The following is a 55,434-nucleotide window of genomic DNA, read 5'->3' on the forward strand; positions in this document are numbered from 1 at the left end:
TTAACTCGATTAGGAAAAATAGTATAATCATCCTTTATATTATTTTCAATTAGGTCTTTATTTTACCTTATATATATATATATATATATATATATGTTGAATCAGATCGAGTGCAGATTTTATATAAAAAAAATCAAATCAAATTTTAAATGAGTAGAACCTTTCTAAATCTGGGTAGAGTAAGATGATAAGTGGAAGAATAGAATACTCAACCGAGTTTGGATCAATCAAAAATTCGATCCGAACCATATTATAAAATTACAAAAACCAAATACATTAGGAAAAAAATCTCTATTCAATAAAACCAAGAAAAAGAATATTTTATATTATAAGTATTTTTCGATATTTTTTAATATTTTTATATAATCTATAAAGAAATTAATACGTGACCAATAAACTAAAACACTTTGTTAAAATAATACACATTAAATTTTTTATGTACGCACTTGAATAGATGGCCTTTTCAGTAACCAAATCGCTTTGGTAAAACAAACTCTCGATTTCTGTATGAAATCATTACTAGCAATAGAGAACACCAGAAAGCAATTATTGATCGACTAGCAAGAATAAAACAGTAAATGTATGGGGTTTTGTATGTGTACCTTGTGCTGTTCATCCTGCCCCACTTCTTTTTCACCTTCTTCGCTCCCGGGTTTATTCAAGACGACTTTTGTTTCTCGCCGCGTAATCTTTCTTCCACGTTTCGTATCACTATAAATTTGCAGGAAAAAAATGTCCAACTTAAACCAGCTTTTTCATATATCTTTCTAAGTTTTGAGGCCAAAACCAAATTATTAAATTCACTCATGGAGGGCAGTCAACTTGATACATAACGTTTTCCTACCATCCTTCTTAAACGCCCGATTTACAATAGAAATGCCTTTTGACGTATTCTTTTTTGCCAAATTACAGTATATTTCAATATCTTTAACATAAATGAAGTGGTGATTGAAATAAAGAAACATCTCAATCCTCAATATTGTTCCGACTTAAGGCACAACCAGAAGCAAGCCATTACCTTTTGTTCCGAACTCAAGTTTCAACACAGCGGCATTACGTTGCTTTGAATATTTATACTCGAGGGGAAAAAGCCTGAATACTTACCTGGTTGTATCACAACTGATGCATCACTAATTTTCTTGAATGTTTTCCTAGAATTCCTGCCTTTAATATTTTGTATAGCGATAGCGGCTCTATGTCTCTGCAATAAGACGGCATGTTCTTTCCTGGTTTTCTCTCCTCTGATAACTGTAGTAAGGAGATATAGAGCAAATCAGGTCTTGACAGTTTCTTACTTAGCAAAAATATGACTTCCAAGCAATGAAAAGGGAAAAAAAGGTAGCAATACATGACTGAAGGGTAGCAATTCCCCTTTGGACCTCCTTTAAGTGGTTGCGAGCTTGATGTCCTCTGAAGCAGCTTTGAACACGTAAAATACCATGAAGAGTACGATTTCTCGTATCCTCAAGAGCCCCGATCTGCATTGATTGTTTATTAATATTATATCAATTTATCAATATCAAGAAAAGATGCATGCTGTGGGGGTTTCCGAACTTTTTCTGATTAAGACGGACAATAAATAGTATTATACAATCTATAAAATCTCCTTGAAAACCTCAAGAACCCCCCCAGAGTGTCCTTAATCGATATAAGTCAAGGTCATGAAGTAGGCAGACGTTTTTAAGCATTTCCATTGTCAATTACTAGTATAGGAGGCAATGTTTTTCAAAATTCACCAGGCTTTCAAATCATTCAAGGCGGAGAACTGCAAGGATGAGAGGTTGGGGATTTATTGACTTATGAGATACTACGATATCGGCGTAATGAAATGAATGTACTAATATCTATCAAAAAGCACATATAATTCTTATCCAGACTTCAGCTTTTAGTTTAGTGGAAAATGGAAACTATAACACTTAAAATGGTTTAACAAGGAAGTCAAACAACGCCAAACTTTAAATGACATCCAACCAACGCCAATCCCCTCTCCCTTTTCCTAAAATCGAGTCCTCTCAAGGTAAAAAAATGAAAAAAAAGGAGGGTGTGTTATAAAAAAATAAAGAGCGTAAATCACCCATGATGAACCAACCATAATCTTTTATTATACCTGATCGGTACGGAAAAACAAATTTGTGTAGCCAACTTGATACATCTCAGGCAAAATGTTGAACTGATGAAGAATTGCAACTGAAACACTAAGTGGATCTTGCGAGGCAACACTCTCCAGTAGAAGAAAACCATACCTGAGAAAAGTTGCAACACAAACCAAAAACTCGTAAAACCTAAAGAGAAAAAAGGGTAAAGAACCAGATGCTTAATGATTATATACACTGTCAAAACTGTGTAAAAAGGGGAAAGAAAATGAAAATGGTTCTCCTTTCAACGAAGAGAAAATTGTTTCCTACTCCTTACCTTCTGGCAAACTTCTGGTGAGACATTCTTGTGGGAAAGCCAGACCGTGATATGCGAACAAAGAGCTACCTTAACTTTTCCATCCCAAACCATTTGAAGCATTGCAAGGGCGTGATGGATTCCAAACATCTAAACACCCTATTTGGCAATGTAGTCTTCTTCATTTCTCAATATTCACTTCTCAGCTGAGGTTCCTATGAACTCTTTCAACAACTATATGCATTCAAACTTGCCCAACTAAAGGGAGAAGTGCCCCTAATAGTAGCTCCGTATATCCAGGTTGGCAACCATTATGAACAAAAACCTCCAACCTCGATTTTAGAGGAAAGAATTCATAGTAACCAGAATTTTCAATAATTATTAAAAAGCTCAATAAGGCATTGCTATTAATCAATTAGACTTGGTTCAAAATTCAATATCTCAGCAAGCAAATCAGTCTGTCAATTTTCCATTTATTTCACGCATCAACAAATTAGAGTTATCACCAATACGTTTACTTTCACAAACTATATAGCCACATAATTCATGCCTGGAGGCTGGCCTTACTAACTTCAATTCTCTAAGAGGATCTGTTATCACGTATTTACCACATATTTCTTTGGCTGGCTGAACATGCTTCCACCAAAAATCAGAGAGCGCTAATTTGAGAGCAGCCCAGTACTCTACATCTCGGTATATCCTAAACAGACTACTTCCTTTTGGAGTCCAAACATAGAAGTCCATCCAATCCCGGTCCATGATTTCCATTAAGCCCTGAGCTTGTGGAATGCAATAGAGAGGAATCCGCCTCCAAGGGAAAGCCTTACTCATATCTCCACCGAAAAATGGACATTTTATCTCCAATACTCCTCTAAGAGACAACCCATAAACAAATTGGTCCACTAAACCATCAGGTGAAGCTGCTAACCAACTATCTTCTGGATTCATCTTACCATAAACCTGAAATTCAGGAAAATCAACTGTATTCCCAGTAATCAGTTTATATCTTTCAAGTGCTACCTCTTCTTTGATATTGCTCCAACATGTAGCTAAGTTACCAAAAAATGGCTCAATCGCCCCAATTTTCTCTAGCCAGAGCTGGGTCCTTCGAATAGGCCAAAACCCAACTGCCGCAGAAAATGTGCTAGCTGTCAATTTCTGCTTTCTCTGTTCTTGCCAATTTTTGAACCAATGCTGAAGACTACTAGACTGGATAATAGGATGAGTTTCAGCAATTGCAAATTTCTTATAACAACTAGATTCACTTGAACTTCTTCGTGAAGGAGGTTTGAGAAATTGACCACTGGTGATGAGCCTTTCACTAACTGGCTCAAATAGACTCTGGCTGGAATATGTTCTCTGATCCTTCAAATTACCAACTAGCAAACCAACGCTAGAGATATTCCTGCTTCTGTAATTTGATTGATGAAAGATTAAGGGAAAGCAATACGCAAGCTCTTCACTACCCATAAGGGGGAAAAATTGGATTCATTAACTCAATATGATTTGGTTCAAGAATTATCGATCAGTTAGGGTAAGCAATCATGAATAAAATAATTACACTGCACAAGCAACAAATTTTGTCAAATGTATCCCTCTATTTGCAAAAAAGGAGTAAAGTCTGCATTTACAGAAAAAATAAATGATCAATTATGCTTAAATGTGGGTTTCATTCAAGCCATTAGTCATTCAATCAAAATGTGATTTTGCTTTTTACCATTCTGTTCTTTAACAACTTTTCATGAAGCAAAAGTCAAAAAGGAAAAAACTAGAAATTTGTTTTTAAAAATAACAAAAACAAACAAACAGGCCTCATAAAAATCAAAACCTCTGTGAGCATAAAAACAGCACCGGGCTGTTCCATACCATCAATCCTATAATCAATAAGAAAAAAGCTCATTCGCCATGGAAGAACTTAAAAAAGACTCTGATTCTTCAACAACAAAAAAAGCGAGAAAGATGCCATCAAAAGACTCAAATGATTAAATATCATATTAACTCCTAGATGCTTACGAAATGGGTATTTTAAGCTAAGAAAAATTAAAGGGGGTAGAGAGCAGGACCAACCATGAAAACAAGGGGAAATAGGTATTTCAAGCTAAGAAAAATAAATCGTGTAACATTGGCATCTAAGTTCTTTGAGACAAAAAATCAAACACGTCCAACGCTTTCAAAAGAACATCGGAAAGAAGAAAAAAACTACTCTACGAGGGAGACAGAAAGGAGGACTAACCATGAAAGCTTGTGAGAAGAACGATGCATAGAGACTGGAATTTTGTGAGAATAAATAATAATAATTTACATCGAATTAATATATTCTAATTATTGAACTTTTAATTTGAGAAATGAAGACGAGCTTCAAGGCTGAGCTCAAGTTCAACGAGGGAAAGGATTTTACCGTTTTATGTGAAAAGGTTTTAGAAACGGAGGAAATCCGACATGTTTGGCCACACATTTAGAGTTAACTTCAACAAGGATATAGTGTTTGGGTCTAATGAAAAATGTAAACACTTTTAGAGTTAACTTCAACAAGGATACAGCAAGTGTTTCTCAACAACTCTCCCAAACTTCTCCTGCATGTCTTTCAGTGTTTCAACCTACGATCATGCAATTTATTATGTTATTCAGGTTGCCCAAAAATGTCTGTTTTTAAACATATTCACTGAGTTACTTACTGCATTGAGGGCTTTAAAAACAGCCTTGACGGTGTTGTGAGGAGTCCTTGAGCCAATAACCTGGGAAGATAGTTCAGATGAGCAATGAAAAGTAGAATTCTAAAAACAATTGTAAGGGAAACACCCCCCAAAAAAATGCTAATGTCAAACATATATCTAAATCCGATGATACGCGATAATCCAAGTAAAACACATAATCAATGACGCTTGATTACCTTTGATTTGATATTGTTAAAGCCAGCTAAAAGCAAAATGTTTTCAACAGTTCTTCCAGCTCTCATACCCAATGCAGTTGGTGCAGGCCAGAGATAGACCTTACCAAAGCATAAATAGTTTAAAATAGAGTGAATGCAGAGAACTCGAGCATCAACAAATGTGAACATTCTCAAGACCTAGATTGAGTTAAAATGGTGATATTATGAGATAGTTATGCATACCTTAGTCTTCTTATATGATGCTTGAATTGCATGGGCTATAGTGTGCTCCTCATGTCGTTCAATATAGTGAAGATTCTGAAAGCATTTCTCATGTGCCTGTTTTAGGTTACATGAGTCAGTACATGTCACGTAAATTCATCAAACTAGTGACATTAATAAATGATTGGTGATATTCAAGAACATGTTCATGGGAGACAACATTGATGATATTATACACCTTTCAAATTAATTTGATTTCCCTACTACACCCCAGAAATCATAACATCATGGTAAGAAAGTAACCATATAAAAACCAATTATAATTAAAGCTGAAAATTATGTGAATAGCAGGACGTAAAACATGTCTGTCTGAATAGACCAGATTTACCAGCCTAGTAATAGAAGATAAATAATCGATTCACCTATTGATTATAGGGTGCAGCATTAAATAACAGTATAAATAAAAGCAGTGGAAAGTTACCCGTTGGACTGCAATTGGGACTGCATCAACTTTGGCTTTTGGATATCCAACAACACCATGATAGTTTCCACAAAACATCAAAACAGTGTACTCGACCACTTGCCCTCCCTGGACAATATCCACTTCAAATGAGTAACACAGAAATCAATCTAACAACAAAACTCAGTCAAATTGCATTATATTACCTTTGTTACTTTACAAGTTCGATTTATATCTATCAACCTCAAATCAAAACCCTGCCATAATTCAATAAAATCAGAGTTAGATACATGCAACGTGAAACAACTTGAAAAACACAAAGTTGATACTTGAAACGAAACAATGCAAATAATTTATCATCAAATGATTCATACTTGTGAATGATGGTTAAGGTCATACGGAGAATTAATATACAGAACTGTAAAGGAGAGGAGTCAGACCGCAATGGAAACCATTCTGGCTAGAAAAAATAGTTCACTAACAACCCTTACAAAAGTGAATTGACACAAATCAACCTAAACAAATTTGTACTTCTGCTAGAGCCCAGAACAGTTTATTTTGCCAATCCAAATAAAAGAAAGCTATATTTCTACAAGTGAGGGGATGATAGCCTGCCCATGAAAAGCATGAATATAAATAAAATATATTTACGAAAATTTAAGAATAATATTAGCTTAGAATTATGTCCCTTGACCATTTCAAAAATAGCTTAACTATTTGAACTTTGCATCAAAATAAATGAAGAAAGTCTAGCATACAGTTACCTTTCTGTAAAGAGGTCTTCTTTTCTTCTCTGTTAAAGAATTTCTTTCCTCCGCAAGGTATCTGATTTCCTCCTCTAGAAGCTTACCCTTCCTGCCGAATGTATAATCCAACTCTACCAGCTTTTCTTCAAGTTTCTTATCAATAGCATTGAGCTTCTCCAATAGTATATTATCTTTCTCTTTCATGTCATCAAACTCTTCTTCGTCCTCAGCCTCGTCATCTTTTCTTACTATTTTCTTCTGATTCTCCTCTTCAGCTTCTTCCTCATGATCAACAGGAGGACCAACTTGTCGGACGTTCATAACTTTATAATTAGCAGGATTATTGGGATCGTAACGTTCCTTCCATTGAAGGAGCCTCACTGCCCTATTCAATTTTTTCTGAAGGACAAATTTCTCCTTGCCTTCTGCAACCTTAAGTAGATTCATCAAGTCGTCAATGACCCTATAATTTGGGCTAAGTTTAAAATGCTTTTCCTCAAACTTGTCAATTTTATTCATCCATTTAAAAGCATCATCAAGTGTCACCGTCAAGTGCAACAATGTAATTTGTCAACAATCGATGAATTTCATAAATATCACTTATAAACAAACAAAAAATATGCAGTAAATGGTGTTATTATATTCATATCACTAAGTAAACATAAGGCGTCTTTATTTTAGAATTTAAAAAATCCACTGAGTTTATTTCATCCACTGAATTTATGTACTTGAATTTATTAGATTTGTTTGACCATGGTTGTAACCTCCTTTGTTACCAAGGTAAACCATTCGTCGTGTTCTTTTCAAATAAATCAAACGACAAATCTCAACTCTAACATACCATAAATTTAACAGTTACTAGTTTTTACATGGGAACTTTTGTACCTGTATTAAACTTAGCGATTCATGTATGCATGCCAAGGCTTTTACTTTTCCGATATACATTTGAGACATTCATGTATCCCTGTGGCATTCAAGTTACTTTTTTTTTCCTGTTGTGTTTTCTAGGTATAGCGTCTAATATTGACAACTCTAGTGTGTATGTAATAAGCATTCTACACGAAGTGCACCCACATACATGTTATACTATCATTAGTACTCAGCAAGCAACGAAGCAACTAAAACAAGGCTTGTTCATTTACCTGCCTCACAGAAGTTCTTTAGCAACTGCTCATGCATCTTTTTTTTCCTCTCAAATTGTTTTTCCTGCTTTTCTAAATCCTCCTCATCCTCACTTTCGGAATCTGAATCCGAGGACCATTCGATTTTTTTACGAATTTTTTTAGTCGTATCCTTTTCCTTTAAATACTTCTTTTCAAGCTTCTCTATCAATGGCGTTACAACCATATAATCTTCTTTGTCCTCTTCATCAATATCTTTTGTGTCCAAACCTTTTCTCTTCCTATCCTCTCTTTCTTGCTGCTTCTCGCGTTCCATTTCAGCATATACATCAGCCAAAAAATCATCCTCCCCAGGCTCGTCGGACCTGAAGCCTCTAGAGAAATGCCATCTCGTGAAAGAAAGTGGAGATTTTGGAGTTCGGTTGTTGTGGAAATAGGAAGAAGTCGAGATATTTAGACAAAACGAGAAATGGGGTTTAATGGGGGTTTTAGGAATATGAGTTGAATAATGGTTGTTTGGCAAAATATTCGTACAGGTTTTCCTAGAAAATGAAGGTGGGGCTCTAGGTGGATTTTGAAAGGAGCGGCTAAGGAGCCTAAGCCATGAAGAAGGCTGTGATTTAGTTGACATTTCTCTTCTCTATTAGCTTAAAATGAGAAACATAGAACAAACCTAGTAAAATGTAGAGAGTCAGTGTGAGCTAAAATTTTGACAACAGATAGCTTTCAAGAGAAATCGATCAAGAAGCAGTAGGATCAAGCAGAAAGTGAAACAGAGAAAGGAAACCGAGCCACAACTCAAAATCTCACGACTCCATCAACTAAAGATTAGGGTTCCGAAAATTACCTCAAATTAATTTACTTGTTATAAAATAGGAAGTAGACCAGAGTGGTGGTGTAAGGCCTCTGTGGCTGCGCGGTATCTATCAGAATAGCTTCGGAACTTCTAAAGGAAAATTTAGGGAAAATGATTATATTTTTCATTCCGGTTTTTCTCTACTTGTCTTCTCCAATTGATTATTCATTTTTTAACAAGTGCATGTTGCGGTTATGTATTCTTCTTTATTTTTTCTGTACCTTGGAGAGATTTTTACAAAATCTCCCACGCTTGTTTTGCGGTATTCGCATCAAAATTTTTTCAAAGATAAATTCGTCTACTCCTTAAAAAATAAAGAACAACAGTTTTGTATCTTTTTTTATGGGATTCCTTCAATACCTTCTATTCTTCATTGGTCAATGCTGCTTCTGCTGTTGCATTTTCAGGTTCGGTGTAACCATCATTGATGATATCCCAATAATCTTGGAAGCCTAGTAACGCCTTCATTTGAATGCTCCAATTGTCGTAATTCGTCTTTGTTAATCTCGGAATTTGTAGTTGAATCATGTTGGTCATCTTCTCCACCTCGTTAAACTCGAACCAAGCTCTGAAACCACTTATTGGAAGCGTAGATGGGCACTCGGTGATTTATATAACTTGAAATTACTATTCATACAAAACAAAATACGTTACAACGACACTACCTCAATATTACAATATTACAACACTACAATACTAACTGCAGTTAGTTTACAAACACAACCTTGTTATTCTAAGTTTTGCTAAGCTTCACCTTTTCTCTCATAGCTTTTCTAAGCTATTTCTCATCCTTGCTTTACTAAGCTTTTTCATTCTCTAATAGTTTTGCTAAACTATTTCTCATTCTGATTTTTCTAATTCTTTTCTCATATTTCTTCTCATACATAAACTAAAACTATCAATGCCTTTTTATAGGCAATTTAACCGCCTCATGAAGCTTCAAGATTGCTTTCATTCTACCGGCTTATAATTCCTTAATAATTAAGTATTATAGCTGCTGCCTTTTCAATCCTTCCCGTGAACATGTTTATATCAAAGCAAACTTTGCTTGCCTTGCCAAAACTCTTCCTTAATTGCCAAGCTTGCTAACTCATCCATATTTTGACTTTTCAACTATGCTACAACATTCTGCCACCTTGAACTTTGCTTAATAATTAAGCATATTGTAACTTCATCATTGCTACAATTTTATAATATTTGTGTGGGATCATCTTAATAACATTTCAATATTTAGAAATCAAGTTTGATTTCTGATAGGTGTAAAGTTAGGAAGTACCCCATGACACGCCATTACTGAATAACTTGCAGGAGAACGTTGGCCCCCAGGATTAAATCTAGGAGGGAGCTGGACTTTCATGTGATTCCATTCGCTACCCCGAGCACCAGTGGATCTGCCGTGATTGAACCACTGAACAGTTTGCTGCCCCAAACGGCTAAGAGGATTTTGTGTTGAATGTGGCATGAAGTGAGAATGATTCGACAAATAACGAGGATATCCAGCATGTAAATCATTAACTGAAGGAGGGCTACCCACATCTTCATGTGAAAATCCTACAGGTCAATTTTGTCTGTGTACTCAAACAATACAGAAATAAGTCAAGAACAGTGTTGAACACTTCAACGAAAGAGTACCTCTCGTCTTGTAAGTTGAGAGATATCTGACATTATAGTGCATATCCATTTCTATAATGCACAACTCAGCTTGGGCAGTGTCAATCATGTGGACCATCAATGCTAACTATAAACTTCACTAGGGAAAATAAAAGGCATGCATACAAGCAAGAAAACAGTCATGTTGAAAGCAAATGAAAAATAAGAAGGTTATGCAATTACCTTTGAATTGATAAACTCGAGGTTGTGGTTGAGGGACGGTTGAATCTTCCAACTCCAACAGATGAATCGGCTGAACCAATATGCATTCCTTTGTTAAAGTCAGCTGATAAGCAGCTCTCTTCTGATCCATCCTCTTGCAGAAGTAGTTCATCACTAGGGTGAAAACAAACACAAGAAATAACGTAAGTTACAAGATCATAGAATAAATATCAAAGCAAAAAGTCAATGGAGAAACAAACACGCATTCCATTTTAGAAGCACCTAAACAACATAGTTTAATTCTAAGAACTTGTCTTAGGTATATGCACTCTTTCTGCCGAGACAACTTTTTTTCGGAAGTAGCAAGATGCCAAATGTTGCAACTAGAGCTGATTTTAGGAGTATCATGAATTCCTGATACAGCGCAAAATAATTGTGGGACAACAACCGATAGAAGCATAACTGATAAAAGAACCCATGGATATGTTCTAGGCTAACCAAGCAATCAGATAGGTCCTTGATGAGTTTAGTTTGAACATAAAACAAAGAAGCTTCCAAAAGTATGATATCCTATGATAAGTTGTGAAACTATTTGGAAGAACCGCTTATGCGGGTACGACCAACATCTACTCATCTCGCTGAAAGGAAGTGTTCAAAAAGTAACTTATTACCATCTAAAAGAACGTACTTCAACACGTAATAAATGTCGAGGATCATACTGTGCATCAAGATGCTACCATTTTCTCTATCCCTTATTTTAGAATTTTATAAAAGCAAGCAATCTACACAGAATATACGAATATAATTAGCACAATAAAATAAGGCAAAATATTGGTATGCTGCATAAAACACAAAGGATAAAAAGAAAGGCTACTATGATACATGAAAAATATCAGTATACTAAAAAAATATCTCCATCCTTTAGGCAGTGTGCAGCAGAGACCTGAGAAGGCAGCTGCAAGTTGAGGGCCCACATGCTGGGCAACCAAGTAACCTTTGAGAGTGTAAAGAAGAGTAAAGACCATATTAACATGGTTCGGTGCAGGTCCAACTGACAATTTTTTATATATTAAAAGAAACGAATAACACAGCTAAGACAAAGTATCTCCATATTTGATAAACATGAGTTCAGACTCCATTTTCAAGTTTCCTACTCACCTATAATTTGGATCCCAATCTCCAGGATCAAGCAATGGCATGCTGGTCTCTGACATGTCTTGAGTTGCTCCTATGCTACACTGCAGTTGCACGTTAGAACCAAGTCCTATGGAGTTGGGTATATTCTGAACAGCTGGGTAGCCTGTAGCCATTTCAATGCCACTTAGCTGTTGGTTCCAATTAGATGTGTTAGAATTTAACTGTATGTGAGAGGGGAGACCACTGACCACCTGAGACTGCCCCTCAGCTTGGCTAGAAATGGTGCCATCGGTTACTTGTCCTTGGCAGTTTGAAGATGATGAACTCTCTTGCGATTGGGAACTTCCAGAATATCACCAACCTTTTCTTCGATTAAACTGGCCGGATGTAGCCATCTTACTTAAAGGTGATCCCTGACAACTGTTTCTTGCAGGAGAAGTAGGAGCATAACGCCCAGGAGAGCCACTGGAAACTTGACTGTAGGAGCTTGGAGGAGTAAATTGCGAGGGACTCGTGCCAAGAGGAAGTGGTGCAAAGTTTCCAGCTGATGGACTCACACCAAGTCCTGTCCCCTGAGAGTACTGCATATATCTCCATCTAGCATCAGGACTATTTCCAAGCATTGATGTAGCGCTCTGTGGATGCATGTTCATTCCAGACGGACCAACAGGTGAATAATATGCAAACATATTATTACTATCTCCGTAACTCCCGTAGCTGCTTCCAAGCCCTGTATTATCACTATAGCTTCCATGACTTCCTATACTGCCATAGCTATTTGCATGAGCATACGGAATCATTTGGAAATGTGGGCTGTTATGAAAGGGAACCATGTTCCTGTTTTGAATCTATACGATTGAAAACATACACCATCATAAGACTACCATTAAAATAATGCAGAAAGTCGACTACTCTAGAAAAAATGCTGGATCCTTAGGAAACTCACATTAGGGGAAAGACCAGCTGCAAACCAATGCCCTCCACCAGGGTGATGATCCACCTTGATGTTTTGAGCAACAGGCTGCCAAGAAAAAGGCAGATATTAGGCAAGTATTGCTTCCTCTTCTCGTTTTCCCCCCAGAAAATAACAGATTAGTGTATCTTTTTGAGAAGCTTGTTATTCACAAGAACAGATTGATACGATTATATAAAAGCTTAACCATGAGTAGACCAATAAAGCCTAATCTTTCACACCGGCCAAAGAATTTTTTATGCTCGCTTACACAAAAAGGACATTGAAATTTTATCAAATGAATGCTAAGATTTATTCAAACAAATATAAAATTCTATGTCAAATTGTTTTCAACAACCTTAAACTTTTTATAAATAAGGAAAAATTTCCTCAGAATATAAAACAAGATTATACTATTGTCTAGCAAAATACATACGGTAACCAAGAGAGGGATCTGCAATTCCACTGTATGCTTGGTACCAAGAATTGAAATAAAAGCTACATAGTTAATTTAATTGAAATAACTATTCATGTCTATCAAGCTAATTTAGGAGAGGAATGATCTTAGAGGATCTGACTTGTCATTATGATACCTTTAGATGGAATAACAGAAACCAAAGAGAGGGATAGAGGAGCTTAAGCTCTCAACTTGTGATGTTCAAAAATTATATGCTACTTTGAAAAATCAAATAAACTTTTTGTTTCTCTTTTCTTCTACATTCTAATTTATCATAAGGGCTCATAGGAAAACTGCTTCTAGTGCATGAAGTAGTGCGTTAATTGTATTGACACCCGGAAGAGCTAGAGAAACACGGAGAATGGTGGGGAACCGAAGAGTCAGCTCGTCTTCATCAGGAGAAAAGGGAAACCGAAGAATCGGCCGTCTTCACCAGGAAGAAACTGGACAGTATTCATCGACAACCTGAGCAGGAGAATCTCAAGAAGAGCACTGTCGGAGTTTTGCAACCATTATGGTGAGGTTACTAAGGTATTTATTCCCATCATAAACAAGAGGCCAAAGTATAAGTTCTCCACGTTTGCTTTCGTCAACTTTGCCAGCCAAAAAGATATGATGAATGACATCGAGAAGGTGAATAACTCTCCGATTGATGGAAGAAGAATTTCCGTGGGAGTTGCTAAGTACAAGAGACGAACAACTCTGGAGTATCAGGCGGGTACAGTCATCGGAAAGGATCAAAGGAAGAGTGACGAACGTCGAAGGAGTCCTGAAGAGAAAGAGGAGATTTACCGTAGATTTAAGGATGACAGATCTTATAAGGATGCTTTGTCCAGTAGCGGCGGGAAACTTGGCGTCAGCATGAATAGTGATGTAGGAAAACAAGGAGAGGGGTCTGTTTTGAAGAAGGAAAGGGCTAATGTGGTTGACAATGATCCTAAAATGACCGTTTTCATACCGGTCAAAGAACGGGATTGGATTAAGTCATCTCTGACGGGAGTCATTAAAGCGACCTATGACATAGAACTCATACAGAAAGGCATTCTTAGTGATGGCATTATGGCGAAAGTTGCCAATTGGGGTTAAGCGAAGAATGCCTGTATTATTATGTTCCGTTCTGAAGAGGAGAAGAAGGTGGCTTGGGAAAACAGGTATACAGAGCTAAAATTCTGGTTTGACTGGCTGATCAGGATCATATTTCTTTGGACAATGACATTACAAGAGTTTTCTTCTCTATTTCCCTAAGCGGAGTTCCTTCGAATTGTTGGAACGAAACCTTCTTCTCAAGTCGGGTTAGGAGATGGGGTATTTTAGTAAAAATTCAGGATGATACGTTGCATAAGCTGGATTTAGGGATGGCTAAGATGCTTATGAGGGTGGCAAGTCCATTCGATATCCCAAATTCTGTTACAATTTCCACGAATAGCAGGAAGTATATAATCCAGGTTAAGGTTGAAATGGAGACATGTTATCATGTCAAACAAGGTTTGGATTAGGATTAGGGGTGGAGCGAGGAGTCATCGTAGATGAGGTGGAGCCATGGGGAAGAACTTCAGACGGAAAGGGAAGCTGAACAGCCAGAGGAGGAGTCCTTTGGGAGGGTCGAGGCATGGTTGCATGGAAATGGGGCAGCTGGCGGTCAGGAGAATGAGTCAGACATTAATCCGTTGAGGAGTTCGAGGCAGCTTTTAATGAAGATGAGTTCAAACTTCAAACTCTGACATTAAGAATACTAGGGATTATGCTGTTCAGTAGGTGTCGGGTACATAGGAAGGAAGTCTAGGAGGAATGTGGCGGGCACGTCAATAATTCGGGCTTGGGAATGTCCAAAAATTCTTCCGGGTCTGGAAGTGGACTTCGTAAAGTCAGTGGGCCTAAAATGAATATGGCTGAATTAAATAATTCTGGTTCCGATGGTCATTTAAATGCAAAATTAGGGGAGTCTTATGGGTCTGGGCAGGATATTATGTCTAAAACCCCATTAAGCGGTCTTATTCAGAGAAACTTGAGATGCTTTAAAGAAATTGCATCGGAAGGAGGTCGGGGGAGCGGTTTTTTGACAAGTGTAGACATCATTTTTTTCATTTAAATTTTTTTATTATTATTAAATTTATTATTACTAAATATTATTATTATTATTATTATTATTATTAATATATATATATATATATATATATATATATATATTTTACAAGCCCAAAACCCGAAGCCCGTTTACAATTCCAATCATAAATGGCCTAACAGAAACCCTAAACCAATTAGGGTTTCATTCTTCTCAGCCAGCCGCCAATGATCTCAGCCGTTGGATCTGAGAGATCCAACGATCCACAGATGGTTCCAGCAAAGGAAACCCTAGGGTTTCCTAACCCTAGGTTATCATCCGCCGTTTCCAGAAGCCCCGTGCGGCGCCGCCTCATGTTTCCAGAAGAGCCCAGCTGCCACCTCCAGGTGTTCCACCCCGCTGTAGCCACGACATCACCGCCTCTTCGAAGACTCTAGAAACACCACGCCGGTCGTCCACGTCGCAGCTATGGGGTGATTCACCCCATAGTTTGGTGACTCACCAGAACTCATCTGGAACCGGTCCAACGAGAGCCTCGGTGGTGGCTATAAAAGCCACCCCACCTGCAAGAAAGAGAGGACACGACAGAAAACAGAAAAGAAGAAAAAAAAGAACAGAGAGGAAGGAACCGAAGAGAGACACAAATACAACCCAGCAACAACCAAAACCACAAAAAAATTAGAAACCAAGAAAGAAGGGAAAGCTTACCGAGGAAGCCACCGGTGATCGAAGACGCTACGGGCCGACCAAACTATTCGAAATACCCGAAGGTATTTCTTCAGATCTACTCCGATCGGGAGTTTTTTAGGGGAAACTAATGCCGGATTTGGCTTAATAGGGTTTAGGAGGTTATTTGGGGGTATTTAGGAAAAATCAGGCCACCGCGTGTGGTGGCCGGCGGTGGTTCCCAACGCCGGAGTGCGACTGCCGGCCGAGGCTCTCTCTCAGCTTTAGAGAGAAGCGAGAGAGAATTTAAACTCTCTCATTTTAGAGAGAGAGAAGAAAAGAGAGAAATGAGCTGTTGGCCCGATGGGCCAGCTGTAACCGGATTTAAATACCCCTCCACGAACGACGTCGTTTTGGGGAGGGGTCTGTTTGTAATTTATTAAAAGTTAAAGCCCGCCCGCAGTCCAGTATTTTTACAAATTTATATTTTAGTCACTAAATTAAATTTTAGATTATTTTAATTCGGTATAGGAATTTTATATATATGTATTTTAGTCCTTAACTGAAATTATATATATTTTAGGTAAATAATCGATTTAGCCCTTGTAATTTTATTAATTAATATTTCAATCTTATCCAGTATGTTTTAATTTGTTTTAATCTAATATCCGAATTTTATATAATTTTATTTTAGTCACTAAAGTAATAAAATAAGAAAATAGCATGTTTAATCCCTATAATTTTGATTAATTATGAATTAGGCTTTTAATTTTAATTTTACTATAATTTAGTCACTAATTTTAAATGTTTTCATTTATTTTACTGCTTTTAAATATATCGTTCTAATTGTATTTTTATTGTTTTAATTGTTTATATATTTAAATATTTTTATTATTATTATATAGTCATAAATATATATAATAAATAATAATTTATATTTTTTTAATAAATTACTTTAATATTCAATATCTAAGAAAAGGGCAGTCTTAATACAACTGGATGTCCTATTCTGGTATTTTAAAATTAAATATTATAAAAATTATTATTTAATTTTATTTAAATTAATATTTATTAATATCAAAGAAAAGAGCTGTCTTAAGACACCTAGAAGTCCTTTTCCGATATTTTTAAATAAATAAATATTTTTACATAATTTTGAAATAATAAGATTATAAATTAAATATATTTTGATTTTTTTAAATTTTAATAATAGAGACAATTTATAATTAAAAAGTACCAATTTTGGGCGTTGTAGGGGTGCTAATCCTTCCCTAAACGTAGCCGACCACGAATCCCTTTTTATTATTAAAAAGAACGAATTTTTGGTTATAAACGCAGATCAGATGGCGACTCCCAAATTATTTTCAAAAACCATTTATTCACATCACTTTTCCCGCCAAATAAAAAAAAAATTCGTGCCCGGACGAAAACCGGTTACGACAGCTTGGCGACTCCGCTGGGGACTGGTCAAACTTTTAAAATCAATTATAAATTGTCTCTATTAATTATAAATTAAAAAATTCATATATTTATAATTCTTGCTTTTCAAATTTTTTATATACTTATTATTTTCATAGTATTTATATATTTTCTTATTAATATTTCATTATTTGCAAGTATTTTATTATTTACTTTTCTGTCAGAGGTTTGAACATTTCTCCTCACACACAACACTTGCATAACATAAAGCTCTATAATTGAGTTTGTCCCTTTTAAGTGGAAGTGAAAGCGACGTCTTCGTGAGAATTTATTCTCCGTGTCAGACCTAGCAAGTAACTTTCGGGGTTCATATGCTCTATGTCTTCGTGAGAATTTATTCTCTGTGTCAGGTATAGAGAAATGTGTCCCCTCGAATTGAACTCGATCCGTTTAAGTCTGTAATGGACTAGGATTGATGGTTGACAGCCCAAGGGGGCATCAACAAGGACAATTCGAGTACCTTTACTCCTAGAACTGAAACTCTGCATATAATAAACCCTAGAAATTCACCTAATCTAAGACAGTACTGAACCTCTGTTCATAGGTGTACACAAAGGAAAAATAAGCTATAGCTTTTAATTTATTTAATTTATTATTATTTTTTTCTCCCTAAATAAATGCATGCGAACTAGAAATCATGCGGTTAGGTTAATTTTTCCAAACAAAGCATGGAATTAGAAAGCATGAGGTTAGGATTTATTATATACCATGATAAATAAATTTTTTCTTTCAAATTAGTTGGTATTAACCATTTTATTTTTTCTTATTTTCCCATGTATGTTATTTTTGCTCTAATTTGTTTAAATTATTTTCTTTTGTTTGCATTGCATGATCATGAATAAAAGGTGTTAACTGAAAAGACTGTTCATCAAATTAGAAAGAAATCATAAATGGACAAAAAGTTCTATGATCAAACAAAATATGATGCGGCCAAGAAAAGACATCCTGAGGGAACTCTGAAGATAGAAAAGAGCTATGCACCCAAAGATCGTATGCCCATTTAAGAGCAAGAGGAGATACGAGAAATAAGAGAGCAGATGTCCAAGATGATGGATAGAATATCTGTTTTGGCCAAAAGAAAAGAGATTCCTACACAGAAAGAGAGAAAGCTTAATGAACATAATCATGCAATCTCAAATATGCAAGGGACTTCAATTCTTAATCAATTTGAGAAATTACCAACAATCATCATTCGTATTCACAAATCGTCTGGAGATACCAAAGAAATGGTGACCACTGTAAAAGCTCTCAGAGATGAAAAGAAATCATGTAATCTGAAATTATCGAAGTTTAGTCGGCTTCCGACATCTAAAATTCAGGATCAATCCAAGACAAAAGGCGGTTCTCATTTTGATTCTATCCCTATATCGTATAAAGAATTATATGATAAGCTACTTGAAGCACAAGAAGTGGCCCCGTACTACATAAAACCATTCCAACCCCCGTATCCGAAGTGGTATGACATCAACGCTTATTGTGAATATCATGCCGGAGCTCAAGGACATACCATTGAGAATTGCCTTGCTTTTAAACGTCGAGTTCAAAGTCTTTTGGATCAGGGAATCTTGCAGTTTATGATAAATGATCAACCTAGTTTGGTAACTGAAGATCCTTCCAGATCAACACCAAATGTATTCAAAGGTAAGAGCATCAGTAGGGGCGTCTAAAAGGAAGAAGATTTGCTTAGATTCGAAGTTCAAATACGTCATTTGAAGGATCAAAACAAGGAATTGAGCACCAAAATGGAAAACATGCAGGAAGATTTCCAGAAGGTCAGTCAAGCCTTTCAAAATGTTGGCATAGGAAACACCCCAGAAGAGTGGATCACGGGGGTCACCAAACTGAAAAAGAATTGTAACATACATAAAGGTCAAGCCAAAAAGTTTTGTCATAATTCAAGAGTTGCAGAAGAAAGACGCAATACAACTGCCATTGAATTGGGAAAATGTCAAGCCAAAAATCAAATGTTGAATAGTGCTATGACCAACATGGAAGCATCATATCAGATCTATCAGCATGAGATTGATACTGAATTAAAAGCCACTATTGACAAGAACAAGACATTAAAGAAATGCTTAGATGATTATGGCAATCTTGTACGACAACTTCTTGAACATAAAGATTCTCTCACAAGAAAAAATGAGCAACATTGTTCACAACTCCCAGAATTGACACGAAAGATGAAGGAAAAGGACAATATCATGAAGGAAGCTGCTGTTCAAGCAAACAATGTGGCTCATAAGCTGGTGGACTTAGCTGGCTTCACGAGAGAATTAAATCAGATGGATAATTCCACACCTGAGTATGAGTGGAAGTTAGTTTGGCTTTTAAGTGAAATAGAGAAATTAGGAGTGAAAGCTATTCCCTACATGTAAGAGTTTTGTTTAATGTACCGAAACTTTTGTGTTCAATGAAATCTGTTTTAAGATGATCACTCTTGAGTAAACACCTTTTCATACATGCATTTTCATTTTGCATCTTTGCATTTTTCATTTTGCATTCATACTTTTATGTTTGCCTTTGAATTGCACATTTTGCATTCTTATTTTTCCATTTATGCATTTTTCACATTTTTATTTAAGTACTGTTATGTACTTTAATTATAAAAACATGTAAATAATTCTTGAAAGGTTCTGTAACAGTAAAAACCAAGACCATTCATTCATATTACTTTACTATCATCATGAAAACAATGGAGCAATCCTATGAGGGACTACAAGATCAGTGGCTAGAACAATTGACAAGGTTACCTCAGGATATAAGGAAAGAAACATCAGATTCAATACCAGATGGATCAGATCAAATTATTCAGGGAATGGAATCTGATAAAGAAAAGATAACTGCTAAAGAGAAATCGTGCTATCAGATTGAAGAGTCGAGACAGATAATATACCCTGGGGCATCCCACTTGAACCCAAAGAATAGCCTCATTAATTATTCACAATGTGAAGAGAAAGTCAAGAGGACAAAGAAAGCAATCAGAAACATGAAAGATGTTAGTGCCCACCATAAAGAATTAGAAGCAAGAAAGCTCAGCTTAGTTCCAGATTTGATTATTCCCCATGAATTCAAAATGCCTGATTTTGAGAAATATGATGGCACCAGTTGTCCCTTAATCCATTTGAGAATGTTTTGCAGAAAAATGGAAGGATATTTGAGTTCTGATGATCTATTAATTCACTCTTTCCATGATAGTCTTGTTGGCCCAACAGTAGTCTGGTACAATCAGTTGACCCAAGAACAGATCAAGAGATGGGTAGATCTAGCTGATGCATTTTTGAGACAATATCGGTATGTTAAAGGCTTAGCTCCAACACGTATGGATCTTCGAAGAGTAAAGAAGAAAACCAATGAAAGATTTCAAGAATATGCCCTAAGATGGAGAGGAGTGGCAGCACAAGTTCAACCTCCCATGTTAGAAGAAGAGATATCACATATGTTTCGTAATTCCCTTCCCGCTCCTTTCTGCGAGTTGATGCAGGCAAATCCGACAAAGGAATTCGAGAATCTTGTGACAACTGGAGATTTAATTGAGAATGTAATCAGTGAAGAAAATTCAAAAGTCGCATCCAGGAGCCCAACTGATCAGAAAACAAAAGCTGATGATGTAAATGTATGTCGCATCCAGAATCCCCGCAACTGCAAAAGAAAAAGAGCAAGTAACTGTTCGGATCGACCAAAGAAAGTCATGCGATCAAGAAAAACTTTGGAAGTGAACCAAACTTCCATTTTAGACTTGTATCCTCATTTGGTTAAAGGTCAATACATCACACCAAGACCAACTAAAGTGACACCAAACCCTTCTGCTCATAGCTATGGTCAAGACAGAGTTTGTAATTTTCACTTGGGGGTATCCGGGCATTCTACAGGCAATTGTAGGCCACTGTTAAAAGAAATTGAGATGCTTGTTGACAAAGGGGTTTTGACACAAGAAATGATCAAGAAATGGGGGGCAAATAAGGATGAGAATCCTGATCCTATTACATACCCAACATTAGAGAAGTAATGAAGCATAATAGATAAAGAAGTGTTACCTACCACTATAGTACTTTTCTATTTTTAGCATCTTGTTTGAACTTGTTTTTTTTTCCTTTCTCCGCTTTTTGTGCAATAAATAAATTTGTGTTGCATTGAATCAATTTTGTAAGCTTCCAGTTCTTTGAATATCAACTGGATTAAAAATTATTCATGATTAGAGTTGTAATCTTTGACAAAATATCAAGATTGAAAATCAGAAAAACAAGGACCCTTGACCTTACCCCAGAAGAAATACACCCAAATACTATCCTATTACAAATATGAGATAGCCTACTCCTATTGAAAGAAATTACAAAAAAAGCTTGGTATTTATATATAGGAGCGTACAACATGGGGCATCATTGGTGTATTACATTACAAAACCGACTAGAGTATTTTTTCTATTGATGACGTTTGATGATGAACATAATTTTTACAAATAGGTAAATCTAGTTTAAGTCAGTTGCTTGGGAATTAAATTCTAACGAAGAGATTTTCTGAATTCCACCAAAACACCTAGACTATAACAGGTTCTTCTTAACAAGCTTAAGAAATTGGATTTAAATACTCATGTTATATTATTATACAATAAAGCTTGAGTTGTCCCTCTAGAGCAATTGGTTAATCACCCTGGCTTTATGGATAATAGTCAGCTAACCCATTATATTATTATATGCAATAAAACTGTCCCTCTAGAGCAATTGGTTAATCGCCCCGGCTTTATGGATAAGTTTCAATTAGCCTGATAAAGGTGTTTATATTATTATATACAATAAAGCTGAATTCAGCTAGACAAAATGGCAAATGTGTTAACAAATGGACTAAGGGAGTTACGAAACACCTGTTATAGTCAACTTCACACAAGCACTCAGAAATTTCATTTTTAGACCGATATTTTCGCACTACTTTGATTAGATGAGTCTAAATGAAAAATTCCAGAGAATTGAAATGGAAGAACTCTAGAAAGTCTAGTAATTGACAATCCTAGTTGCGTCATTTTGTACGCATCCAGTTAAAATATCAAGTCCTTAAAGTGAGGCATGTGACAAAGTTCACAAAAAGAGAGGAGTGACATCTTAAATAGATGTAACCATAGAAAATAGGAAAGCCATCCTGAAACCAACCCAAATTTTGATACTTGTCAAAGAGCTATAATTCTCAAACATTAAAGAATTGTTGATTATTTTGATATTCTTTGAATTCATGTGTATGATTTGATTTTATTGTGAACCTATAATAGGCAACACTTTGCAAAATTCTTTCATTCTTCAATAAAGAAAGGAGAAAAAACATTTTCAAACAGGACAGTCTCAAATGAGAAAGGTCTTTGAAGCAATTGTTGCTTATTCTACCTTTGTTATAGAAGAAGAATGAACGAAGCCAGAAGAATGAAGCGCTTCACATTTTTGAAGGCAAGTGGTCCAAGAAGCCAGAAAGTCAGAGAATTGAACTTGTGACACTCTCCTATGACATTAGCAATTCATCAAGAAAGATTATCGTTTATCTCATGCTGAGGGCGATAAGCATCACCAGACAAATTATTTTCCCCAACCATCAATTCATGTTCTCTAGAAGATTACATCATAAAGCCATGAGCAAGTCACTACCTGCACTCTGGTTATACCGTGATGCTGGCTCAAATCTTGATACATTATTGCTACTTCTTCTATGCTGATCATTTTCTTTGTCAAGATGATATTCATTATGTCCTTCAGAAGATTGCTGAATTTGAATTTGAGGACTTATGGCACAGAATAAGACATTGGAACATAATATACCCTTATATGCCTTTTATATAGGGTAACATTGGTTACAGGATTCCAAAAGTTGAAGATGACAAATTTTACTGTCCACTAAACCGTTCCATAATTCGAAAAGAGTGGGATATATTAAAGCAGCAGAAGAGAGTTTGTTGTAGCAATCATTGCAAGTAAATGCACCAACAAAAATCTTCAAGCCCCTCACAATGATGTTTATTTCTTCCAGTAAGGTTGTTACGTTGGATGCCACTTACAACAAGGTCAAATTCGACAAAACTACTCATCAATTGCTCCAACCGATCATCATTCAGTTCTTGCACATCTTTTTTCAAAAGTATGCCAAGACAGTAAAAGGCAACTTCTGCATCATTGATCATAGAGAAAAGAGACAGGACATTGATACCATCATGGAACATGTCTCTATACAGATCCTTGTGTATGGTTTTTAGGGAAACCTAGAAGCATTTCCACCTCATAAGATTCAAGTGGAACAATTTTATTCTTTTTAACCCATACCAGATTCCATTTTCAGCACTCATCAAGAACATACTTCTGGACACTCGAAGGTGGCTCATTGTCATAAGCTTCAAGAGCCTTATAGATCATTTCTGTCAATTTGGCACTTCCTGTACATGTTTATAAACAGTTCAACTTTGTTCTTGGATCCCAGGAAGGCCATCATTTCTTTGTCAATGGAAAAGCATCAGCACATGGAGGAAGCAGAATAAGAGAAAATCTGTTCTCAATTGGCAGAATTATGAATATAGCCCTTTTCAGTGTAGTAGCATGAAAATGCTTCGAATCTACAAATTCTGGCTCTACATCGAATAAGTACTGTGATATTCCAGTCCAAACATTAACTGGAGCAAGTGCCATGTGCTCATAGTAGAAATAAGAAGACTCAATAGCATCTTCTGGAAGTGTTCTTTGAGTTATCTGATCTGGTTTGGTATGAACCCCAAAAACCAATCATTGGATTTTAAAGATGAATTTGCTCATAGTAGAAATAAGAAGACTCAATAGCATCTTCTGGAAGTGTTCTTTGAGTTATCTGATCTGGTTTGGTATGAACCCTAAAACCAATCATTGGATTTAAAAGATGAATTTGCTCATAGTAGAAATAAGGAGACCCAATAGCATATTCTGGAAGTGTTCTTTGAGTTATCTGATCTGATTCGGTAGGAACCCCAGAACCGATTTATGGAATTGAAAGATGAACTGCATGATCATCTTCATTAAGAAGCTTCTTTTCAAGCTTCCTCTACTTCTTCCTTTTCCACAAATCATAGCCCAAGTTTCGCCTTTGCTTGTAATTGGGATCATTGCATAATGGCTTCCTATCTTCTACCATAAGAAGTGCATCAGTAACCTTAGCCATTTGATCAGCACATATAAAATCTGTCAATTCTGCAATTGATGAATCTGAACCACATCTCTCCATGGTTATTGAAGCCTCAACCTCTGAGAATCCCATTTTTGTCAAGTATAACAGTTTACTCTCCTCATCAGAATCATAATTCATGATTTCCTCGATATCAGAAGAACTATCAATATCTGTGAAATCATCCTGAAAGATCGCTTCATAATCAGATGAGTTGTTATCAGGATCAACATGTTGCATGGGTGCGGATTTTTGATGAGCTTATACCATTGTATATGTAGTCTTGCCATTGCATCAGATTACTGTTTGCATAAATTGGTTTCTCTCCCATAGAAAAGTATATTTCAGAGATGGCCTTCACTGAAAGATGATAAGCCACTGTGTCAGCCTGGAACGGATTACCAAGCTATTTTTACTACTCTGTCCGACTAAATCCCTCCAGATACAGAAAATGGTCACCTCATTCAGAAGACACATATCTCAGACGTTTCTGTCAGAATGATTGAGTACTTCTTAAGTTTGTGACAATATCAACAGAGAATTTCTCTAGTTACTTGACAATATTATTGTTTAGTGACACCAGAATGAGAGTATTCAGGATAAACATATTTGGAGCACGAATAAAGCCACAAGTATCCACCACAGTGTATTGTCAAAATTGAACCTTGTAGGGATCATGATATTCAAGTCAAACAGACGTCGAGAGTAAACCAGAAATAGAAAATTGAGGCATCTAGAAAGCCCAATTTAGACAGATCTAGAGGGACATATTGAAGGCCAATTTCAACCATAAATAGAATATTGGGGCATTTTGAAGGCTCACATCAATATGAATATTTGGGTATTTTTGGAGGCTCATCTCAACAAGAAGTAATGTTGAGCACACTTTTAACATCTGTATCAGCAAATGTTGGGGCATTTTAAAGGTTCCTTCAGACAGATCTATGTGGGCATTTTGAAGGCTCAGATTAACAAGAAGCAAATATCGGGGCATGCTGAAAGCCCATTTCAATCAGAATGAAGAATGTTGATGTATTTTGAACGTTCGTATCAGTAATTGTTAGGGCATGCTGAAGGCCCACATCATCATGTGTCAAGATCATTGACTTGAACAAATATTTCCAATGAGATATAGAGATATGAAGAATGAAAATGGTGAAACAATAACAGTCAATCTGACTACACATAATTGCTTCGTTCATCAGGCAGTTGCATTAGGGTCCTGTTGTTGAACAAATATTTATTCAGCAAGTATGGTTTCAAATACCCAATCTTCTTAAACCATGTGTCACCTGACAATGTGTTCTTTGTTAAGCTACATCATGGTTGCATGAATAAAGATGGTCCCTTTGTAGACCATTCAATCCAAAGATCAGTTCCTCGAGACCTCGAAATCTGAATTTGGCCTTTTGTGTGTCGGTGATAATTGAAAATATTTCTTTGAAATTCATGTCAGTTAGTTTCAACCATACTGTTGAGGTTACGAAGCTATTTTTCACATCAGTTTTGTTTACTTGATGACATTGAAGAGAGAAGCTCATGTATATTGCTCTTTCCCGATGTTACTGAAGTTATCATTGCCAGCCAGGCTGAATTGAATTTTTTGGGGTTTATCATGTGCGTTTCATCCCCAGCAGCAAGAAATCCATGAATATCTTTTTGTATATAGATCCTATAGCTGAAGTGTTTCTACTTTATACAATGCTCATTACAGAAGAAAATGTGATCGGTATTACATTTGCCTTTGCCCGAGATGATATCAAGAGTAATTAGTGTCTTCTATTCAATTCGACACCAGCATATATTGTGAATTTGACCAACTTTTTGGTCATACCAATATATCACTTGTATCCCTATTGAGTTTTGTTCTCAAATGGTCTTGTGACATCATACAAAAGCTTTGAACGCTAGGCAAAGAGCTTCAATGATTGAGAAATCTTGGCAGAAGCCACAGAAAAAGATGAATGTGTTGTCAAATTCTTCATTGACCAATAATCCGAGCAGAAACCACAGGAAAAGATGAATGTATTGTCAAATGTTTTACGAACCAATGATTATGGTGTTGAACCAATGTTGCAATCATATGGTTTCCATTCAAGAAGAAGTTTGTCTTCTTCAACCCCAAGATTAGAAGTAAGATATAATGAAGATTTCTTTCCAAGGAGAGCTGAAATTTTAAACAAGAAACTAATAGGGTCAACTAAGGTTGAACTACAGGTTGTTGTTAAGCATCTCGACATGATATTGGTCCAAGTTACCTTATTCAAGATCTGATTATATGTGGAGACATGAAAGAAATTGGAATAAATCTTCCTTGTGATGTTTCAAGAGTTAAATTAGAACAGACTCTACTCTCCTAATTAATCCCTGCTGAGTCAGGCATATCTATATCTACACTCTTCAAAGATGATAGATTCTCTTTTTAAAGATGATAGATTCTCTTTTCAAAAATGAAAGCTTTATGGGATTTGCACACAAGTCCAAGCAAATAAAGTTAGTTTAATCCAAGACAAAATGGGGCATCAGGGTCATAATTTTGACTACAGCAAGAGTTCCACAAATGAAACATTTCTTCTGAGACTTTCATGAAGCAAAGAAGATGCCAAGATACAAGTTGATCAGAAGATTCTGCAGAAATGCAAGCTTGATAGCATAAGTTTCTACACTAATATCCAGAGATAACCCTGGCAATAAATGATGAAGTGAAGGAAGATCAAGTTCACCACTTTGAAGTCAAACGAAGATTGCATCAACATTCATGCATTCATAAGAATATCATTTACACAAAAGACAATGCATTACATTGATACATCTGAGTGCATTCAATCTTTTCTAAAATGAAATTGTTGAAAAGTAAGAAAACGATTTCCTTAGTTTTTTACTTAGTAAACTATTTCCCACATCTGTAAGTCCTTCAGTGCATGATGTTTCCAAAAAGCCTTCGGGATCTTTTTGATGTTTTCAAAGCCTTAGGGTCATCTGTAAGTCCTTCAGTGCATGATGTTTTCCAAAAAGCCTTCGGGAGCTTTTTGATGTTTTCAAAGCCTTAGGGTCATCTGTAAGTCCTTCAGTGCATGATGTTTCCAAAAGCCTTCGGGAGCTTTTTGATGTTTTCAAAGCCTTAGGGTCATCTGTAAGTCCTTCAGTGCATGATGTTTCCAAAAAGCCTTCGGGATCTTTTTGATGTTTTCAAAGCCTTAGGGTCATCTGTAAGTCCTTCAGTGCATGATGTTTCCAAAAAGCCTTCGGGATCTTTTTGATGTTTTCAAAGCCTTAGGGTCATCTGTAAGTCCTTCAGTGCATGATGTTTTCCAAAAAGCCTTCGGGAGCTTTTTGATGTTTTCAAAGCCTTAGGGTCATCTGTAAGTCCTTCAGTGCATGATGTTTCCAAAAAGCCTTCGGGAGCTTTTTGATGTTTTCAAAGCCTTAGGGTCATCTGTAAGTCCTTCAGTGCATGATGTTTCCAAAAAGCCTTCGGGAGCTTTTTGATGTTTTCAAAGCCTTCGGGTCATCTGTAAGCCCTTCAGTGCATGATGTTTTCAAACATTTCCATCCTGCTCAAAAGAAGCCAAATGAAAAAATTATTGTCTTTTTCGTCTTTGCTCTATTCTTGTTAACACAATGATGAGCAAAGAGAGGCAGCTGTAGACATCATTTTTTTCATTTAAATTTTATTATTATTATTAAATTTATTATTACTAAATATTATTATTATTATTATTAATATATATATATATATATATATATTTTACAAGCCCAAAACCCGAAGCCCGTTTACAATTCCAATCAGAAATGGCCTAACAGAAACCCTAAACCAATTAGGGTTTCATTCTTCTCAGCCAGCCGCCAATGATCTCAGCCGTTGGATCTGAGAGATCCAACGGTCCACAGATGGTTCCAGCAAAGGAAACCCTAGGGTTTCCTAACCCTAGGTTATCATCTGCCGTTTCCAGAAGCCCCGTGCGGTGCCGCCTCATGTTTCCAGAAGAGCCCAGTTGCCACATCCAGGTGTTCCACCCCGCTGTAGCCACGACATCACCGCCTCTTCGAAGACTCTAGAAACACCACGCCGGCCGTCCACGTCGCAGCTATGGGGTGATTCACCCCATAGTTTGGTGACTCACCAGAACTCATCTGGAACTGGTCCAACGAGAGCCTCAGTGGTGGCTATAAAAGCCACCCCACCTGCAAGAAAGAGAGGACGCGACAGAAAACAGAAAAGAAGAAAAAAAAGAACAGAGAGGAAGGAACCGAAGAGAGACACAAATACAACCCAACAACAACCAAAACCACAAAAAAATTAGAAACCAAGAAAGAAGGGAAAGCTTACCGAGGAAGCCACCGGTGATCGAAGACGCTACGGGCCGACCAAACTATTCGAAATACCCGAAGGTATTTCTTCAGATCTACTCCGATCGGGAGTTTTTTAGGGGAAACTAACGCCGGATTCGGCCTAATAGGGTTTAGGAGGTTATTTGGGGGTATTTAGGAAAAATCCAGCCACCGCGTGTGGTGGCCGGCGGTGGTTGCCGACGCCGGAGTGCGACTGCCGGCCGGGGCTCTCTCTCAGCTTTAGAGAGAAGCGAGAGAGAATTTAAACTCTCTCATTTTAGAGAGAGAGAAGAAAAGAGAGAAATGAGCTGCTGGCCCGACGGGCCAGCTGTAACCGGATTTAAATACCCCTCCCCGAACGACGTCGTTTTGGGGAGCTGTCTGTTTGTAATTTATTAAAAGTTAAAGCCCGCCCGCAGTCCAGTATTTTTACAAATTTATATTTTAGTCACTAAATTAAATTTTAGATTATTTTAATTCGGTTTAGGAATTTTATATATATGTATTTTAGTCCTTAACTGAAATTATATATATTTTAAGTAAATAACCGATTTAGCCCTTGTAATTTTATTAATTAATATTTCAATCTTATCCAGTATGTTTTAATTTGTTTTAATCTAATATCCGAATTTTATATAATTTTATTTTAGTCACTAAAGTAATAAAATAAGAAAATAGCATGTTTAATCCCTATAATTTTGATTAATTATGAATTAGGCTTTTAATTTTAATTTTACTATAATTTAGTCACTAATTTTAAATGTTTTCATTTATTTTACTGCTTTTAAATATATCGTTCTAATTGTATTTTTATTGTTTTAATTGTTTATATATTTAAATATTTTTATTATTATTATATAGTCATAAATATATATAATAAATAATAATTTATATTTTTTTAATAAATTACTTTAATATTCAATATCTAAGAAAAGGGCAGTCTTAATACAACTGGATGTCCTATTCTGGTATTTTAAAATTAAATATTATAAAAATTATTATTTAATTTTATTTAAATTAATATTTATTAATATCAAAGAAAAGAGCTGTCTTAAGACACCTAGAAGTCATTTTCCGATATTTTTAAATAAATAAATATTTTTATATAATTTTGAAATAATAAGATTATAAATTAAATATATTTTGAATTTTTTAAATTTTAATAATAGAGACAATTTATAATTAAAAAATACCAATTTTGGGCGTTGTAGGGGTGCTAATCCTTCCCTAAACGTAACCGACCACGAATCCCTTTTTATTATTAAAAAGAACGAATTTTTGGTTATAAACGCAGATCAGATGACGACTCCCAAATTATTTTCAAAAACCATTTATTCACATCACTTTTCCCGCCAAATAAAAAAAAATCGTGCCCGGACGAAAACCGGTTACGACAACAAGGTATATAAAAGGACCAGGAAAAGTGTGTCTGACGAGGTGATCTCTCCTATTCAACCACCTTTCGTCGATGTTCATTCTGACGAGGAAATTAATAAAACTTGGAAGGTTAGTAGTTTACTGGGTATAACGTTAAGGGGAGGAAAGAGAGTGTTTGCGAAGAATCTCGACCAAATGGGAAGAGGGGTTGGGAGAATGGACGTTAATTCCTTGTCTCGTTCTATGGAGGCATTTGGATTTTTTCTCTATGTTAAATTTTTCGTGTCTTACTTGGAACGTGCGGGGTTTGGGGAGAAAGGAGAAGGTTAGGGTGGTAAGGCGTAAGATCGTGGAGAAGCCTATGATGGTTTTCCTACATGAATCCAAAGTCAAAATGGTTAAATTGTCACTGTTGAGGAGGTTAAGAGGGAGATCATTGCAAGGTTGTGCTGTGGTTCCATCAGTGAGGCCGACAGGTGTTTTGTTAAGTTTATGGGATGAGGAGAAGATTGAAGTAAAGGATCAGTTTGTTGTCAACAAATTTGTGGCGCTCCTAGGGAAATTTAAAGAGAATTGTTCTCAGTGTTGGTTTGTCAACGTGTATGGTTCATCCATTGAAGCGGAAAAGGAAGGTTGTTTTTATGAGCTATACTCCTTTATTGATCAAGACGTGATGAAGTATCCCTATTTCCAAGCTATGATGATGAAGATGAGTAAAACAGGTACCAGGACTGGGATAAATGTGGTTCCTTCAATGGCTAAGGTTTGTTTGCTCTCCTTCCACATGCATGCATATACACTTTATGTTATTAGAGATATGGTTTTTAGGGCCAATGGAATGTCAACCCACGATTATGAAGCAGCACTGCTTAAAGATTAAGATTCTCTTGGGATCATTATTCCTTTCTCAGTGGGAAAAAACAGGAGCTTGATTTCGCTGTCATGGCTCACCTCTTAAGTTCATTCAAGAGACAACATAGTAGCCATCAACAGATTCAGTATATTAGGGGCTATCTCTCGGGGTTTAAGTGGCGAAGCGATATAAAATGCTCCTATAGATCGTCCAAACAAGGCACTAATTGATGATAAAAACAATTAATAAGATACTGACAATCATAATTATCAGAAGAATATGAAGAGAAATTAATTATAATGTCGAGAATAACATAAGAGTCAAGAGATTTGTGCTTGTACGGATTGAATTTCTTATAAAACCTTAAATTGCAGCAACTATCCAAAGAAGACTTGCATAATTAAAAAATATAATTAAAAGTTTAATCTTATACGGATTGAACGTGCGATAAGATCAATAAAGAGGGCTTCATCCCATACCCTGACAAGTTTAATAATGCGTTATGGTCGTAAATATTCAACCCACTAGCCTCCGAATCCATCACAAATTCATCAATTATTGCAGAATTCAGATAAAAGTATAACAAAAACTATTCATATGAATACGTGTAGATAATGGAATAAGTCTTTGATTAAGAGCCTCATATAAGAAACGTGAATGAATTTACTTTAAGATATATATTTGTCAATTTGTCACGAAGAAGCAGATGTGGAAAGATGCTTGATATGTGATAATTAGCAATCCGAAGAAAACAAGCAGAACTTATTCTTTTTAATCTTTTATCAGAATCTGTAATTGTATGAAAATGGGAGATTAGGTGCCAGCCAGCTGCTATAACCCTATATAAGCATGCCCTTCGTCTCTAAAACTTTGCAGCTCTTACTCAGATAATTACAAGATCAAGGCGTTTCTCGTTAACTCTCCCTCAAGGGCTTCCCCAACATGCCATACATATGGAAATACTTGGCGAAGCCCTTGGGGAGGGTCATGAGACATTGTCTTGCATGCTCTCAGTCAATCGGATAGCACAAAAGCCATAGATGGTTCGCACATCTCAGTTCATAGAACGAATGTGAAAGATTAGAGTAAAAGAGTAAATTTGCTTTTACCGTTTTACGGACGTGTCTTGATTTCAGAGTTACTTTGTCACTGATGGGCATCATCATAATCTTGATTGGTTCCCGAGAATACGTGAGCTTGAACTTAGGTATATTTCTCTTATTTAAGCATGTTGATCAGTCGGATTTAAGTATTTATTTCATGAATCTATTGCAGTCATCTTCTCCTTATTATCATACGTAAGTATGTGGAATTTGTTTAACTTACAAACCCTGAAAACACGAAAACACAGTACCAAACGATATAAACCCTAAAGCCCCAAGGTGTGGCTTCTCCCTAAACCATGAAAACCCTAATCTTTTACAATGACAAGAAGACGACTCCTTGTCAATAATCCTTTACAATGACGAGAGTTATTGAGACTGCAAGTTATGCACCAACCGACACCCATCACAGATAAAGATCCAATTCATCAAATATACATTAGAAGCCAAAGATTATGGGACGTGGCAACCCAAACCAGAGGATCACATTTTCAAGTGCTTCTTCTTGTTCTAGGGTTCTATCTTCCACTCGGTCTAAAGAGACCATTTGTATCTTCTGGGTTCATTTCATTACTGATCCCCAAGTTGTTCGGCTCACTTGAATCGGCCCTGTCCGCTGTGCTCATATGGCAGGCCTCAGTCTCCGAGCCGAGGACCAGGGCCATCATTTGCACTATAGCTAACAAGAGTCCCCATCACAAGAGCCACCGGCTATTTTTTGTTGTTACAAATAAGAAATAAAGATGAAGCTAAGGTCTACCCTACCCCTTCGCCGGAAGACATTCATCTAGTTGAACAATTTCTTAACAGCTAGAAGGACTTAAACAATGGAAAAACCCACTGGCATGTTTTTTCTATGTTGTGCAAGAAAGTGTGCTGCGGTGTTGACTTCACGAGGGATATTGGATTCAGATATGTATGCCACTCTGGACCAAGTAATTTTGCAATCTGATGAACCAAAGAGGAGGCTTGTCTCTGTTGTGTGTTGTTGGTAAACTTGACTGCCAATATATTATCACTCTAGTTCAGAGACGGAGTTATAATTAAACATCGAGAGAGATTAACTTGTTTAACTTAAAAAAAACATATACCCAATAATGATTTAAACCTAAAAATTAGAGGAGATAAGACATATTTTGATTAATATTTAAAATAATAGAAAGCTAAAATATCATTTCACGAAAAATAAATAAATTTGAGGGGCAAGAGCCCCTCCCAAGCAATACATGATTTCATCACTGCTCTTGATTATTACAATGGAGGACAGACGAGTGTGTTTTGGTAAACTGTCAAATTAATTTTTCATGCCCGATATCGTGAAGACAATTGAGGTTACGTAAGTTTTATCAAAGTAATATACTTTGATTGCCTCGTACAACTTTTAAAATTGTTGTACTTAACTAATATTATTAAGAAATTGCAACTAGAGATTTCTTTCATTTCTCGTCGGTAAGTCGTTTATTTTTTTTGTCTTTGTTGATTGACAATGATATCAACTTTAATGTTAGTTGCCGATCGTCAGTATTTTTTATTATTTTTTTATTTTCTCTTATTTTTTTTTATTTTCAATAAGTATGTTTGTATGACACATTTTCTTATGCCTTTTAACACATTTTTGCCGTTTTGTCGTCATTTTTCATTTTTTATTTTCTAATGATTGATTAGACATTGTCACGACTGATCAAGATGATACTTATATGTTATATTGTTGATCTTCCATACTTTGGACCCTCGGATTGAATTTGGATACCCGTTATGCGTTCGTGGATAACTTTTCACGTCTCTCGAGTCTGATTTGTGGTTTTTCAGTGGTCTTTTAGTAGCTTGATCCCTTTTTATAGTTCGTTTGTCGATACGATCAGATCTGTTTGTATCTATCTTTATTCGAATTTTCTTAGTCAGATTTTAATCTTTCCTTTTATGGTACTTATGTGATATTAAATTGCTAGTTTTGTTTAAATGATTATAGAAAATTATCTTAATTATGAGCTTAATTTAAGATTATGATTGTAAATCTTTATTTTAATTTGTAATATTTTCTATTTTTGAATAAAATTAATGATTTTTTTATTAAAAAAAGTGTTGTACTTTTAACCAAATATGTGTGGATTATTTTGTACGAGAGCAATGAAATGAATAATGAATAACCCAACATATCTATTTATAGGGAGATATAAAAATATAGTGTAAAATTAATTATGAGTATAAATTCAACCAAACATATATATTAATAAAAATATTTTTTAAAGTTTTTCAATGAATTAGGAGAATATTTGAAGATAGCATCGAACGCAAACAATTTAAGAAAAATGAATTGTCCAACTAATGAAGTCAGTGACTATCAGCTGCAGCATCACAAGGAGAGATTAACAAAGTCGGTGACTGTTCTCTTCGTTTACTACATATATTCATCTGTTCACCAATGCTTTCCTTTTGTTTTTTCATTTTGAACTGCTCTGCTATACTCCCTCTTTCCGGCCTCGGGGTGGTCGTTTGGCCTTGACCAGCGGCTATTTTACTGTTTTTCTTTAGTCTTATTGTAAATAAATAATCACTCCTCTTGTATTTTAAGGGAGACGAAGGTTTAATATGGGTATTAACTATTCTCTCCTCCCCTTCCCCTTTGATGGGGGTCATGGTTATCGTTGTTTTCCGATCTAGTTTTCGGAGCATGGTCAGGTTTTGGTCGTTTTCATGTTTATCCTTGGTTTCGTGCAATTATTTGTTTGGTGTTAAGTCTATTTCTAGGGTCGTTTTTTACTGATGTTGGCACCTGTTCGTTATTCGAGTTTGTGCGTAATATGTGATGGTCTGTATGCTTGACGTTGATCCATATTATTCTATTCCAGATTGGTTGTGCTACCTTTTTTGTCTGTCTTGGCACGGTGGCCTATGTCTGCAACTTCTTGTTTTGGGGATTATCTCCTTCGACATATGTGCATGCGCGGTTTGTAGTTTCTTTGTCAGTTCTTACGAATGGTGATAATTTCTTTGACATGTCGTTTGTTGTCTCTTCACGTCATCATATGAGTTTAGTATATCCATCGTACTACCAATGCTATTTCATATATCTTAGTAAATTGGACTTCTGTTAGCGGTTCATTGTTGTATTTTGTCTATAATTGTCTTAATTTACTCTCGAATATTGTTCTTACTGACGCCATTTTTGGGGCTAAGGCAATATAAGTTATTTAATTAAAAAAGAATCTGTTCACCCGTTCACCGATGCAAATGTTAATTACTAGAGATATGGTTTTTAGGGCCAATGGAATGTCAACTCACGATTATGAAGCAATACTGCTTAAAGATTAAGATTCTCTTAGGATCAGTATTCCTTTTTCTTTGGAAAAAAACAGGAGCTTAATTTCGCTGTCATGGCTTACCTCTTAAGTTCATTCAAGAGACAACCTAATTGTCATCAACAGTTTCAACATATATATATATAGTTAATAGTTATTGGAGTCACAGCTGAGCATATATATATATCTTTCACGTGTCTAATTTGTACCAGTAATCCTATCTTGTATAGAAGAAGATGATGGTGCATAAAGATGCTTGATATGTGATAATAATCCAATGAAAAACATACAGACAGAACTTATTCTTTTAATCTTTATCAGAATCTGTAATTGTATCAATGTGGGAGATAAGGTGCCAGCCAGCTGCGATGATCCTGAGGCTATATAAGTAACTCCTTTGTCTCCAAAACTTTGCAGCTCTTACTCAGAGGGTATATATATATATATATATATATATATTAATAAGACGTTTCTCATTAACTCTCCCTCAAAGGCTTCCCCAAAAGTTCATGCATGGGGCTCTTAATGCTACCTATGGAAATGTTTGGCGAAGCCCTTAGGGAGAGTTCATGAGGATTTGTCTCCATTTGCCTGATCACTTTGTCACTCACGAGCAATGGCAGCACAAAGCTTGATCGGTGCCCCAAGGTTGTCTGAGATACCTTATGAGTTTCCGTATGGTTCGAGGCCTGAAATATTCGGAGTAAGCGTGAACAAAACTCAATCCGATTAAAAAATATCAATTATTTAATCATGTTTGAGTTTTGTACTATGTTTGATTTCCCCATTCAGTCTCTGGGATTTTGATTTAACTTATTAGCAACAGTGTCTAACGAAAACGCTTAAACTGACAATTTCTTGTAAACAATACCAAATTTATTACAAATCACGACCATGTTCATGTCTGATGATATTATCTGATCTCTTTTTTTTAATATCACATGCCTTTGGATAAAGAATCGTTTTCAAGATAAACCATCAATACGATCCGTAATCGTACATCGGAGATGGATGCCGAAGTCGCATTCATCGCAATAGTAAACCCAGAGCTTTTTTCCGACATGTTGGCCACAAACATCGCAGACAAAGGATGTAATGTTATGGTCGATGAACGAGAACGAATAGTAGAGGGTGAGCCGATGTTGATGATCCACATGTTTTATCGTTTTGGGCAGCCGAGCACATCCGATATGGAGATTGAATTCGCAAGGGGAGCAGTGGTAATCGAAACCGGTGCCGTAGTCACCGCAAGCATTGCAACCGAAGATTTTGGCACCGTGATTGTCACGACGAGGGTTGGGAAGAAGTTGTAGAAGGTGTTGGGGATGAGATTGGTGTTGCAGTGACGGTTTCAATTCGAAACATGGTTTATGAAGAAGGAAGTCGCAATCGGACTTGGTGCATGCGAAAGTCGAACCGATGACTTGTAGGCCGCAAAAGGAGCAAATAAGCTCGTCGTCTTCTCGTATCCGATCGATTGGCCGTAAAGGATGGTTGTGGCTGAAATGTTTCACGCATGGACGCAATGGGAAATATGTGTAGCGCTTATACATTCTCTTAGCTCTTCTACTAAAGACATGAATATTATGTTCATTATATGTTGCAGTTGGCCTTGTTTTGTAATGTTTGGATTCATTTGTGAATGATGAGGTTCCTTACTTGAAGTGTTTATTGGGTTAATACCATTCCTAGTCCTTTCTTGATTCTAATTCTCTTTATTTGGTTTAAATTTTGGAATCAAGATAAATGGTGGGAGGTAGCCCCTAAATTGGATAAATTTCTCTCGAAGTTGTTTTTTATTTTTTACTTACAAAATATAATCTCGAAATTTCGATTAAACAACATTAAACTCCTTAACTTCCAATTTATTCTTTAAAAAATTCTTTTAACTTATCAATTGATGATTAATCTATCAAATAATTGTTTTTTAATTTAATTTTCTTCGGATATTACTCGATATTTTAGGAGTTAATGCATCTATTTGTAGTGTTCAAACTTAATTCACTACATCAAAACTGTTCTTTAGCGGCGTTTTTAGTGCGTTTTGAGAGTAAACGCCACTAACTTTAAACATATAGTGCCGTTTACATTTCAAACGCCACAAAATGATAACTTTAGCGGTGTTTCTTTACAAACGCCGATAGGTTCATCTATAGTGGCGTTTTTTTCAATAAACGCCGTAACAGATTAGTTCTTTAGCGGTGTTTTTCTACAAACGTCGTAATAGGGTGCACCTATAGTGGCGTTTTTTAATAAACGCCAATTAAGAGAAAATATAATAAAATCATAATCTCAAAAAATTCCATAAAATTTAAATTAATATAAACTAATCACGTCAATTAATCTAAAAAAATTATAAATAATAAATTTCTGAAAATTTGATTGTTATGAATTTTGTGTCATATTAATTAATTAATTTAAAATAATAAATATAGTTTAACATAGGTTGGGTTTGGGTTTAGATTTAGATTTTTGGCCCATAAGCCAACCCAAATAAAAGCAAACAAATCAAAATAAAAAATTATTTAAATATAAATACTAATGTAAAAAATATATTTTTAATCTTGACGTTATTTTAAAAAAATGCATTTTTTGGGAATCTTTTACTTGTTCTCTTATAAAATGAAAGAACTTTTTTTTCCTCTTAATTTATTATTATTTGAGCAAATATAGCAAAGAGCAATAGTAAGCGACTCTATTCTCTGGAGGACACCATAAACCTCACGAGCCACCTCCTCGCCTAAAACCCCTCTACACCTCTCTTTTCAACTTTTCATTACCAAAAAAAAAACCCCCCATAAAGCTTCATTCTTTCTTTTCTTTTCCCCTTTACCCTCTGTCCCCATCTCTGCAATTTGCGTGTCAAGTGTTTTGAAATCTATCTAATTTAATTTTCATGGCAATAAGGACAGCTGGGAAGTTGCTTAAGGATCTCTTGCGCCAAAGGGTTATTTCAACTTCCATTGGATTTGGACCCTCTAGACACTGCTCTTCCGCTGCTACTTCTGCTCCTAAAATTCCCCATTCTTCAAAGAAAGTAAGTTCCTTTTATGAGTGATGTTTAAAGGGTTTATGGGATTTTGTTTACTTTTTCTTATCTTTCCAATATTTTAAGTAATTAAAGTTCAGCTAAGTTTAGTTTAAGGTACTGGGTGTTTTGGAAGTTGTGATTAAGATGATTAACATGGGTTCTTTCTGCTTGAACTGCTTAAGGGAAGAACGTTTGAGAGCATTGACTTCTTACAAATTAAGGGTATTTTTTGCCAGTTCATGTGATAGTTTAAAACATTGAAATTGCAATCTTTGCATTTTTAACTTTTGTAGTGTGAGGCGTTGACTTACTATAATATTCATTTGGTTGTATGCATGTTTCTCTGTTATAAGATATTATTTTCTTTTTGCTTCCATTGTTGTAGGGAAGAAGGTTATTGACGGGAGCTACCATAGGGTTAATTATAACAGGAGGAGCATATGTTAGTACTGTTGATGAAGCAACTTTATGGTACTTATTTTGTACATTCCAATGAAAAATCTCTTCTTTTTAACTTTGTTTCATTCCATGAATGAGAAAGGCTTCCCCTTTTTGGATTAATTGGACTATCTAGAGTTTCCTATTGGTTTTTCTTTCGTTGGATTTTGATATTTGTTCGAACTTTGATCTGAAAAATAAATTGGAAAATGAACGAGCCACTTCAATGGGCACGCCTTTGCAAGTTATATGACTAAATTGGCTGTAAGGAGTAGCAAAGCTTTTCGTCTTTTCAATAACAGTAACGTGGTTGACGGAGAATTTGTTTGTTTTCTTTATTTTCATCACTCTATTTTTTCTTTTGTCATTTTTGGTCTTAATTTATAGCTATCATTGAAGAACACAAAATCTTAATTGTCAATAAGTCTTTTCTATGTTTTGGTTTTAAATTTTATGGATCCATTGATAGAAATACCTTATTCTTGAATGAATCCTCATCTTATAATCTATTTGAGATCAACTTATATGATGTTGGAATTTGGCAGTGGGTGGCTATTCTCAGCGACTAAGCTTGTAAACCCCTTCTTTGCACTTTTGGATGCTGAGAAAGCTCATACACTAGCTGTTGCTGCTGCTGCTCGTGGTTGGGTTCCCAGGGAGAAGAGACCTGATCCACCGATTCTGGGATTAGATGTTTGGGGAAGGAAGTTTTCAAATCCTGTAGGTCTTTCTGCTGGCTTTGATAAAAATGCCGAAGCTGTTGAAGGTTTACTTGGTATGGGTTTTGGCTTTGTGGAAGTCGGATCAGTAACCCCTGTTCCACAAGAGGGTAATCCAAAGCCACGCATCTTTAGACTGCGACAAGAAGGGTAACACCTAATTCTCCTTTTCCACTGTTTCTTTGAAATATCAACTTACCAGTTTTATAAAATGGGCATGAGTAAGGCAATTCTTTCTTGTGGTCTTGACTAGAGATTTGATTGCTTGGACTCATGTCGGTTGGTGTTCAAGTTTTTCTATTCTATCTAACTTGATTCGTTGGGCAGTGCTATCATCAACCGCTGTGGGTTCAATAGTGAAGGAATTGTTGCTGTTGCAAAGAGATTAGGTGCCCAGCATGGTAAGAGGAAGTTAGAGACTTCGAGTACTTCATCACCCTCGAATGAAGAAGTTAAACATGGGGGCAAAGCTGGTCCTGGAATTCTAGGAGTCAATCTTGGGAAGAATAAGTTAACTGAAGATGCTGCTGCTGACTATGTACAAGGAGTTCACACGTTATCCCAGTATGCCGATTACTTGGTAGTTCTATATTCTTTATTTGAGTTATTTCATCCCTTTCAAGTCTGCTTTGATTGCAAAAGTTTCACACAATAAATGACAGGATTGATTGTAGTGTCTAAAATTGTCACATATACTGATTTCTTTCCTTGTGATTTCTTTTACTTGCCTCCTTTGTAGGTAGATTAGTGCATATTTTTCAAGAAGAAATATCATTATGAATTTATGATGTATTACTTTGAGAAGTTTTCTTTGAGTTTTTCTTGAATTTGATCATTTATAAGCCGTAATATTGACCTCCTTTTTGAACTTTCTTAGGTTATTAATGTTTCATCACCGAACACTCCCGGATTGCGTATGCTTCAAGGAAGGAAACAGTTGAAGGATCTTGTTAAGAGGGTATAAATCTCTAGCTGCAAACTTAATCATCCTTCTGTATACATCAGGGAGAACTTCACTCTTCTCAGTTATGCTTTGCTTCTTATGTCAAAGGTTCAAGCTGCTCGTGATGAAATGCAATGGGGTGAGGAAGGTCCTCCTCCATTGCTAGTTAAAATTGCTCCGGACTTGTCTAAAGAAGACCTTGAGGATATAGCAGCGGTATGCCCCAAGTCTCTAATTGCATTTAGACGCTACTTCATTTCTTACCTGTATTATGTTCTTATTGTTTCTTTTTCTTTGATTTTAGGTTGCTGTTGCCCTCCGATTGGATGGATTGGTATTTTTCTTCCAATTATAAATTCTGTATATTGCTTGTCCACGTCCTATATGATTAGAAGTTTCTTCTTGATGGTGGCCTTAAGTCGTTCTTTCTATATATGCCTTTATAATCCATATGACAATTTTGCTCTTTTACTCATTTTTCCCATATGATTTTTTTCTCTTTTGCTTTTCCATATTTTCCCTGACATTCCCCTCTTTCCTGTTTTCTAGATTATAACAAACACAACCATTTCGAGATCAGAACCTGTAGATAAAAATCCAGTCTCTGCAGAAGTTGGTGGCTTAAGTGGGAAGCCTCTCTTTGATTTGTCAAACAACATCTTAAAGGAGATGTACATGCTAACAAGGGTATGTTATCTATTCATATAAAAAAAATCTGATATATCGGGTCTGTTGGTCTTTCATTCGTCCTATCTTCTATTTTTAAACATGATTGTAGTGATTCGATATGATAATATCTTCTGCCTTTCTTTGCCAAAAGCCACACTCTCGAAAATACAGAAGTGGAAGTTTACTATATAAAACATTGGGGTGATTTTTATAATTTGGCCAATGAGAACTGTATATGTTTTTTCCCCATATTTCATTACCTTATTGAACATCCCAAGATGCTTCAAGTTTATACTCTTGAGGGCATTATAATTTGATTATTATGTTGTTTGTCCCTGATTATACTTTGAATTTGGATGTGAGGACCTAAAGCTTCATAGTTTGACGAGCTGCCCGTATTATTGAAGTTTTGATGGTTTCTTGCTGTTTCTTAATATCTTCTCTATGCAACACCATTTTCAAATCAAATTTGTAAAGCTTTCAGATACCTCGACTCGTCCGAGTTTCTGTTGTTTTTCTTGTAAAGTTTTTAAATAGTGTATCATGCTTATAAAGTTGACATGCATACTTCTTTGCAGGGAAATATCCCCTTAATAGGCTGTGGTGGTATTAGCAGGTAAAGTCCGTATACCTATTAATCATTACCAATTCATCTCATCATCTCAACGATGTTACTATCACCGTCATCACCATCGTCACTACCGTTATTTTAACTATATTTACACCTCCATTGTTAATTTGAATTATGCATTCAATGCAGTGGTGAGGATGCATACAAAAAAATAAGATCCGGAGCAACGCTAGTTCAGCTGTATACAGCATTTGCATATGGAGGCCCTGCCTTAATTCCCCGAATAAAGGTATTCTCTGTAAGTTTCCGAGTTTCTATATTAATTCATTTATTTTCTTTCTGCTTCACATCCTAAAGGATGTTAAAGATTACAAATTGTGACAGAAAGATGCTGTCTCCTACGAAGACAGCATATTTATCGAGTCTTGGATTTCACACTCAACTTGTAGCTTTGATTCTAAGAGGGCTGTTGTTAATCAAAATACCCGTATCTGACATTTTCGGACAGGATATGAGAAATGACATTCTAAATGCATGACAGAACTTATAAGAGACTAAATATATCCATAGGACACTCGTGGCAGAGTCGGAGTAACATTATTTTTCGTAAAATGTTCGGCATCGGTATCGTGATCGTGATGGTATGTTTTGGGCAGGCTGAACTTACTGAGTGCTTGGATAGGGATGGTTTCAAATCTATCCATGAAGCTGTTGGTGCTGATTGCAGACGGTAATAACTAATACCCGCCTTACCCAAAAAACTTTCGTCATTTATAAATTAATCTTTGCCTCCCGGATTTAATATTTTATCCGATTTGGTCACTTTTGTTTCATTTTCATAAAAATCCATCCTTCAACCTTTCATGAGCTTGAGAGGGATTTACAATGTACACTATGAGAAAACAGTTGTGATACAATGTATCATGCAGAATTGATTTTTTTTTTCTCTCGAAAAAGTCGATCGAGTTCGTTAACTACTTGAGTCGAACATTAAGATATGCGAAGTTTGATATTAAATCTGTTTTAGAACTCTTTTATCTGGATTTGAGATTAGTATTAAATATGGGAAGGTTGATGGCTCTGCAGTAGGCCGTGGCACAGCCTCTCTGGACTGTTCATGGACCCTAGACAACCACTTCCAACTAATTATATTAAATTGGATTGAATTAAATATGGGACATGTACCCTTAAATGGAACACAAATAGATATGGAATAACCACCCATATCTCCTCGCTATTTGCATTGCTTCTGGATGATTGCATGTGGTTTAATTTCAGCTGCCAAACTGTCCCAAATATAATGGAATGCGCCCTTTATTTTATTGAGTTAATTGCAAAGGCGTCACTAAATTAGGGCTCAAATTTTAAATTAGCCATTAAAACTTCGTAACATTCTATATTAGTTGTTAAATTGTCAATATCATTTCAAAGACGTCATTGTCTTAGTTTAACAAACTGAACATCAAATGTCAATTTAGATATATTGTGATTTACATTTAAAACACGTAACAAATTATTAATATTGTGCATCATTAAACGAATATCTTGGATTTGATGGGTTATTTTGTAAAATTTTAATGACAAATCCGATTGTTCATGCAAAACATGTGTTTAAAATTTGATCCAAAAATTTTAAATATGTTCCACATCGAAATCGAGTTGAAATTTAATCTCAAATAGTTTGTTTAACTAACAAAATGATGTGTTTGCAATGGTATTGATAGTTTGTAGTTTAATTTAGAAGACAACATAAAATTTAGGGATGTCCAGTACAATTAATTCATTTATTTTTTCAGGACACAGTATCGAGAGACCCATTTTCCCATCTTCCCTCGTGTTTCCCAATTCCTTCTGTTTTTTTCCTGGAAACTGCAATATCTTTCACCATTTTGATCCGTTCGAGGAAAAACAATCACCGTCTCCCCTGCATCATAAAAATGGCTAAAACTCAAGCCATTGCACTGCATGGATTTCACCACACATTTACTCTTTAGGGAATTTATTTCACAACTTTGAATTAACCGCAGTCATTTTTGGATACCAATACAGTAAACTCACTGCAGTAGTTAATGCTAACAAATTTTGAAGGACAGAGTGATACAATTGCAAGCCAAAGTTTCAATGCGATCTGGCTTACTGAAGACCATCGAAAACCATATTCGACGGTGAAAACACGAGACCGAGCAAGCCAGTTATGGAAGAACAGATAAATTGAACGCAAACTGAGCATTGAATCGACGAAAGATAATTTTGCAGCTGAAGCAGAATTAAGTGCAGATGAAGCTGGGAACAACAGATGGGTCTTTTTTATTAACACAACAGGCACCCAAAACAATCCAACTTATATAGTGAACACATTATTTGAACGCTGAAAAAAAAATCTAAGAAATGGCTAAGAATACGGCTACAAATTTTCCCAGACAGGGGTCTTACAGAGAGGAGCTAGAGCCAGAGCCGGAGCCGGAGCCGGGGTCTTTTATCTGTCACACAGCAGTGCCGATCGCGTAGTCAACATCGACGATGAAACTGGGAGATAGGGCACATCACGAGCCAAAACGTTCAATGCTAAACTATCCCAGATAGCAGCAAAGAAACTAGTAATTCTCAAACACCATTAGCAAGAACTGTTGTTCCACACATTCAGGGATAACGTAAGTCCATAGTGGTAGCATCCCTGTCATAGAGCAAATCTTGGGTTATCGGCATCAACCACCCAATATCGGTTAAACCGATCCGAATTCCGACAATGCAGTTTCGACATGGGAAATAAACCTACATGGTTTCTTCTTCAAAGCAAGCATTCTCATAAAAAGTATATTAGCAAACTTGACTAATCACAAAACAAATCCCCAAATTCAGCAGGCAGCCGATGGCGAAATTACAATCACCAAAACCCTAATCCTTGACTCCCTCTCCTCCAACATGAACCATCAAAACCCTAAAACAGATTGTGAATGCTCTAAAAGCCTATCAATCATCAAATAAAAGTGTTGAGAGAAAACCCTAACTTGAATCCCATTCATCATTCCATGCTCCAAAGTTATCCACCTCAAAACCCTAATTCCCTAACCCTAAAATTCCAACTAGAAATCATCTTCAACATTCACACACAGCAAAAGCAACAACCATACACAAATATTTATAACACACACACATATATATATACTCCCAACGACAGGGGTAAAATGGGCCACCAAAATTCATCGTGGATCCTCCTCTCTCCGACCCGATCCTCCCGGTGCACCGGAAAGTGAGGCTAGTAAATTTAGATGACCGGGAAGATAATTGCCGACCCTCGCTGCCGACGCTTCTCCCATAGCTTGCTGTTGCTGAACGAACAACGCAGCAGCAGCACCATGTTGCTGAGCAGCCGTCTGCACCATCAAATCCGGCGGCGCCGCCGCCGCCGCGAAGCTCCACAATTGACCAAAGTCGTGCCTTGTCGGAAGAGCCCAGAACCCACCAGCATGCGTACCCGCGGATCCCACAATGGACCCTACGCCGCCTGGTCCAACGGTGAGCCCACTGGAATCGTCCTTCCCGTCGTAATCGTCATCGGACCTGAGGCGCTTCCCGAGTATAAAAGGAGTGGGACCCAGTAGAGGCTTAGAAGTGGTCGACGACAAAGAAGTGGAATTAGTCCCGCCGCGAACGGAAACCGAGACGTTGGATAAGCTGGCGGGGGTGGTCCCGTACCAGTGGCGGCTATGATAGAAGGTTCAGCATGACGCAAAAGCCACTCGATGGTTTGACCGTCGGATTTATGACCCAACTCGCGAGTCAACTGGAAGACACGAGCGGCACAAACGATGGGCATCCTGATCCTCCTTCCACGACCATCGACTTTGCTGTGACGGTCCTTGGTGGGCGGCTTCTTAACGGGGAGGGAACCATTGGTTGGCGGCACCGTTTTCTGTCTCTGAGAGTCCATTAAGGCTCCATTCGTAGCAGCTCCGGTACCATCTGAATTCGACATGGGTGGAGCAGGAGTAGGACTACTACTACCTACACTCTTTTTCACTTGCCCTTTATTTTGTTTTACACTGAAAAAAAAGGGATTGTCTTTGATGTTCGGGGTTATTGTTGGTGAAGAGATTAATGGACGGAAACCAAAAATCTTGTAAGAAAATGAATTTGGAATCAGAATTTTTCACAGAGAAGAAGTGTTGAGAGAGAGAGAATGCTGATGATTGAGAGGCAGTGGCTGGTGGAGACATGAGGAAGGGCACATGGGTGGTGGGTCCCACCACCAACAGAGCCACAGCTCATACCCCCTCCCGCCTGTCCTTCCCCCAATTTCTCTGTTCTATTTCACGCGCCTCCACTTCAACCTTTTTTTTTTCAATGAGGCAAGGTGATTATGATTTTTCGGTATTAGAATCTAACAAGGTAAAATATAACGGAATTTGATTCACGAAAAAAAATATTATCTATAGGAATAATTTTTTTTAAAATTACAATTGTTTAGTTCACAGAAAATATTAATATCATATAATAATTTATTAGTAATAATAATATTTTTGTTAAAATAATGAGAATGTTGTTATTTTAAATTCTTGGGTATTACATAATTTTCGTCAATTTAATCTATTGATCGGCTAATTCAAATCGAGTACTACAAAGGTAAGGGCGATCATCCTAACCTAGTTTGCTCAATTTACAAACGTAAAAATTCGAAACCCTTACCTTGCTTAATGAATTTAGTGTTTCATCCCACTAGACCAACTGGTTGTTGGTAATTTATATTATATTTTTAATATTTAATATATTAATCCTTAACAAGTTTATGAGGCAAAAAAATAATATTGTTAAATATATAATTATTTAAAATAATACTTAACTTTGTGTTATTAAAAAATATTTCTTATACATTAAAAAATAATGTCTTTGTCAATTCGAGGCCATAATATTTTTATATAAAAAAATGATATTTATGAAAATTATTTTAAAATATAAATTTAATATACTAATTATATTAGTTATATGCTAAATGTATATTTTTCCTCAAAATTAGCGTAACAATTAAAATTTAACTTATTGAAAAAAAACATATATCACATGAATAATTTATATGATTAGTATAAACAAACTCCCTATGAGATTAAAAGTTATAATTTAATTATTTAATTAAAATACTATTATAAACAAGTTACTTAGTTGTTAAAATTGAAAAAAATGTCTAATGTGATATGATATTATAATATTTTTAGTCTCTAAAATTTATATAATCTATCAATTTGATACTATCAAATTAAGTAAGCCAATCAAATTAAATTTAAAAATTAAAACTATTATTATATCAAACTACGCCATTCTTTTGCATAATATTTAATCATTAATACTATATTTATAACAATATTTCAATTAATTAACTAAATTATGTTTTTAACAGATGTTATTTATAATTAACAATTCAATCACACAAAATGTACTTTACCCAAATTCATAGCTATTTATAGTTTAATAATCAAGGCTAATCATTATTATGCCACGACATGCATTAGCTACCCACTTTTTTAATCTAAAAATAGAAATTATGTGCATCTTATCATTGTTGTGACCAAATAAGGATGCATTTATCATTAGATATATCACATATATTAGTTAGTTGTCATGATTAATGATTTGTGCAGCTTTTGACTCATACACCATTCTTTATTTTTTAAGGTTTGATATAATCTTAATTTAACTGATATTATTGTTCATGTACTAATATAAAAAATATATATTTGAAAATATTTAAATTTATAATATTCCACAATTTAGCTAAGGATAAAATAGGTTAGAGGGAGCATGAATCAAGTTATTTTTGTGATTAAAGAAAAGTTATTATCTAAAGAGATTCAAAATTTGAGCGAATAAAACGGTAAGAATATTTAAAATTTTATTATTAAATAATTTAAAATATTTAAAATATATATTATTATAATCCTTATATATTAATAAAAAAAATTGATTAAGAAGGAAGAAACGTGAAACGCAGGTGGAGCGAATGCGCGTGAGAAGACAAATAAATCAGCTTTAATGAATCGAGTCAGTGAGTTAAAGTCAGTCGTTGCAAATTGACATCAAGCCAGTTGTTTCATTTACGTAATTGCCAAAATAAATGAGGGAAGAAGGCCCCCGTCTCTCGCGACAATGATTTCTGCGGAGTATGTCTTGCCGTTGACTGACGTCACAAGATTCCACACCTCTGACTATCTGACGGCTAAAATTGCTTGTTTCATTTCTATTTATCCTACGCCTCGTTTCAGGTTACCACAATACACACTGAACGACTGCATCGCTTGTCGATTAAGGACCACATTGTCTTTTCGCTTCATGCTCTACTGTATTTGTCTTTTTATTTTCTGTATTTTGATTTTATACGTGCAATTGCTTGGAAGAATCCATTATTCAAAACGGCCAATGTCGTGTTTTTATATACTAAGCTTATATTGTTTGCATAGTTCAAGAATGTTAAGCTTATAATCGATTGCCTTGAAAATGACAAACCTTTATTTCAACAAATTAAACAACGTTCAACCGACCTTTAACGACCATTTTGAACATTCATTGTTACGTTTGCAAGTCCGATTAAGAAATTTAATCAATATAATATTAATTGATTTTATGCAGTGATTGAAAGAATCTAAATAAATAATTAAGATTAAATTGAAATTATTTATTTTACAAAAATATTACTAATACATAAAATTTTAATCTTAACTATCCATTTATAATGACTATTTTTATATAAAATTAATAAATTTTATAGCATTACCTTCTATATATGATACTAATAACAATTTGGTTATTGAAATAGGGAACATAGTTTAAGCCACAAAAATGATTAACATGCCAGAAAAGCTGGAATCCATATCCCACCTGTTTTTGGAGCCATTGATGAGAAGGACTAATGCCAATTGGCAGCATTTAACTGTTATATCAATATCAAATATCATCTCTTTTTCTTCCTCTTCAAGAAAATCAGATGCATGTAGATGATTAGATATTATGCTATGTAAACACCAATGGCATGTTGACACATCACTTTGCATTTTCATACTACAGTGGCCTCAATCATTTGGCCACACTGTTTTGGGTAATGCTCTCAAACAGTACCCCCCATTACCCCATACTTTTTTTTTTTTTGCATTTTCTGGTTTACCACTTAGCCAAAGAGAGCCTTTTGATTGGCTCTTTTGTGGGTATCTATATTTGGGGGAACCTAGGATTGTAGAAATCATATCCCACAATCTTGGACATTGAAAATAACTAAAATAAGATGAAATTTAATCCAACATGACATCAATATAAGAAGTAAGATTATGACACGAGAAACTAATATGTGCATGATATGAATACACAAATTTGCAGATATAATAAAGATTTACCTGATGAATGGCCTAAGCTTCCCATAACTTTGATCAGGGGATTCTACTTCATCAGAGAATGTAAAGGTTCAACTGGACTACTAGCTTACACTCCAAAACAAATAAATCATGTGATCTTTTCATATTTGCAAGGCTCTCCCAGGCAGTGGGGAAGCTGCTTCAAATCTCCATCACAACAGAACAATCTTGATTTGGTTCCAGGCACTGATTCGTTACTGATAAAATCACTTGGGATTCAGTTGTTAAGGAGCATAACCCTGTTCAAATGTAGATAGACCTCTTCCAGGAAGAGAAGCTTACCATGTCCAGTTGATAAATTTACCTTACAACCTAGGAAGATCCACTCCAGCCATTTTTTGAATGGACAGAGACAGAAAGAGAGCAGACAATGATAAGGTATGTGAGTTCCGACTTCGTATATACTGTATATTCAGATGCGAGGATGAATAGATAGCATCTATGGAAGAATTTAGAGACAACTAAATATGCCCAGGTATATATTGAATATGAATATTTCAAGGAAAATGGAGAAGAATAACATAGCAACAGCACAGCCAGTAAACAGAACTACTATGACTTTTCTTCATTGATGCAACATACCGACCTTTTAGAAGAACTGCATAAAGTAATGATTAAGAGGGGAGGATGTTGAGGAAGGGCCAAAGAATGTAAACAAAGCTGTGAAAATTTCAGATAGATGTACAAGTTGCTTGAAACATCACCCACGCAAATCTTAATTCTCCATGTTTACACAAACTCTGCTTCCCAACTTTGAAAGAGGCTGATTGATCGCCATGTGCCCATGAAAGAAATAGATGCTGGCTTATGTTTTGCTGCATTTCCAAAAAATAAAATTCAAGTTAGGGTGCCATTGTGCAAATATGGTTCAAGTATGTTTAAATTGTCCATGGAAATGCAGGCAGCTAATATACATCTGCAGCACATGTATTGAATGAAAATACTATTGCACCGTGCAAATATAAGTGCCATCATAAGAACATAGCTCTGATAATATGCTTAATGAGTCGACAAGCCATAAGCTCCAACTATATTTTTTCAACACTACGGGAAATCATTAGAAGCCTATAATCTTTCTACTTCAACAAATTTCCGGAAACTTACCTAACTCCATCTACCTCATCTTTTAATACCAGTGTTTTACATTCACTAAGCTCAAAGAACCAGCACCACATACATTCAAAAGTTTCCACCTTTGTACTTGCTACACATGAAATACTGGTTCTCACCACCTTAACCCCGCAAGATTGACCACCAACATAGTTGGATTCTTCGAAAGACATACAAACTAGAAGCATAGAACATAGAAATGCATTGTTGCAAATAATAATAATAACATAGGCCTAGTCATAATACATTATACTAATAACTACACAGTCAGGGATGGTTTCAATTAACAGATCGAGAGATAATTATAATTATGTAAAACTACTGAGAATCTGGCAGTTGTTGCAGAAGATTTGATATTTAGATGCTTCTAGAAGGTTTACCCATCAAACAGCAGAGGCAGTAAATTGCATAAAACTGGCCGGAATCGGGAGAATTGCTGGACCTGATTCTAAACTTGATTTCGTTCTTAAGTTGATTTTGAAAGAGGTTTTTACTTTTTACTTTTTGAATTTAACAATTATTTTAATTTAGTCCTAATACTTGTTTGGGTAAATTACATAAATCACAACTGAACTTTCTTTCTCTCCTATTTAATCATTGAACTTTAAAACTTTTTAATTTACTCATTGAATTTTGAAGATTGATTTTTTTTTACTTTACTGTTAGATAATTAACGGTGTCATGACATTAAAACTAACATCAAAATGATGTCGTTTTGAATCCCTGAGAAAAATAAATTTAGACTAAAAGAACGTCATTTTGATTCCTTATAAAATATTTTTTTTCTTATTTATCGCTTATTACTCGTTTCTTCTTTTGTTTTACCATGTTTTCTCTCTATTTCTCTCAGTTTAAATGTCTCACGAACGTATATCAACATTTTCATTTTCGAGCCTCATAGGTTTATTTGGCTTAGATTCTTTACTATCTTCATCGCGTTTGAGGATCTTGACTTGACCCAACACGAGATTCTTAGTCGGAGCCTTCAGGAGAACAACAATCGTGCACGGAGGAGGAGAGATGTTGGTCGAACGCTTCCTACCGTTCATCCGATTACGGTTAGGGTTGGAATTATGGTAAGGAGTTCTAGGGCGTTTCATGGGATTAGGAGGCTTTAAGCAATCTTCTAGTATAATAACGCAACACCCATGGCAAAGTAGCAAGGAATCCACATAGTAAAAAAAAAATTCTTCAAATGAACTTTCAAAGAGGATAAATGATAGGAAATTAGATTAAAAAAAGATGAGGTATTTTAAAATAAAATATTTGAACTCCTAAAATCCATTTTCTAATTTTTTATTATAATTTATTATAATTCTATACATTATTTCTAACCAAATAAAGGAAATCATTAAAAAAAATTAAAACTTTGATGAAAAGGTTCAAGTAAAGAGTGGCAAATGATTTGAATTTGAACAATTTTATTTACATTGAATTTATTTTAAACATTAATACAATCATCATTAATACAACCAAATAAGACTTTCATCTTTATTAATTTTTAAATTTAAATACTCGATAAATTATTATTTTTTAAATATTTGATTCTAACTCTGCTTCTAGATATTAATATGTGATCGCAAAAAATACTAAAAGAACCTTGATAAAACTAAATTTTATGTACACATAGCAAAATCTAATTGGACTACATCAGAAACAAAAATGGTAAAAGGAGCTGATTTGATAGAATAATAAAATTTTAGAAAAGAAACTAATTGAAAAACTAATACGATGTCAAAATACAAAGCTCAAATTACTAACTAAAGTTCGCTGGCCATCTTAAACTAGTAGCAACTTCAGCTGTATCATCGGCTAATATGTTCACAAGAGCAGCTGGTGGGCGGATCACAGTTGTTTCCGACATGATTTACTGACCGAAGTTGTAAACCCTAAACCAAATTTCGTCGGATTCATCCATATATTTCCTTTAACCATCCCTTTCCTCGAATTTACGGACGGTCAAACTTATGACAGCTTCATCAGGGATGTATTTTCCCCGGAACCAATGCTTCTTCCATATCTGGTTCATCTCTTCGATGGGGACGTTCTTTGTTTCAGGGACGAAGAAGTAAAGAAAAGGGTCATGACGACCACGAAGCAGGCAAAGAAGAAGAAGAGACCGAACTTCAAGTGGCAAAGCATGGCGAGGAAGACTTGAGCGATGATGAAGGTGAAGATCATGTTGATGGCTTGGCCGGCTGATCGGATCTCCAAGGGGCATATCTCGCTCGGAACCAACCATCCCAATGGTCCCCAAGACCATGCGAATGCCGCAACGTATGCGCAGATGAAGAACAAGAGCAAATTGGCGTCTGCCTTTGATAGAACACCGACACCGTTTTGTCCGAATGTGATTGCAATCGTCACTCCTAATGCTATCTATAGGAAAAGATGAAATCGTAGGTTTTGATCAGTATAGTGGAAGGAGGGTGTAAATAAATAGTGTTGTAGTAAACTATTTGTATAACATTCTTTTATTAAATTAAATAAATAAGTATGAATAAATTTTTTATGTTTATTTAATAAATAAACGAGAACTAATAGAGTTGTATTCGATTCGTTTATGTTCACGAATAAACTTTTTATTATTGGTGAAGGTAAGAACTAAATTGAATACATGATAAACTTTTAAGTTCAAACTGTAAATCAAAAGAGCTTAAGGACTAATGGCATAATTTTACTATTTTATTGAACATGTTGGCAAACCTAATCAATACGTTGGTAAACGTTAAACAAATATATTAACGAACATAAACAAATATGTTTATAAACATTAAATAAATTAAACACAAATACCTTTATAAATAAATAAAAGACACAATATATATTAAATATTTAAACGAACATAAATACTTTTACAGATAAACAAACTATCACAACTTTATCAATTTAGTCCCGATAAATTTACACCTTAGATGAAGTGTTTAAGGAAATTTTACGATGATAAAAAGATGAAATTACCTGGCAGAGAAACATTTGAATGCCACCTTCGAGGAACAAAATCCTTCTCCCGAACTTGTCGACTGAATAGATGGAAACAATGGTGGCGACAACATTGATGGCGCCGGTGATAACGGCGGACATGAGCGACGCATCATCGCCGAAGCCCAAGGTCTTGAAAAGAACAGGTGCGTAAAACAAGTTGAGGCCTGTATCTGGGTTCGATAATGTTTGCCCACGGGTTCTCGACCTTCTTGGCTTCCTGAACCGCGTCGACGTTTATCGTGCCGCGAATTTTCTGCAACATTTGCCTCGCTTTCTCGGGGTTGCCTCGTTCGATAATGGAATTTGGAGTGTCCGGTAAAACGTACGACCCGACCGTCATTATGACGGCGGCAACGGCTGCTAGAGCTAGAGAAACTCTCCATCCCCAACCACCTTCTATCTTTGCGGTGCCGTAGTTGATAGGCCGGCGACTAGAATACCGATCGTAATGGCCATTTGAAAACCAATGTTCAATGCTCCTCTGATCTTTGCAGGCGCCATTTCGGATAAGTATACTGGAACAGACTGCATTACAAATATACATGTGGTTGATATCATACAAAATTCAATCCATAATACTAAATTAAAGCTGCAATACAAAATAATAATTTGGATGATAATCTCACTTAAATTTGATAATTTTAACTTGATTTAATAATGTCGTTTTTTTTTAAATTTTGGTAAGCTAATATTAGATTAATTCGAGTTTGGAGTGAATTTTTTTATCTGGTCTAAGATAATAATATAATATTTTATACTACATATTTAAAGATATCTGTCATGATATATCTCTTTTTATAATTTTATAATTATGTTATTATTTTATCGAATAAAAATAAGATTTTTTTATATTTATAACGGGTCGATTCGTGTATGATGTGAGTTTTTATCTCAAATTTCAAGTTAAGATTTAGATCGTCTGAAACTTTCCTAAACTTCGGTCAAATCAAATTTGGGTAGAGTGTGCATGTTTCTAGGGTCAAGTCAAAATTTTGACCTAACTCGACCTTTTATTATCCCTATAAATGTACACATATAATTTAGATATTCCTTTTATATATTTTATACCGATAATTATTTTCACGTCTTGAATTTTATAATTTTATACTTCTATATTTTTATATAGATTTGTATGTTTGATATAAAATTCTATGTTGGTGGCACGAATCTTATATTTGTAAAGTGTATTTGAGATGCAAGATCAGTTTACCTGATTAGCAAATCCGACACCCACACCAAGCAATAAACGGCCGGCAATCAAGAGCGCAATGTTGGTGGCGAGGCCATTCAAGATCGAACCGAGGAGGAAAGAAAGGCCTCCGATGAACGTAGAGAAACTTCGACCGAAGATCCTCGTTAACACCGAAGCAACGAAGGAAGCTATCAATGCCGCGAGGTAGAGGGAAGAGGTGAACAAAGTGAGCAGCTGGCTATCGAATTTGCAGTAGGCGCTCTCGTGTGCCGCAGCCTCGCTTTCTTGTTGCAAAACCGACGGGAAAAATTTCTTCAAGAACGGCTCCATTGAAGTCACACCTCCTGCAAAAGATTAAATTGTAAAACAGACAATGAAACATACAATAACATCTAAATGAACTGAATATATATACATATGCATAAATGAGCATAAATGAATCAGAGATGGACGAAGACGGTTGCTTTTTTAAAATATTATTGTCATTATATATTTTTATTATCTAAAATTTTATAATTTCATCCTTGATATAAGATTATACATCCGTCTTGACATATGAAATAACCTGAGATTCCGATATCATATCCGAAGAGGAGACCACCGGAGGCGGCTATCAAACAAGTGCAGAGGACGAAGCCGGTGACACGAGCTTCATAGTTGGCCCCTCTACCTACAGGAACATATCCTCCCCCTGCCATTAAACCACAGTAACGGCTAAACTCACGATATAATGCACTCAAAATAAATAATTCACGAAATAACGTTATCCCAACATTATTTGCTGAAATAGGGCGAAATCAACAGTGTGGCCGTAGGTCGCCATGCCTTCCGGGCGACCTACGTGGCTTGCCATGCACAACCCACCATAGGTCGCCATGCACTCCCGACCTCCTAGGTCGCCATGCACGCCCGGCGACCAAGGAGGTCGCCATGCACTCGGGCGACCAGGATTCATGCATGGGGAGATCGTGCATGCACTCGGGCTCGGTTCATGCATGGGGCACTCGAGGCGACCAAGGATGACCAAGGA

At 35.8% G+C, this 55,434-nt stretch overlaps 3 protein-coding genes and 3 pseudogenes across 5 annotated transcripts; 1 reads left to right on the forward strand and 5 right to left on the reverse strand.

Moving 5' to 3' along the window:
• Window positions 1–460: 460 nt before the first annotated feature.
• Window positions 461–4,723, reverse strand: LOC120207571 (myosin-1-like). 2 transcript variants are annotated; one of them, XR_005524223.1, is made up of 5 exons: window positions 4,625–4,723; window positions 2,413–3,853; window positions 2,108–2,243; window positions 1,349–1,478; window positions 461–1,248 (listed from the first exon to the last, which is right to left on the reverse strand). XR_005524223.1 is itself a non-coding variant. In XM_039206999.1 (5 exons), the coding sequence occupies exons 1-5, from the start codon at window positions 2,436–2,438 to the stop codon at window positions 659–661; spliced, it is 489 nt and encodes a 162-aa protein (XP_039062930.1). In that variant the 5' UTR covers window positions 2,439–2,507; the 3' UTR covers window positions 461–658. The 2 variants fall into 2 exon arrangements, 1 of the variants encoding a protein (XP_039062930.1); XM_039206999.1 differs by lacking the exon at window positions 4,625–4,723 and having other exon boundaries at window positions 461–711; window positions 1,105–1,248; window positions 2,413–2,507.
• A 193-nt stretch (window positions 4,724–4,916) lies between these two features.
• Window positions 4,917–8,613, reverse strand: LOC120207570 (DNA ligase 1-like). Its single transcript, XM_039206998.1, has 8 exons — window positions 7,831–8,613; window positions 6,707–7,233; window positions 6,149–6,199; window positions 5,964–6,071; window positions 5,504–5,599; window positions 5,282–5,380; window positions 5,067–5,126; window positions 4,917–4,988 (listed from the first exon to the last, which is right to left on the reverse strand). Exons 1-8 carry the CDS (start codon window positions 8,438–8,440, stop codon window positions 4,917–4,919), a joined length of 1,623 nt encoding a protein of 540 aa, XP_039062929.1. The 5' UTR covers window positions 8,441–8,613.
• A 415-nt stretch (window positions 8,614–9,028) lies between these two features.
• On the reverse strand, window positions 9,029–13,481 carry LOC120207575 (annotated as a pseudogene).
• Window positions 13,482–38,056: 24,575 nt separating this feature from the next.
• On the forward strand, window positions 38,057–42,659 carry LOC120207572 (dihydroorotate dehydrogenase (quinone), mitochondrial-like). Of its 2 annotated transcripts, none has more exons than XM_039207000.1 (12): window positions 38,057–38,389; window positions 38,769–38,854; window positions 39,367–39,690; window positions 39,868–40,120; window positions 40,418–40,498; window positions 40,592–40,699; window positions 40,788–40,817; window positions 41,033–41,170; window positions 41,731–41,768; window positions 41,913–42,012; window positions 42,380–42,467; window positions 42,509–42,659. In XM_039207000.1, exons 1-11 carry the CDS (start codon window positions 38,249–38,251, stop codon window positions 42,455–42,457), a joined length of 1,377 nt encoding a protein of 458 aa, XP_039062931.1. In that variant the 5' UTR covers window positions 38,057–38,248; the 3' UTR covers window positions 42,458–42,467; window positions 42,509–42,659. The 2 variants fall into 2 exon arrangements, with proteins under 2 accessions (XP_039062931.1, XP_039062932.1); XM_039207001.1 differs by having other exon boundaries at window positions 38,089–38,137; window positions 38,195–38,389; window positions 42,380–42,659.
• Window positions 42,660–44,001: 1,342 nt separating this feature from the next.
• On the reverse strand, window positions 44,002–45,897 carry LOC120207574 (annotated as a pseudogene).
• A 6,257-nt stretch (window positions 45,898–52,154) lies between these two features.
• LOC120207576 lies at window positions 52,155–55,102 on the reverse strand (annotated as a pseudogene).
• Between the last annotated feature and the right edge of the window lie 332 nt (window positions 55,103–55,434).

The sequence above is a fragment of the Hibiscus syriacus genome, unplaced genomic scaffold, assembly GCF_006381635.1.
Source record: "Hibiscus syriacus cultivar Baekdansim isolate YM2019G1 unplaced genomic scaffold, ASM638163v2 tig00015046_pilon, whole genome shotgun sequence".
Lineage (NCBI taxonomy): Eukaryota > Viridiplantae > Streptophyta > Magnoliopsida > Malvales > Malvaceae > Hibiscus > Hibiscus syriacus.

Bases quoted from the DNA above. Each gene is read 5' to 3' on its own strand.
- LOC120207571 (XM_039206999.1), bottom strand. From the start codon at position 2,438: ATGTCTCACCAGAAGTTTGCCAGAAG. The intron at 1,479-2,107 runs GTATAATAAAAG...CAATCAATGCAG, and splicing joins TGTTTTTCCGTACCGATCAG to ATCGGGGCTCTTGAGGATAC. The intron at 712-1,104 runs GTAAGTATTCAG...GCAAATTTATAG, and splicing joins ATCAGTTGTGATACAACCAG to TGATACGAAACGTGGAAGAA.
- LOC120207570 (XM_039206998.1), bottom strand. From the start codon at position 8,440: ATGTCAACTAAATCACAGCCTTCTTCATGGCTTAGGCTCCTTAGCCGC. The intron at 7,234-7,830 runs GTAAATGAACAA...TGCACTTGACGG, and splicing joins AAAGAACTTCTGTGAGGCAG to TGACACTTGATGATGCTTTT. The intron at 4,989-5,066 runs GTAAGTAACTCA...GCATGATCGTAG, and splicing joins TTTTTAAAGCCCTCAATGCA to GTTGAAACACTGAAAGACAT.
- LOC120207572 (XM_039207000.1), top strand. From the start codon at position 38,249: ATGGCAATAAGGACAGCTGGGAAGTTGCTTAAGGATCTCTTGCGCCAA. The intron at 38,390-38,768 runs GTAAGTTCCTTT...CCATTGTTGTAG, and splicing joins TTCCCCATTCTTCAAAGAAA to GGAAGAAGGTTATTGACGGG. The intron at 40,121-40,417 runs GTAGTTCTATAT...GAACTTTCTTAG, and splicing joins CCCAGTATGCCGATTACTTG to GTTATTAATGTTTCATCACC.